Source organism: Sus scrofa, chromosome 3 (genome assembly GCF_000003025.6).
Source record: "Sus scrofa isolate TJ Tabasco breed Duroc chromosome 3, Sscrofa11.1, whole genome shotgun sequence".
NCBI classification, from domain to species: Eukaryota; Metazoa; Chordata; class Mammalia; order Artiodactyla; family Suidae; genus Sus; species Sus scrofa.
Window position 1 is genome coordinate 6735752 of NC_010445.4, and position 53398 is coordinate 6789149.

The 53398-nt window shown below is 41.8% G+C and overlaps 1 protein-coding gene across 1 annotated transcript; it reads left to right on the top strand.

The window, feature by feature from the left end:
- CYP3A29 (cytochrome P450 3A29) lies at positions 2751–42370 on the top strand. The gene is given in 15 exon segments (NM_214423.1): positions 2751–2884; positions 6793–6886; positions 8648–8700; positions 10799–10898; positions 21043–21156; positions 21404–21492; positions 22815–22963; positions 28174–28301; positions 29520–29586; positions 30921–31081; positions 34071–34297; positions 38367–38377; position 38380; positions 38383–38527; positions 41839–42370. Coding segments are annotated over 15 exon segments (1506 nt in total). The 5' UTR covers positions 2751–2813; the 3' UTR covers positions 41935–42370.

The following is a 53398-nucleotide window of genomic DNA, read 5'->3' on the forward strand; positions in this document are numbered from 1 at the left end:
TAGAAGATGGTACTGGCTAGATTTTCGTCTCAAACCATGAAGAGCCTTTCTCCACTGAGTTAGATTCCAACCGACTGGACCAGGCCCTGAGGCAAATAGGGCAGCAAATGGTTCCATTAGCTTAGAGAGAAAACCATTGTAGCAGAGTATGTGTTTTGGAGGAAGATGAATGCATACAGTTTCCTCAACGGTTTTGTTTCCAAGAAGAATAAGAAAGGCTTTTAATTTGAGTGAATTAAGTTGTCAGTAGTTATCAGGTGACACCCTCATCTTCCATGCTGGATGTATTTTGTATATCTCTGAGTCAGGAATAGAGAGTTGAATCCTACCCAAGACCCACAGCAGCCTCATGACCTGCACCTGTCTTGGTTCTTCCTGTGATGAGAAGGAGTCTGTGGTTTGAGAAACACATGGGGAGCCCCTGGGCAGGGGTAACCACGGAGACAGGAACCCACATTCTAAGCAGTTTGCTGTTGCAGGCTTGGTTCTCCCTATTTCCCATAGCGACCTTCATCATGAAATGGCACACACTGAATACCAGCATTTCAGAGCAGCAGAAGACTTGCCAATCATTCTTCATATTAGCTTATTTATAACATGTTTTGATCCACAGCTGTTGGGAAGCTGTTGGGAAGCACGACACACACCCCAGAAAATCAAAGAGGGCAAGTGACAGAGCTGGGACTCACTGCATGCTACCAATGAGCCTCAGTTTCTACATGATTCTACTTCATGGTGCCCAGAGGAGGTACGAAAAGGGGACAGAAACACATGAGAATGCCTAGGACTTTCTATCCTACTTTGCCTCGGGATCATCTTTGAGCTTCCAAATTCTGTCCTTTGTTGATATTCCACCTTGCACCTTCTTCTCTCCTGGTTACCTCTCTTTAGGGCTCCACTTCCCAGAGATTCCAGAGGTGTGCCCCACTCTGGGCCTGGCTGTATGTCTCACTGCCTCCATGGGGAGGCTGCTCCCAAGGGAGGGGACTGTATGGCTTATAGCCCACAGCCCAGCACAGGACCTGGACCTGACAGTCACCCACTTGGCTTTGAATCAATGCACAGAGGAATAGGTATACTCACACATTACAATTTCCAGTGGCAGCTCTGGATTTTAAGAGGTGCCTCCTGGAGAAAGCCTGAACCCAAAGATGACAAATGATGATGGTAGAAATTTCATGCTGCACGACACATTCCCCAGAAAATCAAAGAGGGCAAGTGACAGAGCTGGGACTCACTGCATGCTACCAATGAGCCACTCACCCACTCAGGTCAGTGTGAGGCAGCTCTGGGGACTTTCGGGCCAGAAGAACTGAAAGTGAAAAAGGATAAAGAGAGAGAGAAGTGCACAAGGGCCGCTTAAATGTCTTCCATTTCCGTTGAGGTTTAAGAACATCAGAGGTTTGGTTTTTACATCGTCCATGGTTCTCTGCCAAACAGATGCAAAACTTGGTTCAGAGGGAGACTAATGAGCTGGATGAATTTCTCTCCCATCAGGTGTATGGCAGTGTCTCCCAGGTGACACCCAACTTCTAGCTGTCTATAGGACTCCTCCTACCAGCTGCATTAAAGAAAAATCCCTACTGGTCAAAGAGTGGGGCATCCAATCTGATGCCCTTTGCCCTGGATGAAAATATCATGCCAACATTTTTGAGACCTTTGTGCTGTATGAGCTACATCTCGGTGGATAAGGAGGTTGGGGTCCACTTGGCCATTGGGTTTCTTTCCTGCGTCACACCCTTCACACCCATTGTTTGAGAAGTGGTGGTCTTCCTATAGAGAGAGGTCCTTTCTTGTTTCACTTCTGTCTGACTCACTGTCTACTGCAAGACTCTCTCAGTGGGATAGAAATCAGCCCAAATTAATGTTTTTGGTATAGCTATCACCATCTCCTCCAAGTCCTGCATCTCTTTCTGGAGCCCTCTTGTCAATAGAATGCTGATGGATAATCTAGAATGTCCAGTGATGGTGGCCAAGGCCCACCAGGCCCTCTGTTGCATTAACTATCCAGGAATATGGTGTGGTCACCAAAGAGTCACAGGGAAAGGAAACACAGGGGCCCAGATTTCTCATGACGACCAATTCAAGTCTACCAACCTTTCTGATGCCCACCTCTGCTAGGTACCAAGGATGGAAGGGTGACTAATACTCAGACTGTGTCCACAACCTCGATCTGTAAGGGAACAGGTTTGGAAACAAACCAGGGTCCTGGAGGATAATAGAATTGTGCTCAGGCGGATAGGAATTGCCTAGAAGTGGAAGTGGTTATTCCTGGTAAAGGAAGCTGGTTAGGGATGACTCTAAGATAGACTATTCTTTCTGAGCTGAGATTTGAAGAATGAGAAGGTGCCTTATTGGGGAAGGAGGGGTATTTCTAGGCAGCGGAAACTGCATGGGTAAATATTTGTAGATATAGGTTGTCTGGAGGATTTCAAGTATTTTGGAGTGCAGGCAGCTTAAGGGAGACATGGCATTTTATAGGAGATTAATGGCTAGTGGTTTTATTTGAGTTCTGTAACCTTTGGACTTACTGATAACACTTATTGAGTTGTTATTGAATTCGCACAGAATATGAGTTCAAAGGAGGTCAAACTTGACTGTCCATGGTGCTTTGCCAACTATCAAGGGGGGGAGGGCTCCTGCAGGAAGAGCACTGGTGTTTTTTCACTGGCTGCAACCCCAGCTCCACCCACTTCCCAGCATATAAATCTTTCAGCCTCAGCGAGTCATCACTGGGTGTGAAAGCAGCAGGCAAAGCGCAGCACAACCAGCTAAAAGGAAAATCCGAGGAGAGAATCACGAGGACAGTGGCCATGGACCTGATCCCAGGCTTTTCCACAGAGACCTGGGTTCTCCTGGCTACCAGCCTGGTGCTCCTCTATCTGTGAGTAGCCGTCCAGACTTGTCTGCTCTGTAACCTTGGCCTTAGGTGTTAATCAGGTCTCCCTTTCCCTTTACTGATTTGAAGATCAGATTTAATGGAGGGAAGGGTGCTTAAGCTGTGGGTCCACAAACAGCAAAGGGAGTATTATTGATATTATTGACATTGACTCAGTCCCGTGGAAGGAGTAACCAACCTCCTGCCCCCAAGTGCCTATTTTCTGTAGTTGGCAGAGTTTAGTGACATTATTTGCTCCCAGGGAAGATCTTCTGGTGGACCACCCGTTTCCATGGACCAGAATCCACCAGAGGAAGATTTTAACCAATGGGTCCCTGTGCAGTGGGGGTACCCTTCCCTTCCCAAGCTCTGGGGGTCCTGGAGACATGAAGTCAACTGGGTTTTTGTCCCATTGTCTTCACCTTCTGGGTTCTGGGTCTGCTGCCAGAGATGTGTAGAGCAGCTGGCCCCTGTGTCACTCAGGGGTTCCTGGTCCCCTTTCTCCTACCCCAGGTGTCATTCACATAAGGCACCTGGTCACCCAGGGGCTGGAGACATTGCCCGTCTCTTAGACTCAGCTTCCCCCCCCACGCCATGCCCCCTCTTTGGCACTCATCTCTAAGAGTGCCATCCCCCACTCTTTCTATGCACAACTCTCTACCTCCCAAATCAGAAATCTGTAGAACAGAGGAGACTTGGCAGAAATCTGGATATTTTATTCATTTCTTTCACTTTTCCCTCCTATCTCTGGAAGGATTATCATTAACACAGAAACTTATTTTCCCTATGATATGAAATCTGCTCACGACCCATGCAAGTCCCAAACTCCAACTTGTATTATAATTATTTTTTCCCTTTAAGTACAGTACTAGACAAGGAATCACGGTCATCTAACAGTGTGGGATTCTTGACACCACAGAACAGGCTGGGAAAGGGATTACTTTAAAGGAGTGGGTAGGAAAGGCCCATCTCCATGTCACATTTGACTTCTATCTCAATTTCACTGTTATTAGAAAACAGCAAGAAGTCATGATGACATGAACTCTATAAATGTTTTAATTCTTGGAAAGTAACGATAGTGATTCAGGTATGTGCAACACGTTTTCTGTCTCCTGACATTTTAAAATTGATAGCTTTTAATTCATTCTTCATCATAGATTTGTTAATGATATAAGACAATTTCCCACATGTTCTTTCTAAAGGATAAAAGAGGTCTGCTTTCCAGTATTTTTGACCATAAAAGTTGGTAAATAAGCTCACACTTCTAGCATCATGTCAGGAAAATGAAATCTAGTATAAAAATGTATACTTCTGTGATATAGATTGTTTTAAATACACCTGCCAGCAGGTTATTTTAATCTCTCATGGGAGTTAAGTGTGCCTGGGAGCCAGTGATAATGGGGGAGGCATCCTGGGAGGGTCAGGATGCAGGGAAGAATAGTCCTCATTCCTCAGAGCAGACCTCCCAGAGATGATCGTCTGACCTGGTCCCACCAGAGGTCAGCAGAGTTGGCATCTCATCTGCTTGAAGCCTGGGGTGGGTCACCATCTAAGTCACATGATGTGTGGTCCATCTGGCCCTGGGGCTGTTATTAGGTAGTGTCAGTACCAGGCAAACGTCACAGTAGCCTTAGAAGATACTACTGCCGCCAAGAGTCAGTAGCTGCAGACAGTGTTTTCCTGATACCAGCACAGTGTGAACACAATAAGAATGATTGGCTTTATTGTAAGGCCCTTCCTTTTTACTCAAAGCAGCTTTCCCAAACCATGCGAAGCTGGAAAGCAATCCAAGAATTCACCCAGACCACACTCTGCCTTTATATGAAATCATGTGTGGTTAGACACTGGACCAGATCTTTCCTTGGGACCAATTAATTCAGACACATTCATTCAATGTTTTGGCATCACTTTAAAAAAAATTGAAAGTATAGTTGATTTATAGTGTTGTGCCAATTTCTTCAATATAGCAAACTATATACATATAGTTTTCCATCATGGTCTATCCCAGGAGATTGGCTATAGTTCCCTGAGGTATACAGAAGGGCCTTGGACTTAACGTCTCTTCATTCTAAATGGAATCCTTTGCTTCTGTTAATCCCAACTTCCTGCCAACCCATTCCCTCCCCTCAGGCCCCACCCCTGGTAACAAAAAATTTGTTCTCTATGTCTGTGACTCTGTTTATATTGTATACCTAGGTTCATTTGTGCCATATTTTAGACTGCACATATAAGTGATATCATATGGCATTTTTCTTACTTACTTCACTTAACATGATAATCTGTAGTTGTGTCTTGGCATCAGTCTTGAGTTCATGCAACACATTGAGAGTTTAGAAGGAGAAACTGATTTTCCCTGGTTATGATGGCTGAGGAAGGAACTAGGGTGGGCATAGCCCAGGTCACTCCCTTTTTGGAAACTGATGTTCGCTCCTCCACCAACTCTTCTGGAGGAAAGATCCAAACACTCAGCTGTGCTTGGCCAAGGTGCCCATGCTGCATCTTCAAACAATGCAATTTCCCTCATGCAATTTTTGTGTTTATTTTGTCGCATATTATAAGATGTGATGGATTTGTACAGAATATCTGGAACCTAAAGACCTTAAAAGCTCAGCATCAAAGAAGAGACAGGTCTTAATCCACCAATCTGAAACATTTTATGGCTATTCATTTTATACCACACAATGACTTTTTTTTTTTTGCTATTGGCAAGAAGGTACCTGAAGTGTGAAAGGCCTACTTTTAGCTGAAAACACCTGCAGGACATGTTGAACCATTTATACATAGCACACTTTTCAGCCCCGTCTTCCTAATTTGCCTCTACAGTATTGGTCTTGGAGGCTTAGCAACTTCATGGTTAAAACTGTTGCTGGCAACCTCTTCCCTCAGCCTCTCTTTTCCTCCAGTCTCATCTCTGAGCAACACCAGACTGAGAGGATCTGCAAGAATTAAAACCCACAGTTGTGGAATTCCACACAGGACACAGGAAGATGAATTCTGGGTCCATGAGGCATAGAAAGAACCAGTCTTAATGGCTTTTGGGGATAGTTAATGCACAGAGGCAGTAAAGTAACTATTTTGTGACTGAACATCTTGAAAAAATGAGTGTGCTTGGGGCACTGTGCTTAGCAGGTGAGTACCATAAGTTGTAAGCCCAGGTACCATTCGAGAAAGAATGGTCTGGAAATGGATTCACGAGTCATTGGTTCATTTATGAACTTATATTCAGGGAACATATGGTCACTCACCCTTCTCTGTAGCTCAAGTCAACCAAATTGCCTGAGGACAGAAACTTGGGTGTGGCTGAAAAGTACTCACATTTCTGTTATGACAATAGAAGCACTATTGTTTACTAAAGTATGATTATGAAGATAGATTCAAGCAGAATTAAATCCTGACATGTCAAGGCATAGAGGGAAAGAAAAGCATAAGAATATCCATGAAAATTGCAAGAACAATGTCACAGTAGGGTCTCCATAACTTACTGTTTTTATGGGGGCACATTTAAGCAAAAGCTCATTGTGGTAACGGAAAAAGAAATTTCTCATTTCTACTTTGAATGAGACTCTCCAAATCATCTAAGAGTCAAGTTATGAAAGAAATCTGAGTAATTCCCTGGAAGAATTCCAGCCTGAACCTCTTGGGAGCACTCCAAGTCAAAACATCTATCAAGTGTTCACTCTACAATTCATGAAGAATTCGGCTGCGTTTAGCTAATCATCATTACCTTCTGCGGGTCTCATAGTGGTGGTGGGAGAGGAGGTGATGAGTGATTGTAACTACTGCTTTGGGAGTTGCCGATATTATTTATTGCCTACATGTTACCTCCCTAGGTCGACTGTTCCAGTTCTGAGTCAGTTATGAGACAGCCCCTGTTCCATAATCCCTGTGACCTGGTTTTCTCTTTCACTTTATAGATATGGGACGTATTCACATGGCCTTTTTAAGAAGCTGGGGATTCCTGGGCCAAGACCTCTGCCTTATTTTGGAAATATCCTGGGCTACCGTAAGGTGTGTGTTGTCTGAACTCCCTCTTTGCTTCTTATGGTTGCAAATTCCAGCTGAGTTCCACAGTAAAACTGTTCTCCTCGGGAGGAAGTTCTGAGATTTCATATGTGGTAGAAATGACATCTTGGGCCCCACCCAGCACATGGCCGGTTTTACATCACACCTCTATTTGCAGTTGTTAGGAGCTCAGATTTTGCCTGAATCTGACAGCCCAGCTCTCTGGCTGATTCAGCTCAGGACTTGATGTTCTGTCTTGTGAGTATTGTGAAGAGACGCTTCTTCCAGGTGCAGACTCCCAGAGAGGCACAGTCCTCCTAAATATCAGGAGAAAAGCCGGAAGGGGCTCCTGGTCATTGCCCATTCAGCTGCATTCCTTAGAGTCAGACTTTCCTGTTGGCAGCATAAGCTCTGGATAGCGTTTTCTTCTTCTAATCCATTCACGATCTGCTAACACCTGCTGTTATTTCTGTGGCTCTATTCCACTTTTTCTACCCCTGACATCTTTTGGGTTTTAAGGGATAGAGCAAGAGTTTTCTCCTTCACTTTTGTGCCTTCAAAGGAGGCACTTTTTGGGTGCATCTGAGCAGGGAGTAGGTATAACAGGGGCAAGATGGTGGTTGTCTATTTACTTCAGCTAGTTAACCACTAAATAGGATATGAAGTTTTTTAAACAAGGCAGAATCACTTACATAAAATAAACCAAAACGATATGACTTGACAAAATTATTAAAAATTTAAATTAACTGAATGGAATGTGGAGGTGACACATGGACTGTGAAGTTTGGCAGTGCCTTTGTGGTTGATTCAGCTCTGATGCCTTGCCCAGGGCCTGGCCCCGGAACTGAGGGTCATGAACTAAATCTAGGGGCCCAGGGAGAGAGTCTTGTATGCAAGCTGCTCTCTGGCTCAGATTTCCTTTCCTACAGATGTGAGTTTTTCCCCTCAGATCCTGACTCTTCCAACAGAGGCCCTCACTGTATCATTACTGCCTAAGATCTTCCTGTATTTTTTTTCTCCTCTGAAGAAGCAGTACTTTTCTTTCTACTTGTCTCAGGTGAACATCTTAGCAGATGCACCCAAGACCCACACTTTTTGGACTTTTATTTGCAATGGGAAACCATCAAATATCACAACAGAATCTAGTTATAGGAAGTTTTTCTTTAATTGTTTCTTTTTTAAGTTACAGAAGTGAAAAGTCAGGGTAAGTGTTTGAATTCTTTGTGAACTTGTGGCATCTTCCTATTTGTGTGTGTGTTGATCTGGACAAGTAGAAAGCGAGTCTGTTTTGCGATTCATTTACTCACTTTCTTAATGCACAAGGCTTAGACCCATTTACATTTTCTAGACCAATAAAGCTCACTGGTGTCTTTAACTTCCTCCTTCTGCTGGAATCCAGAGAGGGCTCATGAGAGAAATGGAAAGGATGTTTAGCTGGGAGCTGAAAGGGTGTCTAGGCCACTCTAACTTTCCCCCGGCTTCAGTTTTCTCACAGAAGGCAAGGAGATACTGAATATTCTCAGGCAAAGGTAAGCCTTCAGTATCTGTAACAGTTGGAGAAAATTCAAGCGTGATTTTAAGTTCTCGTTTCCCATATCTCCTCTGTTTTCCCTCCTTTCCTCCAAGACGTCTCTGAGTAAGAATTTCTCTGCAACTGCCTGTGCAAAACCGTAGCCTGATTTCATGAGTTGGAAGACATTTTTGCCTCCTAAAGAGGTAGGGTTCAATACATTTGGATTAATATTCTAATTTTGTTTCTTCTTGCAGGGTGTTGACCATTTTGACAAAAAGTGTTTTCAACAGTATGGGAAAATGTGGGGGTGAGTATGATGTTCTGGAACCTTTCATTGCCTAGACTTGCTGGGATGCTGCTCCCCCTTGTGGTGTGGAGGACCCTCTCAGCTCAGAGCTCCTGGGGAGGAAACCATCTATGGTAAAGCTTGGGAGGCTTGTTCCACCAGGGACCCCAGATGTCACCAGGTGTCCAGCTCCCCAGTCTGAGTCAGGCCTGCAGAGCTGCCGGTCAGCACTTTGCTCCAGACTTGGAGGCTTGGGGACCCCTAGCATCTCTTTACCCAGTGTTTTGCTATTCATTTCCCCCCCCCCATTTTTCCTTCCTTAAGGTGCCTCCCCTTCTTTTTTTGTCTATACCCACAGCATGTGGAGGTTTTCTGGCCAGTGACTGAACCCATGTCACAGCAGTGGCCTGAGCCACAGCAGTACAACACCAGATCCTTAACCCACCGAGCCACTGGATAACTTATAGGATGGCTTTAATTGCACAAAATGCATAATTCCAGACCCTTCTCATGTGTGCACATCAATATATATTATTGCCCCTTCCCACATGATTCACTTTTAATTAAAAGCCACAATTCCTTTATTTATATTTTGGATTTACCTCATGTCGGGTTAGAAAACACTGGAGAGGACATCGGCATACCGTTTGACCTGTGGTGGGGCTTAAAAATCTGCATTTTAACTGATAGTGTAAGAAGTGCTAAGGCAGGTGTGAGATCATGAGTGTAAAACATTACCTTCCTCCTGTAAACCACTGTCCTTTCTTCACCCATGTGTTTTTTTTTAAAACACATGAACGAAAGAAGGGGATCATCCAAGAAAAAAATCATTCAATGGAGAGCAGATTATGTGCCTCCTCACTCACTTCGGTCTCTGCTTCAACACTAAATACACTTAACACCCACTTAAACCCTCTGAGGTTTAGAATAGTTTTTAGAGGCTGGCAGCAGTAAGTACAGTGTTTCTTATCCATTGTTACAGGTGATCCAAAAACCAGTGGAACTCCCTCTGTGACGTCAAAGGAGGAATAGGTGACTTGTAGGAAATCTTCCACTGTGTCCAGTGGTTGTAAATGCTTGTTAGTGGAAACAAAAGGCCAGAAGACAGTGTAATTAACTTAGAGTCAATCTCGTGCCAGTGGCCCGTGCCAGTGGCCCATTGCCATGAACGGGCATCCTGACAGTCAGGAGATCAAGCCAGTTTGGACATAGCACATATGAAGGGTCAGCTCTGGGTGGTACGAGTGTCAGATGTGGGCCCGCCCTGCTGCTGCGGGAGGCTACCTACCTGGAACCCGAGGCCCACTCGGAATTCATACAGAAGAATACACACAAGTAATGAAAAGAAAATATTTTCAAAATAAAATCTGCGTCTTTTTCTCAATGTCTTCATTCTCTTTGTCCTTTTGTTTCGAGTTCTTCTAACTATGATGCTCTCAGGATATCTCCTTATCATTTAATGTAACATTTCCTTTAAAAACATATGCACTAGAAAGCAAATAGAAGAAAAATAGCCTTGGGATTCTTTCATAGTCCTCCTCTCACTTGTGGGGCATTCCAAATCTTCCATTTGCAGGCAAATTACTACATATTTGTGATCAGTGCGTCTACAGATTTCATATGCCTTGTTCATGTTTTGATGTATCTTCAAAAATGAGTGGTTGGATGCTTCCTAATTACGTTTTTCATTCCTAGATAATTTGCCTCCCTTCAATTATTTACTAGGCTAACTTCCTTTTTGATAAGGTAATATTATAAACGTATAAAAATAATGGAGAGGAGTTCTCATGCGGTGCAGTAGGTTAAGGATCCCGCATTGTCACTGTAGCAGCTCAGGTCAATGCTGTAGCATGTGTTCGATCCCCGGCCCAGGAATTTCCACATGCCATGGGTGTGGCCAAAAAAGACTAAAATGTGCTGTAAATGTCATGGAGAATGGCATAGGAAATACCTATGTCCACCACACCTAGACTGAATAAGAGTTCTAATGTTATTTTGAACCCCAATCTCTAGGAGGAAGGATTATGTAATGTCAGGATGAGAGTCTGGACCTCCAGGTGTGGCTCCAGCTGTAGAAACCAGATCATGACATCTAAGCAGATCTGTTTTCCCTACACAGGGTTTATGATGGTCGGCAGCCTCTGCTGGCTGTCACAGATCCAAACATGATCAAATCAGTCCTAGTGAAGGAATGTTATTCTGTCTTCACAAACCGGAGGGTAAGCATCAATTTTTCTTAAGTTAAAATTGTATGTATTAAATATTTATTTTGAAATCACTATAAATGCACAGGCTATTGTTAATAGAGAAAATACAGGGTGGTGCCGTGTCATGTAGCCCATGTCCCGTTTCACTCATGATAATATTGTGTGTAAATTTTGCAGAATATCAAAGCAGGAAATTGAAACTATCCACAGAGCTTACTTAGATTTGGTCAGTTTTCTGTGTCCTCATTTAGTGTACGTGTGTGTGTTGCTCTATGAAAATTTATCGTATATGTAGATGGGTGTAATGACCACCACAGTTAATGAACTGTTCCTTCTGCCATAAGGCTCTCTCTTACTAGTCGTTTATGGCCACAGTGTGTAGCTTTTTTTCCTCTCATCATAGTCTTAGAAGAGCAAATTTAAAAAAATTTCGATGAGGCAATTTATCATTTATTCTTTTATGGGTTGTGCCTTTGGTATTAAGTTGAAAACTCTTCACCTTGCCCTAGTTCCTGAAGATTTTTTCCTAAACATTATCATTTTATATTTTGTGTTTAAGTCTGTGATCCACTTTGTGTTACTTTTTGTATATTGTGTGGAAGGAGGTCATCGTCCTTTTATTATTATTTTTTCCTGGCCTGTAAATGTCTCTATTTCTCCACCAGCATTTTCAGAAGGAATACTCTTCCTTCACTACATAGTGTGGTCCTTTTGTCAAAGATTACTTAGACCTCTTTGTGTGGATCTATTTTTCACTCTTTATTCTGATGGTTGCCAAAATATTGGCTGCCAATGTACAGCCATGCCAAATGGAAACATGGAGTCAGAGTTGGAGGAAACAGAAAAAGTGGCTTTAGTCACCAGGCAAAGAGGAGAACACAGCAGGCTAGTGCCTCAAGGACTGTGTACCCCCTTGGAGGGGGCAGTGAGAGTAGTGAGGTGTCTTATTGTGTTTGAGGAGCAGGGTGTGATCAGCTCCTGACATTATCCTGACTGGTGGGTGGTACGGTGATTGGGGCAGCATCATCAACCTTCTTGTTCCAACCTGTCTGGGGTCTACGTGCTGTGGGCAGCATCCAGTCAACTTCTTTCACCTGGTGGGGCTTCAGCACCTGCAAAACACCTTCAAGGACATGGCTCAGAGTATTATCTATAGTCTTTGAAGGAGAACTGAAGGTCCTTGTCTTGGTTGAATGGCTGAATTATTATTACGTTTTTCTTTTTTCTCTGTATTTTCTTTTCCACTTCTCTGATTAAATCTGTCCTTTGACTGAAGTTTTTCTATATATAAAGGCAGGTGGAGGACATGGCGGGGCCCACTCTGGGAAGGCCTCCCAGGATCCTGCTTGGTTACATAGTTATTGGTCTATGTATTTAGCCACCCCCACCCCGGGATCACACAATCATGGTTAGTGTAGCTGTATAGTAAGTCTGAACATGTAGAAAATTCTTCCCACTGTATTTTTTTTTCTTTCAGAAATGTTTTAGTTATACGAGATCCTTTTCTTTTGCCATACAAATTTAGGATAAGCCTGCATATGTTTACCAAAAGATCGCTGAGCTCTTAGATTTGAAATAAACCTATAGATCAGTTAGAGGAAAATCTGTGCATTTGCTAGGTCAGAACTTTCAGCCCCCCCCAAAGAAATTCCAGTCCATGTGTGCAGTATTTTTCCCCATTCATTTGGGTTTTCTTTGATTCCTTTCACAACATTGTGTCATTTTTGTAGAGATTCAGTACATGGTTTTATTTTATTTACTTATTTATCTATTTATTTATTTATTTATTGTCTTTTTGTCATTTCTAGGGCCGCTCCCACGGCATATGGAGATTCCCAGGCTAGGGGTCTAATCGGAGCTGTTGCCACCGGCCTACGCCAGAGCCACAGCAACACGGGATCCGAGCCATATCTGCGACCTACACCACAGCTCAGGGCAATGCCGGATCCTTAACCCACTGGCCAGGGATTGAGCAAGACCAGGGATCGAACTCACACCCTCATGGTTCCTAGTCGGATTCGTTAACCACTGCGCCACAATGGGAACTCCCAGTACATGTTTTTAAAATATATATTTAACAAATTATTTTATTTGGGGTGATTATAAATGATATTTTTTAATGTGCAGTCACACATTCATTGTTATTATATAGAAATTATCTATCTAGTTGGTAAGTTTCTGTCATGAATGGGTATTCAAAATATCCATTTTATTTTATTTTATTTTTTTGTCTTTTTGCCATTTCTTGGGCCGCTCCCGTGGCATATGGGAGGTTCCCAGGCTAGGGGACGAATCGGAGCTGCAGCCGCCAACCTACGCTGGAGCCACAGCAACGCGGGATCCAAGCCATGTCTGGGACCTATACCACAGCCCAGGGCAATGCCAGATCCTTAACCCACTGGCCAGGGATTGAGCGAGGCCAGGGATCGAACTTGCAACCTCATGGTTCCTAGTCGGATTCATTAACCACTGAGCCACGACGGAAACTCCCAAAATATCCATTTTAAAACGTAATATAGTTTTGGAAGATGAAAAAAAGTCTCAAGCAATTCGGCTTGACAGTCCAGTCCCAAACTGAGAAACAACTACCTCTTTCCTTTTTCTTCTAACACTGGAGGGAAAAAAATGGAAGGGAAAAGAATTTCCACATACTTATAGCATTTCTTCAAGAATAGCAAATGGATTCCTAAATCTATTTTTTAAGATATTAAAGTATTAAGTACTATTTTTAAAGTATTAAAATTTTAAAACAGTTTTAAAAGTATTAACTACTATTTTTAACAATAGTAGTAACTAAAGTATTTTTAAAAAGACTTTAAAAGAATTTTAAAGTCTTTTTAAAGTATTAAATACTATTTTTTTGAAACTATCATATGAAGATCTCAGTTTTCAATGCTCGTGCTGTAGATACACGTAACGACAGAACTGATCTGAGACCACAGATACTTGCCAAGGCTCTCTGGCTCTTTGTCACTAGTTTCCCTGTACTCTGCACAGACCCAGAGGATAAACTAGGTCTTATTCCTGTCTGATTCCCTTGGAGAATTCTTTCTGTACTGCACGGGTCATTTGCATTTAAAGGGAGATTGGTATCTAAAGGCTGAAAACCACATCAGGTGTCTGGACGTCTCCTCCAGCCTCAAGGGAAAATATTTCTGTGATAAATATTTCTTGAGCATCTAGCATAGGGCCTGCTGCTAAGTAGACAGTCAGAATTTGTTAAATAATTGGTTCTTTTTTAAATTCAATAAATTTTATTGTATTTATGGTTATACAACGATCATTATAACCCAATTTTACAGCCTTTCCATCCCAAACCCCCAACCCATCCCCACCCCTCAACCTGTCCTCTTTGGTAACCATAAGTTTTCAAAGTCTGTGAGTCAGTATCTGTTCTGAAAAGAAGTTCATTGTATCCTTTTTTAAGATTCCACATATAAGTGATAATGTATGATGTTTGTGTCTCACAGTCTGACTTTAGCATGATAATTTCTGAGTCCATCCATGTTGCTGCAAATGCCATTATTTCATTCCTTTTTATGGCTGAGTAATATTCCATTTTGTGTATGTACCACATCTTCTTTATCCACTCCTTTGTCAGTGGACATTTAGGTTTCTTCCATGTCTTGGCTATTGTATATAGGGCTGCAATGAACATTGGGGTACATGCGTATTTTCAAGTCATGGTTTTCTCTGAATAGGTCCCCAGAGTGGGATTGCTGGATCAAATGGTAATTCTATTTTTAGTTTTTTGAGGAATCTCCATACTCTTTTCCACAGTGGTTGCACCAATTTACATTTCCACCAAAAGTGTAAGAGGGTTCCCTTTTTTCCACACCCTCTCCAGCATTTATTGTTTGTAGACATTTTGCTGATGGCCATTCTGGCTGGTGTAAGGTGGTACCTCATAGTGGTTTTGATTTGAATTTGTCTAGTAATTAGGGATGTTCATCATCTTTTCATGTATTTTTTGTCCATCTGTATGTCTTCTTTGGAGAATTGTCTGTTTAGATCTTCTGCTCATTTTTTAATGGGGTTGTTTGTGTTTTTTTTGGTATTGAGCTACAGGAGGTATTTATATGTTTTGGAGATCATTCCCTTGTCAGTTTCTTCATTTGCAAATATTTTCTCCCATTCTGTGTGTGGTCTTTTTGTTTTGTTTAGGGTTTCTTTTGCTGTGCAAAAACTCTTCAGTTTAACTAGGTCCCATTTGTTTATTTTTGTTTTTATTCTCATTACTCTAGGACGTGGACCTGAGAAGGTATTTCTATGGTTTTCATCAGAGAGTGTTCAGCCTATGTTTTCCTCTAAGAGTTTTATTATATATATATGTATAGTCTTATATCTAGGTCTTTGATCCATTTTGAGTTTATTTTTGTGTATGGTGTTAGGAAGTGTTCCAATTTCATTCTTTTACATATAGCTCTCCAGTTTTCCTAGCACCACTTATTGAAGGCACTATATTTTCTCTGTTGTATATTCTTGCCTCCTTTGTCATAGGTTAGTTGACCATAGGTACATGGGTTTAATTCTGGGCTTTCTATCCTGTTCCACTGATCTATATTTCTGTTTTTGTGCCACTACGATAATGTTTTCATGACTGTAGCTTTGTAGTATAGTCTGAAGTCAGGGAGCCTGATTCCTCCAGCTCCATTTTTCTTTTTCAGGATGTCTTTGTCTATTCTGGGTCTTTTGTGCTTCCAAACAAACTTAAAAATATTTTGTTCAAGTTGTGTGAAAAATGTCCTTGGTAATTTGATAGGGATTGCATTGAATCTGCAGATTGCCTTGGGTAGTATATTCATTTTGATAATATTGACTCTTCCCATCCAAGAACATGGTATGTCTTTCCATTTATTTGTGTCATCTTTGATTTCTTTCATCAGTGTTTTGTAGTTTTCAGAATGCAGGTCTTTTGTCTCTTTAGGTATGTTTATTCCTAGGTATTTTGTTCTTTTTGATGTGGTGGTAAATGGGATTTTCCCCCTAATTTCTCTTTCTGATCTTTCATTGTTATTATATAGAAATGCAGTTGATTTCTGTGTATTAATTTTGTATTCTTCAACTTTACCAAATTCATAGATGAACTCTAAGAGTTTTCTGGTAGCATCTTTAAGATTTTCAAAGTATAGTATCATGCCATCTGAAAACAATGACAGTTTTACTGCTTATTTTCCAATTTGAATCCCTTTTATTTCTTTTTCTTCTCTGATTGCTATGGCCAGGACTTCTAAAACTATGTTGAATAGTAGTGGTGAGAGAAGACATCCTTGTCTTGTCCCTGATCTTAGCAGGAATTCTTTCAGCTTTTCACCATTAAGAATGATATGAGTTGTGGCTTTGTATGGCCTTAATTATGTTGAGGTAGGTTCCCTCTATGCCCACTTTCTGGAGGTTTTTTTTTTTTTTTTTTTTTTTTTAATCATGAAAGGGTGTTGGATTTTGTCAAAAGCTTTTTCTGTGTCCATTGAGAGGATCATATGTTTTTTTTTATTCTTGAGTTTGTTAATGTGGTGTATCACACTGATTGATTTGCAGATATTGAAAAATTCTTGCATCCCTGGGATAAATCCCACTCGATCATGGTGTACAATCCTCTTAATGTATTGCTGGATTCTGTTTGCTAGTATTTTGTTGAGGATTTTTGCATCTATGTTCATCAGTGATGTTGGTCTGTAATTTTCTTTTTTGGGAGTATCTTTGGTTTGGTATCAGGGTGATGGTGGCCTCATAGAATGAGTTTGGGAGTGTTCTTTCTCTGCAATTGTTTGGAATAGTTTCAGAAGGATAGGTGTTAGATCTCTAAATGTTTAATAGAGTTAGCCTCTGAAACCATCTGGTCCTGGACTTTTGTTTGTTGGAAGTTTTCTTTTTCTTTTTTTTTTTTTTTGTCTTTTATAGGGCTGCACCTATGGTATATGGAGGTTCCCAGGCTAGGGGTCTAATCCAGCTGTTGCCACCAGCCTACGCCAGAGCCACAGCAACACCAGATCTGAGCTGTGTCTGTGACCTACACCACAGCTCATGGCAGTGCCAGCTCCTCAACCCACTGAGCGAGGCCAGGGATCAAATCCACAACCTCATGGTTCCTAGTCAGATTCGTTTCCACTGCGCCATGATGGGAACTCCTGTTGGAAGTTTTTAAATCACTGTTTCAATTCCAGTACTTGTGATTGGTCCGTTTATCTTTTCTATTTCATCTAGGTTTAGTTTTGGAATATTTTACTTTTCTAAGAATTTGTCCATTTCTTCCAGGGTGTCTATTTTATTGGCATATATTTGCTTATAGTAGTCTCTTAAAATCCTTTGTATTTCTGAGATGTCCATTGTAACATCTCCTTCTTCATTTCTAATTTTATTGATTTGAGTCCCCTCTCTTTTTTCCTTGATGGATCTGGTTAAGAGCTTATCAATTTTGTTGATCTTTTCAAAGAATCAGCTTTTAGTTTCTTTGATGTTTACTATGGTTTTCTTCATTTCTATTTCATTTATTTCTTCTCTGATTTTTATGATGTCTTTCCTTCTAAAAATTTTGAGTTTTGTATGTTCTTCTCTCTCTAGTTGCTTTAGGTGTAGAGTTAGGTTTTTTTTTCATTTGAGTTTTTGATGTTTCCTGAGGCAGGCTTGTGTTGCTATACACTTTCCTCTCAGAACTGCTTTTTCTGCCTCCTGTAGGTTTTGGGTCGTTGTGTCTTGGTTGTCATTTGCTTCTAGGTATTTTTAAATGTCCTCTTTGATTTCTTCAGTGATCCATTGTTTGTTTAGTAGCCTGTTGTTTAGTCTCCACATGCTTGTGTTTTTGTGATTTTTTTTTCTTGTTGATTTCCAATTGTATACCATTGTGGTCAGAACAGATGCTTGATATAATTTCAATTTTCTTAAATTTACTGAGGCTTGATTTGTGGTCCAGAATGTGATCTACTCTAGAAAATGTTCTGTGTGCACTTGAGAAGAATCTGAATTCTGCTGCTTTTGGATAGAATGTTCTATAAATATCTATTAAGTCCATCTGGTCTAATGTATCATTTAAGGCCTGTGTTTCCTTGTTGTTTTCCTGTATGGATGATCTGTCCATTGCTGTAAGTGGGGTGTTCAAGTCCCCCGTTATTATCATGTTGTTGTCAGTTTCTCCTTTTAAGGGTGTTAGCAATTGCCTTATATATTGAGGTGATCCTGTGTTGGGTGCCTATATATTTAAAATTGTTATATCTTCTTGAATTGATCCTTTGATCATTATGTAATATCCTTATTTGTATCTTATAATATTCTTTATTTTAAGGTCTATTTTGTCTGATATGGGTATTGCTACTCTAGCTTTCTCATGATTTACACTTACATGGAATATTTTCTTCCGTCCTCTCACTTTCCATTTGTATTTGTCCCTAGCACTGAAGTGGGTCTCTTGAAGACAGCATATGTATGGGTCTTATTTTTGTATCCAATCATCCAGTCTGTGTCTTTTGGTTGGGGCATTTAGTCCATTTACATTTAAGGAAATTATTGATATATATGTTCTCATTGCCATTTTATTAACTGTTCTGGATTTGTTTTGTTGGTCTTTTTTTCTTTCCTTTTTCTCTTGTTCTCTTCTCCTGTAGTTTGATGACTATCTTGTGTTGTGTTTGGATTGCTTTTCCTTATTTTTGTGTATCTATTGTAGATTTTTGGTTTGCATTTACCCTGAAGTTTTAATATAGGAGTCTATGTATATATATATACAAGATTGTTTTAAGTTTTTTGTCTCTTAATTGGAAGTACCTCTCCATGTCCTTCATTTGTACCATGCTCTTCTCACTTCTGGTTTTTGGTAGCATATTTGTTTGTAGATGATTTCCTACTTTTACTATATGTATGTATGCCTTTACCAGTGAGGCTTTTCATTTCTAATATTTCTGTTTCTAGTAATAACCTTTTCTTTTCCACATAGTGAAGTCCCTTTAGTATTTGTTGTATGGTTGGTTTAGTGGTTCTGAATTCTCTTAGCTGTTGCTTATCTGTAAAGCTTTTGATTTCTCCTTCGAATCTGAATGAGAGCCTTGCTATGTAGCATAATCTTGGTTTGAAGTTTTTTCCTTTCATCACTTTAAGTATATCATGCCACTCCCTTCTGGCCTGCAGAGTTTCTGCTGAAAAATCTGCCAATAACCTTATTGGAGTTCCCTTATATGTTATTTGTTTCTTTTCCCTAGCTGCTTTCATATGTTCTCTTTGTCTTTAATTTTGGTTAGTTTGAGTAATATGTGTCTCTGGGTGTTCCTCATTGGGTTTATTTTATATGGTACTCGTTCTGCTTCCTGGATTTGAGTGAGTAGTTCCTTTTCCATGTTAGGGAGGTTTTTAGCTATTATCTCTTCAAATATTTTCTTGGCCCTTTTCTCTCTCTCTTCTCCTTCTGGACCCTATAGTATGGATGTTGGAACATTTAACATTGTCCCAGAGTTCCCTTAGACTGTCTTCATTTATTTTCAATCTTTTTTCTCTTTTCTGTTCCACATCAGTGATTTCCACTAGTCTATCGTCCACCTTGCTTGTTCGTTCTTCTGCCTCTTGTATTCTGCTGTTGGTTGCTTCTAGAGGTTTTTTTGTTTTAGTTATTGCATTTTGCGTCTCTGCTCGCTTAGTCCTTAAATCTTGTATTTCTTTGCTCAGTGTTTCTTGTAATTTATCAATCTTTGCCTCCAGTTTATTTCTAAGATCTTGAGTCATCTTTACTATCATCAGTCTAAAGTCTTTTTCATGGAGGTTGGTAATCTCTAGATCACTTAGCTGTTTTTCTGGGGTTTTTTTTGCTGTTGTTCCCTTATCTGAATCATAATTCCCTGCTTGAAGTTCCCATCATGACGCAGTGATTAACGAATCTGACTAGGAACCATGAAGTTGAGGGTTAGATCCATGACCTTGCTCAGCAGGTTAAGGATTTGATGTTGCCATGAGCTGTGGTGTAGGTCGCAGACGCAGCTTGGATCCTGCGTTGCTGTGGCTCTGGTGTAGGCCAGTGGTTACGGCTCCAATTAGACCCCTAGCCTGGGAACCTCCACATGCCATGGGTGCGGCCCTAGAAAAGGCAAAAAGACAAAAAGAAAAAAGAAAAAAGAAAAAGACATAATTCCCTGCTTTTTCATTTTGTATAGATTTTTGGGTGTGGTCTCCTTTTTGCAGACAATAGGGTTATAGCCTCTCTTGCTTCTGCCCCTCTTGAGGCTGAAGATGGAACAGGAGCTTGCTGTTGAGGTGATCCTGTGTTGGGTGCCTGATGGGAGGGACTGGTGCCTGCCCACTTGTAGGTGGAGCTGATTCTTACTCCTCTAGTGGGTGGGGCTTTGTCCCTGGATAATATTAGAGGCAGCTGTGTGCTTGGGGTTTTTTTGGCAGCCTGTTTGATGATGGGTGGGGCTGTTTTCCCACCCAGATTATTAGTTGGCCTGGGGATTCTCAGCCCTGATGGGTGGGGTCAGATTTTTCCAAAAAGGCCACATCCAGAGGAGTACATGCTGATGATTATTTCTGAGTCCTTTGCGTCCAATTCCTCTCCCCCATAATGAGCCACAGTCACCCCCTGTTTTCCCAGGAGATCCTCCAAGAACCACAGGCAGGTCTGACCCAGGTTCCTATGGAATCTCTGCTTTGCTCTGGGACCCAGTGCATGTGAAAGCCTGGGGGTGTGCCTTTCAAAAATGGAGTCTCCATTTCCCCGAGACCTGTGGTGCTCCTGCACACAAGCCCCACTGGCTCTCATTGCCAAATTCTCTGGGGGCTTCTCCTCCAAATGCCAGATCCCCAGGCATGGGAACCTGATGTGTGGCTCACAGCTCTCACCCCTGTGGGTGAGCCTCTGCAATACACTTACTTTCCAGTCTGTTGTCTGCCCACCTGCTGGGTATGGGGTTTCTTATATTGCATCATCACCCCTCTTACCATCTTGATGTGGCCTCTTCTTTGTCTTCTGGAGTAGGATATCTTTTTTGATAGTTTGCAGTCTATTTAGTTGAAGGTCCTTCAGCAGTTGGTTGTAATTTTGTTGCTTTTGTGAGAGAAGGTGAGCTCCATTCCTTCTACTCTTCCATCTCAATAACTTGTTCTTATTCAAGACATTTTCTGCAACTGTCGAGACTTCCAAAACTTACAAAGGGTCAATGTGTTTTGCTTTTGACTCTAGTCTTTTGGTCCATTGGGCGCTATGAGAAACGCTCTCTCTCTGGCTGAGGATGAAGAGTGGAAAAGAATCCGAACATTGCTGTCTCCGACCTTCACCAGTGGAAAGCTCAAGGAGGTGAGCAAAGCAGAGGGCTTTCCACTACGAACTTAAATAATGACTCTAGGGACAGGTAGAAAATGGTCATACTCCCTTTCCAAAGAAGAGTCTGCTGAACTTGAGTTTCCTAATGATGTCTTTTCTTGTTACACTTTCGAAGATTCAATGTCAAATGTCACTTCCTGCTCCATGCTTGAGAAAGCCAGGTCCTGCTAGGACTCGAGTCTCTGCATTTAACTTCGGGTGGTGTTTATTTTGTGTCTAGATGTTCCCCATCATTAGCCATTATGGAGACTTGTTGGTGAGCAACCTGAGGAAGGAAGCAGAGAAAGGCAAACCTGTGACCATGAAAGAGTAAGTAGAGGTGAAGCTGCGGGGGTTCTGAGCTCTGCTGAGACCCTCCCTCTGCCCATGGTGGAGCCAGATCCCCACTGCTGAGTCACTGTAAGGAGCAGACAGAAGTAGGTGTGTGGTGGTACATCTTCAGGGGGCCACCCTAGATTGAGTGTCAGGGCAGCAAGACAGAAGGTGATTTCTGTGTGCATGAGCCAGGGTTTAACTTATCTGTTTACCTGCCACTTTGGCCATTCAGAAAGACAAAAATCCGTAGTTTAGAAAAGAGAAACATTACTGTGCCAAAGTTTTGAATGTAGAGTGTATGGAACAGTGGTAGGGAAGGCTCTTGTTATGTTATGGCAGGCAGTGGGTTGGTTAGGAATGTTACAATATAGAACTTGAAACAACTCAAGTTCTTCACAGTTTTCCTGAGGAAAATCCTAATATTAATTCTTAACCACCCTTTGTTTTTCCTTCAGCCTCAAAAGAGAGAAGCCCCTGTAAAGGCTATGCATAGGGTGAACACAGCATCTGCTGTCTAAACAGGAAGAGCAGATGTAAACTGAGAATGTCTCAGGAACACTGAGGACAGAAGACCACTTAACTATGGGATTCTCTATTTCGACTTTGGAGTGATTTATTATTTTTTTTCACCTAGGAACATTTTTAGTTCTTACATTTTACAAAATGATCCTACCCTCAGGGAAACTGTAGATCACTGGAATTGGGGCAGGGTGGTCTTTCAGGAGCTTTAACAGCTGTTTAAGTCAAGGAGGGGTGATGTTTCTGGCAGTTCAGGTAGGGAGCTGCTGTTCTGTAATGTGCAGAAGAGGAATCCATCCTGAGCAGAGGGACTGTGGTGAGGCAAGACCCAGATCAGTGTCTCCTTTCTTGACTCCCCTGGAAGAGTTAATTATTCTGCTTTTTGTCCTGCTCACACATGGTGCCTGTACACCTGTTATTGCCCACAGTTATGACACACAACTGTGTTCTGTCTAATTATGGGTGTCCATCCTTCAATGACTGAGCTCCTTGAGCTTGCGGGTGTGTGTGTGTGTGTGTGTGTGTGTGTGTGTGTGTGTGTGTGTGTCTAACTTGCCCTAGGGTCCCCACCACTCCGGAACAGGGCCAGCTGCATCATTGGCACCTTGTACACCTCGTGAGTGAGTGAGTTTAGGTAGCACAGATGCTTCATGATCCACCAGGTGGTTCTGGAAGAGTGTGGCTCTTTACCTCTCTTGGCTGGACATCCAATTTTTCCAGGCGCTTCTTGTTACATGCGTTGGGTAAGGCCAGTAAAGAGAGGTTGGTTTGAATTGTTCTTATCTTTCTCTCCTCAGCATCTTTGGGGCCTACAGCATGGACGTGATCACTAGCACAGCATTTGGAGTGAACATCGATTCCCTCAACAACCCACAAGACCCCTTTGTGGAAAACAGCAAGAAGCTCTTAAAATTTAGTTTCTTTGATCCATTCCTTCTCTCATTAAGTATGTGAACTACCTGAATTCTTTTATTTATCCTTCCTTCCCTCTCTCCTTCCCGCTTCCCTTTATTCCTTTATCCCTTCCTTCCTTTTCCCCTCTTTCCCTCCCTTTCTCTCTCCCTCCATCTCTTCCTTCCTTCTGCTACCTTTTGTTTTTTTGGCTGCCCCACATCATATAAAAACTCCCTGACCAGGGATGGAATCTGTGCCACAGCAGCGACAATGCTGGATCCTCTATCTGCTGAGCTACCAGGGAACAACTCTTTCTTTTAAAAATAATAGCTTTAATAATAGCTCAATAGCCATATTGAAATGCAATTCATATACCTTATAATGCACCACTGTAAGGTATATAATTCCTGGGTTTTTGCATCCTACCTATCCATCAACAGATGAAATGTACAGGGAAAATATGTACAACATTCAATATATACAATGGAATACACATACACACGCACAATTAAATATTATTCAGCCAGAAGAGGAAGAACATTCTGTCATTTGCAGCAAAGCGGAATGAACTTGAGGGTGTTAAGTGAAATAAGTTGAACAGAGAAAAGCTAATACTTATATATAGAATAACCCCCCCCCAAAAAAAACCCCAAGAAACAAAGAAGAAGAAGAAAACCAAACTCATAGAAAAACAAGATCAGGTTTTTGGTTACTAGAGGTGTGGGTTGGTGGAGGGAGAACTGGATAAAACTGGTCACATGTACACATTTTCAGTTGTTTCATACAAAGTCCTGGCAGTGCTGTATGACAAATTTATACCTTACCAAGAAAGTACATCCTAAATGTTCTCATCATGAGGGAAGATTTTTTTTTGTATCTGTATGAGGTGAGGAATGTTAACTAAACTTATGGGGTTAATTTCACTATATAAGTCATTATGTTGTGCATGAAAGAATACGGTATATTATCTCAGCCGTAACTCAACAAAACTGAGAAAAAAAGGTTTTAAATGCAATCAAAGATATGTGCAACCATCACTACAGTCAATTACTGAACATTTTTGTCAAGTCACCAACCTACTAACTATCACCTCTCAGTACCTTTAGCCCTGAGCAACCACAAATCTACCTTCTGTGGCTATAGACTTGCCGACTCGGGACACTTCATATAGATGAATTATGCAATATGCGGTCTTTTGTGGTCGGCTTCTTTCATTTATCATGATGTTTTCAGGGTTCATCCATCTTGTAGTATATATCAGTACTTTACCTCTTTGTTACGGCCAAGTACTGTTCCATTATATGGACTTTCTGTATTTTGTTTATCCATTCATCAGTTAATGGACATTTGGGTTGGTTCCATCTTATGGGGCTCATGGACAGTGATGAATGCACATTCATGTACAAGTTTTGTTTGAACACCTGTTTTCACTTATAGTGGGAGTATTTAGAGGTGAAGTTGTTGAGTCATAGAGTGACTCTGTTTAGCTTATAATTAACTGCCATACTGTTACCCACAGTCTTTTTAAGATAAATGTCTATTGAAATCTTTTGCATATTTATAGTTGGATTGCATTTCAGTTGTTGAGTTTAAGGAGCTCTTGATATATTCTAGATAAGAGCCCGTTATCAGATAGATGATTTAAAAAGATTTTTCTCTTTCTATAGGTGCCTTTTCACGTTAGAAGTACAAAATTTAAAATTTTCATTATGTACAATTTCTGTATTCTTCCTTTTCTTTCCTGTTCCTTTGGAGTCATCTCTAAGAGTCCATTGCCAAATCTGGGTCATAAAGATCTACCCAGTGGTTCTCTTCTAAGAGGTGTATCATTTTAGCTCTTACGTTTAGATCTTTGCTCTATTTTGTGTTTACTTTTGTATTTGGTGTGAGTTAAGAGTCTACTCTTTTTTGCACATAGCCGTCCAGGTGTCCCAGGACTTTTTATTGCAAACTATTTTGTCTCCATTGAATGGTCTTGGAACTCTTCTCAACATGGAGTTTACCAGAAAGAAGTGGGTTTATTTCTGGAGTCTAAATTTTATTCTATTTATCTGTATGTCCATTCTTATGCCCATATGACATTGCCTGTTTACTATAGATTTGTGATAAATTTTGAGATCAGGAAGTATGAGTCCTACAACTTTATTCTTTTTTCCCCCCAAATTGTTTTGGCTCTTCTGTGCCCTTTGCAACTGCATATGAATTTGAAAGTCAGCTTTTCAATTTCTATCAACAACAACAACAACAACAACAACAACAACAACAAAAAACCTCAGCTAGGATTCTGATAGAGAATGCCTTAAATCTGTAGATTTGGTATCTTGACAGTGTGTAGTGTTCTTAAACATACATGCAATATTTTTCATTTATTTATACCATTTTTATTTCAACAATGTTGCAGTTTTCAGGGTAGAAGTTTTTCACTTATTTTATTAAATTACTCCTAAATATTCTGTTTTTTTGATGTTATGTAAATAGAGTCATTTTCTTAATTTAACTTTTGGGTTATTGACTACAGTATATAGAAATGGGAGTTCTTGAGGCTCAGCAGTAACGAATCTGACTAGTATCCATGAGGACATGGGTTTGATCCCTGCCCTTGCTCAATGGGTTAAGGATCCCATGTTGCTGTGACTATAGTGTAGGCTAGCAGCTGTAGCTCTGATTCGACCCCTAGCCCAGGAACTTCCATAGGCTGCAGGTGTGGCCTCAAAAAGGCAAAAAAAAAAAATGAAAAAGGAAATGGAATTGGTTTTGGATATTAATTTTGTTTCCTGAAACCCTGTTGAAAATTGTGTATTAGTTCTAATAGGATGTTAGTGTATTATTTAGAATTTTTTATATATAAGATCATGTTATCTGATGGTAGAGGAGTTTCACTTTATTTCCCATATGGGTGCATTTTATTATCTTTTGTTGCCTAATTCCCCTGGCTAGAACGTCTAGCACAATGTTGAGTGGAAGTGGTAAGAGAAGCTTCCTAGTCTTGTTCTTAAACATATTCAGTGTGGTATTAGATAACTTTTCTCATAAATGCCTTTTATCAAGTTGAGGAAATTCTCTTCTGTTTCTGTTTGTTGAGTGCTTTTATCACAAGAGTGTGTTACATTTTGTGACATGATTTTTATGCATCTATTAAATGGTCATCTGATCATTGTTTTTTACTCCTTTGATATGATACCCTCTACAACTTAATTATGGTGTGTATCACTTTTTATATGTTCCTGGATTTAGTGTGCTAGTATTTTGCTGAGGATTTTTGCAACCATGGTATACGTTATGTAGGTCTATAGTATATAGACATATACAGAAAAGTGATTCAGTTACACACACACACACACACACACACACACACACACACACTTTTTCAGATTCTCTTCCATCATAGGTGATTACAAGATATTAAGTATACATAGATTTTCTTTCTTTCTTTCTTTCTTTCTTTCTTTCTTTCTTTCTTTCTTTCTTTCTCTTTCTTTTTTTTTCTTTCATGGCTGTGGCATATAGGAGTTCATGGGCCAGGGCTTGAATCTGTGCCACAGTAGCTACTCAAGCTCCAACAGTGACAAAGCCAGATCCTTGATCTACTGAAGCACCAGGAATCTCCCATAGATTTCTTTATAATCCTTCTCTCTTTTTCTCTTAAGGGTCACACTTGTGGCATGTGGAAGTTCATGGGCTGGGGTAGAATGCGAGCTTCAGATGCAGGCCTACACCACAGCCATAGCAATGCAGAATCTGAGCTGCATCTGCAGCTTGCAGCAATGCCAGATCCTTAACCCACTGAGTGAGGCCAGGGATTGAATGGGCATCCTCACAGACATTATGTTGGGTTTTTATTTTTTATTTTTATATTTTGTCTTTTTAGGGCTGCACCCATGGCATATGGAGGTTTCCAGACCAGGGGTAAAATGGGAGCTGCAGCTGTGCCACAGCCACAGCAATGCCAGATCCAAGCCGCATCTGCAACATATACCACAGCTCACGGCAATGCCAGATTCATAACTCACTGAGCAAGGCCAGGGATTGAACGTGAATCCTCATGGATACTAATCATATTCATTTCCACTGAGCCATGATGGGAATTCCTATGTTGGGTTTTTAACCCACTGAGCCAAAATAGGAACTCTTTCCTTTTTTAAAAGTCAGTTGTAATCCCACCTCTTTCATTTCCAATGCTAGAAATTTGATTGTTTTTTCTTGGCCCATCTAGCTAAAATATCTTTTCAAGACATCATCTTTTGGTTTCATGGATTTTCTCCATTATTTTTTATTCTCCTGTTCATGACAGTTTCTTCACTTGTCTTTACTCTTTTCTACCTTCTGCTTATTTTATTTTATTTTATTTTTTGCTCATCTCTTTTTAGTGTGTTAAGGTAGAAAGTATGATTCTTCATTTGAGATCTTTTTTTTGTTTGTTGTTTGCTTTTTAACTCTACAACCAGGGCATATGGAAGTCCCCAGGCTAGGGGTCAAATCAGAGCTAGAGCTGCGGGCCTACCCCACAGCCACAGCAACACGGGACCTGAGCTGTGTTTGTGACCTACACCACAGCTCAGAGCAATGCTGGATCCCTAACCCACTAACCTCCTAACCCACATCTCATGGGTACTAGTTGGATTTGTTTCCACTGCTCCACAATGGGGGCTCCTATTTGAGATATCTGTTCTTCTAAAGTCTAAACTTATAGCCATAAATATCTCTCTGAGCACTGCTTTTGCTACATCTCATCCGTGTGGTATATTGTGTCTTCATTTTTGTTCACCGGAAAGTAATTTCTGAATGTATCTTTTTCAACCCATTGGTTATTTAGGAGTGTGCTATTTAATGTCCACATATTTTCTTTCTGTTATTGATTCCTAATTACATTCATTGTGCTATAAAGATCTACTTTGTATTATTTCTATCATGATTTTCATTTGTTAAACAGCATGATTCATTGAAATATCCAACTATGATCTGGTTTCTCCAAAGAGAGGCCAGTCCAAGAATTAAAGATTATGAATTCCAGAATATAATCATGTCCTCTGATCATTACAAACATGCACAAAGGGCCACTGATCTCACTACTGCAGTGATGCCCCCTACATGTGGATGTGCTCAGTCATTGGCTTGGAAGTCTCAGTAAAAGTCATAGAGGCACTGGCTCCCGGCTGAGTGTCCTGGTGGTTTTACTTCTTTGATTTTGGTAGAGCACATGGTAATTGCTCCAGGGAAACTTTGCAAATTCACCGTGCTTCCTTTTATCTTTTTTCCCTGCAGTATTCTTTCCATTCCTCACCCCGATCTTCGAAGTATTAAACATCACTCTGTTTCCCAAAAGTTCTGTGAATTTTTTCACGAAATCTGTGAAAAGGATGAAAGAAAGTCGCCTCACAGATCAACAAAAGGTAAAGTCAGCTGGTGGTTTCCTGAGGGTGTTCACTGTTTAATGAACTGACTGCACTGTACACATGTGGCTTGTGCATATCTCTGCATTTTTAAGGGAAGGTAGAGAACTGTAGTGTTTAGAACAGGAGGGTTTTGAAATCTGGGGGAGTGAAGAAAGAGGTGATTGGGAAAAAAATGAGAATATGAGTCAGAGAGTAATGTTTACATAGAAGGATAGGTATACCAATCAGTATATCACTCTGTAAATATTATTGAGGTAAGAAGTGGACCGCTTTCCTTCAATAAATTGTCAAGGGGTAAAAATTACTGTTTAAAAATGATTTTACTGGTATTGTAATTTCCTCACATATTAGACTGGCAAAGAACCACTTCAACTTCAAGCCTCCTACCTCACAGATGGTCCAATGGAAACCCCATGAGGCACCTGTGGGGTGTAGCCTATGGTACATTTGAGCCTCTCATAGTCTGGCTGGGCAGGGGTTTTCTCTGGGTGATGAGGCTGCAAGCTGGTTAACCAGCTTTGCCTTTGCGAGGTCTGGAGACCAGCACAGGGACGCCTGCAGGTCAGCAGGTACAGGGCTGGGTACCCAGGGTGGTCCTGGAGGTTGTGCAGAGATCTAGAAGGATCAGGAGCTTGAAGATGCTTCTACAGAAGCTGCCGATGAACTCTGCAAAGGTCAGGGGCTCCATTTATATGGCCCTTCCTTAGGAATTAGGAGTTCCCTGGTCACCTAGCAGTTAATCATCTGGAATCACTGCTGTGGTGCAAGTTCAATCCCTGGGTCAGGAACAAGAAAGAAAGAAAGAGAGAGAGAAAGAGAGAAAGAAAGAGAAAGAAAGAATAAAAGCTGGAGGGAAATAAGGGATTGAAGTCATGACTGTTCTCCTGAGCAAACAGACATGACAGGAAAGGGGCTAGAGTATTCTTTGGCTAAGGAGCTGTTTCAAAAGTCAGAAAAGCCAAAGATCAGAGAGAGTAAGGACCAAAAGGCAGTTGGATACGATGGCTGGATTTCTCTCCGAAACACATCTTGCTCTCCAGATTTTGTAGGTGGTGTCAGTGTTCACTGAGGACTCAGGTAGTGCTTCTTAGACTTCCAGTCTTTTAAGGGATCACATTCTCAGGAAAGAGGTTACATAGCATCTCCTGATTTATCTCTGACTTCACAAGTGACTTTCCGTTATTGAAAACATTGACATGTCTTTTCTGCTTCCAGCGCCGAGTGGACCTTCTTCAGCTGATGATTAACTCCCAGAATTCCAAAGAAATGGACCCCCATAAAAGTAACCACAGAGGGGTCAGGGGGGCCTCTGTGGGGAGGCCCAGAGGAAGGGGTGGTTCTGAAAATGTGCAGGAAGTTTTCCAGACAGATGAGCATTTCTGCCACATTGAAGAAAGTCACACATTTAGAGAGAAACGGTAGCCTGAGGTGCTTCCTAGAAGTGGGCAGGTGCAACTTTGTTCAGAGCTTGAAGGGCAAGTGCAGCAAGGAGGTCAGGCCCAGAAGCCAGTCCTGGTCTGTGCATCCCCTACAGCGGAGCCTCTGGGGCCCTTGTTTCCAGTGTGGACGCTCAGGCTCCTCCAGACCCACTGAGTCAGAGCCTCTGCCTGGAAATTTGCATCAAGGCTTCATCACATCAGGAGGCACAAGCCCCAGTGCTGGTGACCTTAACTTGGAACACTTGGGAAATTCGTGTTCACTAGATTACTTAAAGTTTAATTTTTTCCTGTGATTAATAAGTAACTTGTGGGAGAAGGCTTTGAGACTGTAAATATCCTGTTAATCATCAAATTGTCATCTACTAGTTTTTCAAATGTGGATAGTTCTTGACTGAAACCTTCGTTGCTCTGATGGTGGCAACACCATGGCTTTCTACAAGTCCATCATTTTTCTGGATTTATGAGTTGATATTCTTTCGAAGGGAGCGCTGTCCATCCTCCCTCATCCCCTCATTTGTTTATTTAGTTATATCATGATGATCTCATGCAGAGCTAACTTACTCTCTTACATAATTCTTTATTTTGATTCTCAAATTGTCCGAGGTTTTATTCACTGGAGTTTTCAAGTGCGATCCTTCTTCTTCTTCAATCTTTTCTTCTTCTTCCTCTTTAATCTTTTTTTTTAATGGACTATTTAAAATTTTTTTTTAAAGCAGTTAGGTTCAGAGCAAAACTGAGTGGAAAGTACAGAGATTTCCAATATACATCTGGTCCACAAAACACACAACATCCCCCATTATCCAAAGATAATACCGGAGTTGTGCACTTGTTGCAATGAATGAATGTACATTGATACATTAGTATCACCCCAAGTCTATAATTGACCTTAGGGTTCATTCTTGGTGTACATTCCATGGGTATTGAAAAATGTGTAAGGAGGTATCCCCATGATTACAGCATACAGAGTATCCAGTATCCTTTCAATCTATCGTTTTCAGGGAACTTCCTTTCTGAAGTAAGGCAGTTCGGGTTTCTCTTTTAATTCCCCTGAGCAGCCCTGGAACCAACCATTTCTCCAAGGAGCTCTGGTTCCCTTTACTGAGAAACGTATTTAGAAATCAAAGTTTGGGATCTAGGATTCTCATTGCACCCTAAAATGTCTTTCATCTCCTTTTAGGTCTGTCCAATGAAGAACTTGTGGCCCAAGGTATTATTTTTATTTTTGCTGGCTACGAGACCACTAGCAGTGCTCTCTCCCTCCTTGCGTATGAATTGGCCACTCACCCTGATGTCCAGCAGAAGCTGCAGGAGGAGATTGAGGCAACTTTCCCCAATAAGGTGAGTGATGATACCTGGCGGGGGGAGGGAGGAAGGTGAATCCTAAGCAGGATGCCTGCTTGCTCCTTCTTGGGAGATTTTTGCCCAAAAAAGGTGAATCTCAAATCTTTTACCTGCACTGTTTCGGAATGATCTAAAGCATACAAAACAGAAAAAAATAGGACTTACCTGCTGCACACAGATCTATAGGCACTGTGAAAAAAGTGCTGGTACTGGCATGTCATATATGATATGTCATGTAAAAGCCACACAGCCTCAGTGGCATCTGATAGGAAGCATCTATCACTCCAGTGTCTGCATCTGTTGACTTGGCTGGACTTGCTTTGGTCTGACTATTGCTCCTCTGGGCTGGCCGTGGCTCAGCTGGCCTGGCCGACTCAGCTCCACACATCTCTCATAGCCCACGTCTGCTTCTAGGGCAGTGGCAGGTGTCAAGAGCAAGAACCCCAATCATGTGGGTGTCCCCAAAACCCTGCTAGCATCACACTGAGCCCACTTCCCACTGGTTCAAAGTGAGCCACCTGGTCAACCTGAGTCAGAAGAGGAGGGCGCCAAAACGCTAGATGGCAAAGGACGTGGACTCAGGAAGGGGTGGAAAACTGGGACCTTTAATTCCGTCTACCACCCTGGGACCAGGAGGAGGCATGAGACAACAAGGGCATAGGAAAGGAAATAGAGGACATGAGCTTGGGTCCTGGCTGTGGTTTTGGACAAGCCTAGAGTCCTAGGTCCTTCAAATACAAGGTAAGGATGCATCCTAGGACCTCCCTGGTTTAGAGATGGTCTGTCGTCACTGGTAAACGCCGTATTGGGATGCTTTTGATGCAATAAGATGAGCAGGTCACTAAGAGACAAACACTAGTTAAGCATTGGGTTCTCCCCTTTTTAGTGTATTACTTATAATAACAACATTCTTGGCTAACATTTGCTTCTTACTATATACATCTATTCTGTATAGGTCTCTATAGGCCTGTTTTCTACTTATAAATGAATCTGAGTTTCATAAAATTCTGATTTAAGTCAGGAGAGGCTAGGTTATGCCTCAGTAGCAGATGAGCCCCCAAATCTCTGAGCTCTCATAGCAAAGATTTACTTCTCATCCGCATTTCCTTGCGCAAAATGGATTATCAGTGGAGGGTGGGAGTCCAAACTCTATTCCACACAGTTATTCCAGGAAACGGACTAGGAGGTCCCAGCATCCTGGACCTGCATTATCTGGACACGAGGTCTTCGTGTTTGGGGAATAAAGACCTCGAGCACTATTCACTGGCTTTTCAAGTGTTTGGTTCCTGAATTGACATAACCACCTCAGTTCACAGCCCATTGGCAAAGCTGGTTTCCTGTAACTTCAAGTGGACTGGGAAATAAGGGGACCATGTGGATATTGGGGAGCAGTGAATGTCTCTGCCACACAACCCTAGGACGGGTCAACTCTGATGATCTCCATGCAGCATTTCAGAAAACTGAGCTACAGAGAGATGAAGCACTTGCATGCACCAGCCTTGTGCCTGGTAGTGAAGATGCCAAGCTGGGAGCCAGGGTGTTGGCTCCTGAGCCTTGTCACCCTCTACAGTATGACCCCTGAACTATAACCCATGTGACAGCTCCATATCACCCTTACCATCTCCGATCTCTGCCCAATCTGGAGTTCTTGGTGGGTATGGAGCCCTGGCCTCTGGGGCTGGAGTTGCCTGTTTAGACCCTCACACCTTACAGTCAGACCTGAAGGGACAATAATGGGGCTGAGGTGGGTGCTCCGATCCTCTTATAACTTTCTCTGGAACTGAAATTGTGTTCCTGGTAGCACCCATTTTACCTTTCTATTGCTTATTTGGTTTAAAAAATAACTGGTTTCTCCTAAACTTATTTATAGAGATTGTATAATGTATAGTGTTTTCACATTTTACATGTATATTCAAGAGAATTAACAGTCATTACTTTTTAACCTTAAAACTTTCTGTTAAATAGGAAAATTGCACTTTCACACATACCCTTTCCTTAGTACAGATGTGTGGCTTTTCTTTTAAAAAGGTGACTTTGGCATATTTCACTTAAGAGTAAAGGTCATATTCTAAAAACTCTGATTTGAAAGATACATGCACCCTAGTGTTCATGGCAGCACTGTTTACAACAGCCAAGATAATGGACATAACCTAACGTCCACTGACCGATAAATGGATAAAGAAGAATGTGGTGTGTGTGTGTGTGTGTGTGTATCCATAATATTACTCAGCCATAAAAAAGAACAAAATAAGCTATTTGCAACAACATAGATGGACCTAGAGATGATCATACTAAGTGACAGAAGTCAGACAAAGACAAATATCATATCATGTCGCTTATATGTAGAATCTAAAAAATGATACAAGGAAACTTATTTATAAAATAGAAACAGACTCACAGACTTCGAAAACAAATGTATGGTTACCAAAGTGGAAGTGGGAGGGCAGGATAAATGAGATGAAGAGATACCCACTACTCTATATAAAAGAGGTAAGCATCTACGACTTACTGTATTGCACAGGGAACCATATAGTCAATATCTTATAATAAACGAGAATAGAAAAGAATGTGAAAAAGAATATATGCATATACATGTATAAATGTATAAATGCGTCACTTTGCTCTACACCTGAAGCATTGTAAATCAACTATACTTCAATAAAAAAGAGTAAGGATCATATTTATTAGTCACATTTTTTCTTATAAGGAAGAAAATACACTGCATGATGATGTGTGGGATTTTGGACCCTGTTTAGGGGATTGTCCCTAAAGAGTTTCCCATTGTTGTAACAACTCCACCTATCTCAGTGGGCCATTGAACAGGTCCAAGTACATGATAGATATTGAAATTTCTATAAATCATAAGATCCTTTACTGTTTATAGAGTATTCTCTGGAGCGCCTTAACATTTCAGTAGGACTACGTAGACTGAGTTGAAGGTTGATCCCAAATCTTAATTTATCAAAACTGGTTTCTTTCTTCCCAGGCACCTCCCACCTACGATGCCCTGGCACAGATGGAGTATCTTGACATGGTAGTGAATGAAACTCTTAGATTATACCCAATTGCTGCTAGACTTGAGAGGGCCTGTAAGAAGGATGTGGAAATCCATGGCGTGTTCGTTCCCAAAGGGACCGTGGTGGTGGTGCCAGTCTTCGTGCTTCACAGAGACCCGGACCTCTGGCCAGAGCCTGAGGAGTTCCGTCCTGAAAGGTACAAGACCCCAGGGAAGGGGACCCACCCTGATCCTCTTTGGTGCTTGCATATTCTGTCAACTCTTATTATAGGTGACAAATGGGTGATCATGCAGTTGTTTATTTGTATATATTTTGTGATTAGAAGATTTTTCTCTTTAAGAGTGTTCATTGTTTGACTCAAAATTATACTAACTCTAGAAAATTACAGTTGTTTGCATTCCTAATACCTTAAGATACCCATCAATATGTAGGATATATCCCTATGGACATTTTTCTATATATATAGATTCTTAATACTTTGAATGGCATTATATATAATTTGATTTTGTACTTACACCTGATTTAACAGTAAACTCTAAACAACATTCTATGTATATAGATTTGCTTCATATGCCATAATTTACCTAACAGCTATCTTATTTTAGGTGTCTAGTCTTTTATTTTCTTTAAGCCATTCTGTATGTTCTCTTTAGCTCTTTGAATTCACTACCAGTGTTCCCATGTTGCATTTTTTTCCTTTTTTTTAGTTTCCCCAATACATTATTTTTTTCCTACTGTACAGCATGGTGACCCATTTACATATACATGTATACATTCTTTTTTCTCACACTGTCATGCTCTATCATAAGTGACTAGACATAGTTCCCAGTGCTAACACAGCAGGATCTCATTGCTAATCCATTCCAAAGGCAATAGTCTGCATCTATTAAGCCCAAATTCCCTGTCCATCCCACTCCCTCCCCCTCCCCCTTGGCAACCACAAGTCTATTCTCTAAGTACATGATTTTCTTTTCTGTGGAAAGTTTCATTTGTACTGTATATTAGATTCCAGATATAAGTGATCTCATGTGGTATTTGTCTTTCTCTTTCTGACGTACTTCACTCAGTATGAGAGTCTCTAGTTCCATCCATGTTGCTGCAAATGGCATTATGTCATTCTTTTTTATGGCTGAGTAGTATTCCATTGTGTATATATACACCACATCTTCCTAATCCAATCATCTGTTGTTGGACCTTTGGGTTGTTTCTGTGTCTTGCCTATTGTGAATAGTGCTGCAATGAACATGTGTGTACATGTGTCTCTTCCAAGGAAAGTTTTGTTCAGATAGATGCCCAAGAGTGGGACTGCTGGGTCATATGGTAGTTCTATGTACAGTTTTCTAAGGTACCTCCATACTGTTCTCCATAGTGGTTGTACCAGCTTACATTCCCACCAACAGTGCAGGAGGGTTCCCTTTTCTCCACAACCCCTCCAGCATTTGTTATTTGTGGACTTATTAATGATGGCCATTCTATCCGGTGAGAGGTGGCATCTCATGGTAGTTTTGATATGCATTTCTCTAATAATCAGTGATGCTGAGCATTGTTTCAAATGCTAGTTGGCCGTCTGTATATCTTCCTTGGAGAAATGTCTATTCGGGTCTTTTGCCCATTTTTCAATGGGGTTGTTGGCTTTTTTGCTGTTGAGTTGTAGAAGTTGTTTGTATAGTTTAGAGATTAGGCCCTTGTCAGCTGCATCATTTGAAACTATTTTCTCCCATTCTGTAAGTTGTCGTTCTGTTTTCTTTTTGGTTTCCTTCGCTGTGCAAAAGCTTGTCAGTTTGATTAAATCCCACTGGTTTTGCAAATCAATGAAATTAGAACACACCCTCACACCATGGATGAAAATAAACTCAAAATGGCTTAAAGACATAAGATATCATCAAACTTCTGGAAGAGAACAGAGGCAAAACATTCTCTGACATCAACCTTACAAATGTTTTCTCAGGTCAGTCTCCCAAAGCAACAGAAATAAAAGCAAAAATAAACCAATGGGACCTCATCAAACTGACAACCTTTTGCACAGCAAAGGAAACCATTTTTTTAAAAACCCTTGCCTTCACTTCCATTTCCTCCAGCATTATAGTGGAATGCAGGCTGGGGACGTAGAAGCCTCATCCCTGTGGATCAAGCAGCTTCACTGAGGATGGAGGTGCACACAGGCCCGGGTGCTGTCTGTGGCTACAGTCCTGGGCCAGCTCCTTCTACTCAGTATTTGTTGACCTTCTGCAGAGAAGTCCTCTCAGACATCTGAGACTTCCTCCTTGGAGGGGTTGAGCATCCTCTTCCAGGAATTCGGAGCCAAGGTCTGGCTTGGACACAGCTTGGACTCCAGAGGGAGTTAATGCTTCCCATTTGAGTATCAGGAGCAAAATTTGGAGAGAACTTTTAGGGCACTAGCTGGGATCTAGACTTTTATCGTCCCCTGACTATAAGCTCCCTGATGGCAGGGACTTTGCCATATTGGCCATGGTGCCCCTGGTGCTGACATAACCTCTACCCATAGCACTTGTTGAAAGAGGAGGTCAGAACCAAGTCTTCTGTGTTCTGGGCCAGGGAACCTCCAAGCTCAGTAGCACCCCCTCCTGGAGCTTCAGGAACCTAAAACCAGAGACCACTCTGCATTTCTCTGATTTGTTCAGATGTCAAGCAGAGAGTTCGTGCCTCCCTATGTGTCAGGGCCTGGGCCAGGCAGTGAGAAATCCAAATGTTAAAAACAATGCCTATTATGGAGAATATTGGACATATACACAAGTATATATGTATTTGATAGACACAGAATCATAGGTACAAGTTGATACAAGTCTATGGCATACTTTTGATGTGTCTGTATGTGCCCATTTCCTGCCCAGCAGCCATCAGCCCATGTCTCTGCCCTAATCACATACCGCTGCTGCCCTTCTACCAAATCCTATATTATTTGAAGTCACATCATCAGTAAATATTCCAGGATGTTTTGCAACATAGGGACTGTTTAAAATATATATAACAACAGTGCCATTGGAACTTTCCCCACATCCACATTGAGAAGTCAAACTTGAATAAAACAGAGGTCTAACCATCAAGGAATGTATAGGCTACTGGAGCAGATTGGCAAGGACATCAGTGATTATACTAAAGTGAATCATGTGTCCACTACATCTTCTAACCTAAGCATCTTCTGTGTGTGGGAGAGAGAGAGAGAGAGAAACAGACAAGTATATGTATATGCAATGACACAAGGGGAGGGGAGGAAAATAACAATTTAAATCCTCAGAGATGTTTCACCTGCTTCCTTTTTCCACAAGCACCCGACCAATAGAAATATCCATGGAGGCAGAACCCATGTGCCCTTCAATCTGTCTCGTTTCCTAACTACCTTTCTGAGCATGATCGTGTCACCACCCTGAATACAATTTTGTGTTTAAAGATACATTTTTTTTGGAAGCAACCAAGAATAATTTATTAGCCAGTATTCAAAATTTTATTACTTAAAACGGAGTAAATATTGACATATCTCTTAAGTTGCATCTAAATGCTGAACTAAACTTTAAACAATAGAAAATTTCTATTCAGTAGAAAGTCTTTATATATATGTAATTTATATATATAAATATGTAACTTATATAGAAATATATATGAAATTTATATATAAATATATATGTAGTGTATATAAATACACGTGCAACCTATATATATATATGTATGTAATATATAAATATGTGTGTAATTTATATAAATATATATGTAATTTTTTCCCACATAGGTTATTACAAATTATTGAGTAGGTTTCCCCGAGCTGTACAGTGGGTTCCTGTTGCTAATATGTTCTTTTTTATTTTATTTTATTTTCCCACTGTACAGCAAGGGGATCGAGTTATCCTTACATGTATATATATATATTTTCCCCCACCCTTTGTTCTGTTGCAACAACTCATATGTTCTATACAGGAGTGTGTATATGTTACTTCCACCGTGCAAATTCCTCCCTCCCTGCCAGTGCGTCCCTGCTGGTAACCCTAAGATTGTTTTTGAAATCTGAGTCTCTTTCTGTTCTATAAATAAGCACCCTTGCCTCACTTTTTTTAGATTCCACATGTAAGGGATATCATATGATATTTATAAAGATACGTTTTATTTAAATGCATTCATTTCCTCTCCTCAACAGGACTGAAAGCATCTACAGGATGAGAGAATGGGAAGGAATGGTCCAGCAGTTAAGTTAAAACCTCAGACCCGGTGTTTTGTTTCATTAACTTTTGTTTCTTCGCCTCTTGTGGAACCAGGTTCAGTAAGAAGACAGGACAGCATAAATCCTTACACTTACCTGCCCTTTGGGACTGGACCCCGCAACTGCATTGGCATGAGGTTTGCCCTCATGAACATGAAACTCGCTCTCGTCAAAGTCCTGCAGAACTTCTCCTTCAAACCTTGTAAAGAAACACAGGTCAGACAGTTACCTATCTGCATTAATAGTGTTTTATTGGGAGGGTCCTGTCTCTCTCGTCTCTCTGTATGTTACTTATTCAAAGAAAAATGTATTCTATTAGCCAAGAATCTATTTGGAGCCATCTGTGACCTTAAATTGTCAGTTAGCTCTTCAGGGCTAAGTCTGTGGCTTTGTAAAGACCCAACTATGAAGGTCAACTGGGGTCCATTCAGTTAGCGTGGCATGACGTGGCTACATGCAGTCCATGAACTTGAGCAACACTGTAAATTTGGTTTCAAGTCCTCTGGAAGGAAAAGACGTGTGTGCACAGTCATTGTAGAAATTATCATATCATGACCTTTCAGTGATGCTCCTCTCCCCCGGAGCTTACAGAAGCTCTCCCTGCAGAGTTCTCGCCACTGCTAGTTAATGAAATTGATGGGGCGGCTTTCAAACTAATCCTGATGCCGGCATCAACGCAGACATTCTAAAATAATTCTCCTAGAGTGTTAAATCCAAAATAACCTGTTGATTCTCACGTGTACCCAAAGCGAGAATCCCTGATTGAAATCTTTTCTGCCAGATGTGAAGAATCCCACAGTCCCCTCACCTTCCAGGGTCCTGCTACCATCACGCTGGGCTCCCTTTTCATTCCAGTAATAACTCTGTGTGTGTTCTTCCCTCTCTCCCCCCATTGTGCTCTCACCCTTCAAGTTCTAGTTCAGTCCCCAAGCCCCTCCATGGAGCTGTCCCCATCCAGTCCAGGGTCCATTCTCCCCTCTGCTGTGTCATCACATGGGTCCTACCAGCTAACTTAATACTTTGTCATTGAACCATTTCCTTTGCACCTTAGAATGTCTTTAAATCCAATGCCTCATTTTATTTCTTTTATATACTCCCGAAGGTGCCTTGCAGTCATCTGGGTAAATGCTTAAAGAGAGACTTGCCATTAATTTAGAGCTCTTGGATATAGATTTTGAGTAGTTTGAACTTTAAACATTCACAAATGATTTTGTGTACATGCTTGTTTTTTGTGTATCTTTTTATCTGCAGGGGAAATAGACACATACCATTTGGAATGTTAAAATAGGAAGTGTTACAGTTATAGAAAAATCTGGAATCTCTCCTCTGAGGAGAACAAACAACAGTTTCCATTGCTTCATAGTAAGCCCGGACCTTTAAGAAGGCTTATTTCTAGGACTCCGGCTCTTTAGAAGCAGCTGCTCCCTTGAGTAGGTTCTCAGGGAAGAGGTCAGAGATACTTGTGTGATACTTGTGTGCATCTGTGTGGCATCCTGTACATGCGCACAGACAGAGGGCTCAGCCCTGAGAGAAAGGGAACCTCTGGCACACATGAGAAGGGCAGATGCCCCCTGCAAGCTCCACCCAATCAGCCCCAGGCTGGGGCTTCTCCCCTCTGTGACAATTTGTCTGCCCTTCAGTCAACTGAGTTAGAAGGTCACTCTGTGGTCTCCCCAACACTGAAGGAGCGATGGGGTGAGAATGGGGCTAAAAGTGTCAGACAAAACACTGCAGGTCTGCAGAGGTTCAGCATTTGCACTACACTTGGGAGCCAGAAAATATTAAACAACAGGCATAATGCTTCACAAACACCTCTTCCCATCACAAAACTGTCTGGGTTTTCTACTGAGAGAGGTCCTTGGACTCTTTAGAAGTCGAGGAAGGCACATACAGTTAAAATGTGTGCTACCCATTAGGGATTACCTTGCAGATTCCATCATATGCAAAATTACGTCCATATCCTTTTTCAAGAAATTTTGCCACGATGCCTAAGATTATAGTACATTTTTAAAACTCAGCATTTTAACTTAAAATTTAAATCAATAAAGAACACAGCCCACCTGGTTTTGTATCAAGCATGGTGCAGAATAGGGGCTCCGTAGATATTTTGTGGAATGAATGATGGATGAATGTATTCACTGTTCAGTCTTTTTTTTTTCTTAAAGCATTTTATCAATTCATATTTGAGTTTCTTTTTTTTCTTTTTCCTTTTTATTTATTTATTTAAAATTTTTTATTTAAATAAATTAATTTAATTTTTTATTTAAATAAATAAATAAATTTAAATTTATTTAATTTTTTCTTTTTTCCTTTTTACTTATTTATTTAACTTAAAAAAATTTTCTTTTGTCTTTTGAGGGCCGCACCCATGGCATATGGAGGTTCTCAGGCTAGGGGTTGAATCAGAACTGGAGCTGCCAGCCTACGCCGCAGTCACAGCCATGACAGGTCCAAGCTGCATCTGTGACCTACACCACAGCTCATGGCAGTGCCAGATCCTTAACGCACTGAGCGAGACCAGGGATTGAACCTTCATCCTCATGGATACTAGTCAGATTCGTTTCTGCTGAGCCAAGAAGGGAACTCCCACTATTCAGTCTTGACACAGCTTAGAGAACAGATAGAATCAAAGTTAGGCAGGGGGAGTTCCCACTGTGGCTCAGCAGAACTGAATCCAACTAGTAACAATGAGGACGCAGGTTCAACCCTGGCCTTGCTCAGGAGGTTAAGGATCCAGCATTGCCATGAGCTGTGGTGTAGGTTGCAGACGCGGCTCGGATCCTGCATTGCTGTGGCTGTGGCTAGGCTGGCAGCTAAAGCTCCGATTGGACCCCTAGCCTGGAAACTTCCATATACCATGGGTGTGGCCCTAAAAAGCCAAGAACAAAAACAAAAAGATAGGTAGGGAAAATTGAATGAAAGTGGTCAAAAAGTACAAACTTTGATCTATAGACGAATACTAGTATTGTAATGTAAAATATGACTATTGTTAATATTTCTATGTGGTATGAGTAGATCTAAGAGTTCTCACACAGGGAAAACAGTATTTTTTCTTTTTCTCTTCTTTTTCTATCTATAAGAGATGATGAATGTTAATAAAACATATTGTGGTAATCATTTCATGATATGTTTGTCAAATCATTATTCTGTACACCTTAAATTTATGCACTGCTGTTAAGTCAGTTATATTTCAATAAAAGTAGAAATAAAAAAATTCTAATAGGACATAATAAAGGAATACTGTGAACCACTTTTTTCCCCCATGTTTTATAACATATATGACATAGACCAATTCTCTAAAAGAGGCAAGCTATTAAAGTTCAGTCAAGGAAATATAGGCAGCCTGGCCATCTCTGTGCGTATTAAACCTATTGAATTAGTAGTTTCAAAAACTGAATATATACGCTGCTACAAGTAGCTTCAACATGTTTGTAGAGCTATTGTCTATAATGTATCTTGTCTCCTTTGCTTCTCTTGGTGGTGGTGCTTCCTTACTCGGTTCTCAACTGCTTGTTTCACTGTTGCAGATCCCCCTGAAATTAACCACGCAAGGGCTTACACAACCGGAAAAACCTGTCGTTCTAAAGATTTTGCCCAGAGATGGGACCGTAAGTGGAGCCTGACTTTCTCTAAGGACTTGGGCTTTGATGGTCAAGGAAGCTGCATCCCAGAGCACCAGAGATTTATTTACTTCGTGATGAAATCAATAATGAAGATGGGTTTGATCTACTGTACTTGATGGATGACTAGGGATTCTGCACATTCATTTAGCTTCTCAGGGCTTTGTGGAGTGTTACATACGGGCACTAGTGGAAGCTGGATAAGCAGACACAGCTTATCTGGTTCTCACAGGATGGTCTCCATCCACCCCCACCTAGTATCACCTCCTCTTCCTGGGTGCTGATCAGAAGGAAAATTTCTCAGCACTTGTATCAACAGACTTTAATGGAAATCAGAAATATAGTGGAGACTGAAGTGGTGAAATTTAGACGACTGATTTTGTTTTGAATCGTCTCAATATTATGTTGATCCAGTCATTAAACATCTCTTTAAAAAAGTATTATCTGATGCCTTTGTGCACATCAGGGGGAATATGGTACATAGAATCCGGCAGAGTCTGTGACTAAATGCTTCTGACCAGCACCATCACTGGTAGGTGGGGCCTTTTTCAAAACTCCAGTGTGATAGATCCATTAACTAAGAGTTAATCGACAGACTTTGCCCATTGCTTGGAAGGTATATTCATAGTTTAAATCTGTCTTTTTTGGAGTGCGTATTTTTCATACCACTTTATATTCCACCCTTGGTTCTCAACTGTCTTTTAACAAAATGAATGTGGAATAAAAGGTGGCTGATTGGTCAATTGATGGGGCAGAGTGGCTACAAGCACTGGTCAGTTTCACTGGGTATCAGAAGCTGCACAGGGTTCTTCCTTTCCCTTTTTTCTCCTTCCCTTTCCTTTCCTTCCACTGCCTCACCCGCTGTTTCAGGAAGATCCAGTCCTAAGGCCAGGAGGTGGGGCACCAAAGGTGGGCAGCCTCACACTGCAGGGCAGGAGTAGAGAAGGAGGCAGAGAGTTTCCAAGTCAGAGACCAAGGAGGGAGTGGAGGGTGTCCACAGGGACGGCAGCCTGGCACAGGTGTGGGGACCCAAAGGACTCCCTAAGAAGGGTGGCCTGTAGTGGCAGCCTGACACAGGTGCGGGGACCCAAAGGACTCCCTAAGAAGGGTGGCCTGTAGCAGCAGCCAGAGTCTAAATAGGGTGGGAGATCCCAAGTATGTGAGGAGGGTGTCCAGGCTTAGGAAGGGATGGTTCGGGGAACTGGCTCCATAAAGGGGGATTGATCAAGGAAGCAAATATATGAAGGATGGTGGAAGCTAGAATTCTCCCTGTTGGAGAAGGGAGTCACTGATTCAGAAAGGGAGAAAACCAGAATAAACCCAGGGAATCAGAGATTGGGAAACAGAATGGCGCTCCCGTCGTGGCTCAGCGATTAACGAAGCTGACCAGGATCTGTGAGGATGTGGGTTTGATCCCTGGCCTCGCTCAGTGGGTTAAGGATCGGGTGTTGCCGTCAGCTGTGGTGTAGGTCAAAGCTTGGATCTGGTGTGGCTGTGGCTGTGGCGTAGGCTGGCAGCTGTAGCTTGAATTCGACCCCTAGCCTGGGAAACTCCATATGCTGCGGGTGCAGCTCCGTATGTATCAGTGTAAATGTATACCTTTCTATGTAGATAGATGATAACTAGTTAGATGGATAGATGGTAGCTAGGTGGCAGATAGATATAGATAATATAGATAGGTGTGTGTGTGTCTGTTTGTGCAGCTCTTAAAAACATATAATACTTACTTCTTTCCACTTATATAGTTTAGAATGTCGACACCCCAATAGCAATAAGCACACCTTATGCCCAGACCTTGGCTTATAAAAATCAGGTTTTTTTTTTCTTCTTTTTCCGTTGCACCCGCAGCATATGGGAGTTCCCAGGCCAGGGATCGAATCCAAGCCAGAGCTGCAATGTATACCACTGTAAGGGGCTGGGGATTGAACCTGCACCTCTGCAGAGGCGAGCTGGATCATTAGCTCACTGAGCCACAGTAGGAACCCCTAAATATCATTTTCCACTGAAAAGAACCAGGACTCCTTAGAGAAATGGCTGGTTCCTGGGCTGGGAAAGTACGTGATGACCTTGGGTTAGAAAACAAGGAAATGACAGAAAAGAAAATCAGGGACATGGAGAACAGACTTGTTGCCAAGAGGGAGGGTCAGGGAGTGGAAGGGACTGGGAATTTGGGGCTCATAAATGCAAGCTATTGCCTTTGGAAATGGATAAGCCATGGGATCCTGCTGTGTAGCACTGGGAACTATGTCTGGTCACTTGTGATGGAGCATGACAATATGAGAAAAAGAATGTATACTTGTCTGTGTAGCTGAGTCCCCCTTGCTGTGCAGTAGAAAATTGACAGAACACTGTAAGTCAGCTATAATGGAACAAATAAAAATCTTTCTAGAAAAAAAAGAAAGCAAGGAAATGCAGACAGTGAGAGAGACACGTCCAAAGGACACAAAAGCCAGCCCGAGGGGCCTCCCCTGAAATCTGGGACAATCCGAACATCATAATAAATAAGGACAATAAGCAATTACAAGCCAGTCCAAAAAATAGGAAAACATAAGTACATATGGATGTATGTAAATAAATGGATACTTTATAAATTGAAGAGGGTATTTACCTAGTTTCAAAGTACTGCTGCTCAAAAGCACCCCTTAACTACAGAGGGAAGGGGTCACTTCAGAGGAGAAAACTGGCAAAACCCCTTCCATCAAGGGGTCAGAGAGCATCATCAGAAATAGGAGGAATTGATTTTGCGTCCCCCGATAGCACTTGGTGAGATTAGAGATCATTGTTGTGATGTTCCTGGAAAGGAGGAAACCCGAAAGGAATCCCGGAAAAAAAAAAAAAAAAAAAAAGGCCAACTCAAGCTGAGGAACATTCTACGCCTGGTCTGTAGTGGGTTTGCCATCTACAAAAGCATCACGGTCACAAAGGCAGAGATGGACTGAAAATGTTCCAAACCCAAGGAGACGACAGAGAGGTGATGGCTGAATGTAACTCGTGGGATGGGGTCTTCTCTATAAGGCTTGTTGGGACAGGGGGGGACTGGGGGCCCCGAGGTTGGAGGGCAGTGATGTGTCCGCGTTAACGCCCTGACTTGGAGGTGGTGTTGAGGTCACGGAGGAGTTGTCATTGTGTGTGGGGGGCTACAGGGGGTGTGAAGTATCAGGTTGGCAATTGACTCTGAGATGGCCCAGAACATGGTTCTTTTAGCAGACTCTTCAGTAAGTCTGTGACTCTTTGGTGGGCTTCCAGAGGCCCCTTTGGGCATATATATAAGGCTCCATGTCTCACCTTAGTCTTTCGTTGTATTATTCTGATAGAAGGAGGCAGCACCATGCTGTGCCTGAGAGATGGGGTGGGGAGGCTCTGAAGCTTTAGCTCCTGGATTTCAAATCCCAGCACCATCCTGGGCTGAGTCTGGACTAATCAGTGGCTCGGGGCAAATGAGGACAAGCTGCCTGTTGCATAGTGAGAGCCACAGAATTGGGGCTGAATGTCAGCACCTGCGTGACCCTCAGCTGAGGTCACTGTGCACACATTAGCTGGGGCTTGGCCCCTGTCTAAGGTCAGGGTCTCTAAAAACAGTACCAGAGACGGAGGTTCTGGCACAAATACTTTACTGAGGGCTTCCCCTCTGGAGATGGAGTGACAGAAACCAGGGACAACAGGAGGAGAAGCTGGGTGAAGAGGTGGGCTCTGCGGAGCCTGATCTCACAGGGAGATCTGAGATTTGTAACACAGAGTGGATGCCAATTTGAGGCAGGGGACCAGCCTTCTGTACCCCCATCCGCGAGTCATAGACAAGTCCTCCCATCCCTCGGGAGGAGGCACAAACTCCCAGGGGAGGTAGCCTTCGTTTGGTTCAGGCGATTCTCCAGAGCAAGGAGGCACCATTCAGCAGCAGTGGCTAACACCCCCGAGACTGGGGTAGGAACACACAGCCCAGGGAGGGGATCTGGAACCTGCCTGGACGCCCTGGCTGCAGTTTATAAATCCCCCGAGTCTGCGGGAGGGAGTGAGCTCTCCTAAGGCCTGTTTGTTGTTCCTTGGGGTTTGTCTTTTCTCTGCATACAATGGATTCAAGTTAGGAAACTTTTAAGATACAATTTCTGCCCCAGGGCAGGAGGAGGGTGTGGGAGGGATTTCAACCAGGGGGGTGATTTGAGGTCCTACTACAGGGGTGAAAGTGGGGGGTGGCTGGATGTCCTGCTCAGGGCCCTGGACAGACACCACCTGCCTCAATTAGAATCCAGATATTAGGTCCTAAGCAGTGACTCAGTGGTGCCACACACAGCAGGTGGTAAAAAGAGCCATTTAAGCACAACCATTAAGGAGGAAAGAAAAACGAGTTCACAGCCAGCAAATTCCCAGCCTTGTAATTATTTGTCAACCACAACTTGAACTTATACCTCTTCTTGCTGATAAAATATACCTTCCATAATTTGTGATTACATTAAACTCTTGTGTTTCAGCCAGTAGTCGAAGGGTTTAGGAGTTCCAATGAGTGAACATTCTTCGTGGGCCTGCTGAGGTCAGGTATCTGGTTGGGCAATGTCTCTTTTGTCAAGGCCATGGCTGACTTACAGATCTAGGTCCCAACTCTGTCAGGTTAAGGACCAGGGTCTGATCTGTTCTGGGCTCCTTTTAGAAGGGGAAAACATAATTCAAAAAAATTTTTTTAATTAAAATATATTTGATTTACAATGTTGTGCCAATGTCTGCTGTATGGCAAAGTGATTTGGTCCTACCTATACTTGCATTCTTTTTAAAAATATTATTTTCCATCATGGTCTATCCCAGGAGACTGGATAGAGTTCCCTGTGCTAGACCTTATTGTCTATCCATTCTAAGTGCAATAGATTACATCTATTAACCCCAAACTCCCAGTCCTCCCTCTCCCCACCCCACTTCCCTGACAACCACAAGTCTGTTCTCCATAGAAGGGAAAGATATATTTATCAATGAGGCAGCTGACATGGAGAATTTTTAAGTAACTCACCCAGAGCCTGCACATCAATCACATTTTGTGGATCCCTACAAGCCGGCTGTCTATCCAACAGAGAGTTCAAGAGCCACCTCAGGCAGGTTCCCAACCACACCCTTTTCTTGTCCCCTTCTATCTCGGGTAGATTCTTAACCATTTTGACGTTTTGATTTTATAGTTCCAGAAAGTCAAAATTTCAGAAATGTTCCTGGATAACAATGACTAGAATGGCTATAAAAAATGAAACGTAAAAAGCAAATGTTGGTGATGATGTGTAGAAATTGGAAGACTCATTCCTTGCTGGTGGGGTCGTCAAACGGCACAGCCATTGCAGACAATGTTTGGCAACTCTTTAGAAAAGTAAGCATAGAACTATCACACAACCCATCCATTGCACGTCTGGACAGATACCTAAGAGAATTGAACAGAGTTCCTCAAATAAACACATGTATCTTCATGTTCACAGATGCACCATTCTCCAAAACAAAAGGATGGAAACAAGAAAATCTGTGGAAGAATGGATAAACAAATTGTTGCATTCTGTAAACTATGGTGAAATTAAATTATTTTTAAGGCCAAAAAAAAAAAAATGTCACATGTTAAATTCTCTCTCTGCCACTTGAGCCACCCTTCCCTTTTAGTGAGTTTTGTGCATCTGCATTAACCAGCCTTCCTTAGAAGACACAGGAATGCCTGCTTCACTGTCAAGGGCAATTTTCTCTGGTGCCAGTAAGATCACTCCTTAGGAGATAACGATCCTTTTAATCTTGCAAAGGGTCCCACTGTGCCGATCTCGCTTATGTGAACTGCCGACCTGTCATTTGATGTGCAACACTTTGAACTCAAAAACTTACATGCCTGTGCTTTGATCTCTAAAGGGGGGGACAGTCCTCAGAACTTTCCGAAAGTTTGTCTCCTGGGTTACAATTCCCAGATTGACTCAAATACAATTTTCTATTTCTTTCTTAGATGGACTCTTAATTCTGGTTTTTCATCAACCAGAATATTATTGGGTCATCGAAAGAGTGAAGTACTGATAGATGGTGCAAGACGGATGAACCTGGAAAACATGTAAGTCAACAAACCCATATGTTACATGTCTCCATTTATATGAAACATCAGGAATAGGCAAATCTAAAAAGAGAGAATGGTTTGTGGTGGTTAGCATGGCTTGGTGACAGGAGAGAGTGGAGAATAAGTGTTTAATGGGCCCAGATTTAAGTTTGGTGTAATGGAAATATTTTGGAACTAGATTGACATGTTGGTAGCACAACATCATGAATATATTTCAGGACACTGAATCGCTCAGTTTAACATGGCTGTTTTTGTGTCATGTAAATTTTACCTCCGTTAATTTTTTTTTTAAATTCCAGGAATGTATGCTCACAAGAGCAGAACAGATCACTAAGGTGCCTGTGAATCCCAGTAGCGTTTTCCAGAATCCCTGCACACTGTCCAGCCCTCTGCTGACCAGACAAGAGTGGAACCTTGACCCTGGAAGCAGAGGACCCCTAGCTTGTTCTGGGTTCTCATCATCCCCTTATTAGCAAGAAGAAGGTTGGCTTGATTTAGATGCTGTGTGTTGCAACCCAGAAGTGAGAAACATACACAGTGATGGTAAGTTGGTCCATTTCTCATAGATGAACCTACCTATGCAACAGAAACAGACTCACTCACAGTTATGGAGAAGAGACTTTGGCTGCCAAGGGGAGGAGGAGGGACTGGGATGGATGGGGAGTTTGAGGTTAAAAGATGCACACGGTTACATTTAGAATGGATGAGCAATGAGGTCCTACAGTATAGCACAGGGAACTATATCCAATCACTTGTGATAGAACATGATAGAAGATAATATGAGAAAAAGGATGTATATATGTATGACTGGGTCACTGTGCTGTACAGCAGAAATTGACAAAACATTGTAAATCAACCATAATAAAATAGAATTTTAAAACGTTGATTGCAAATCAACTATAATAGAATAAAATTAAGAAAAGAGTCTCACAGCCCAAAATGCCCTCTCCCCTTCTCTCCTTCTGGCCAAATGCACGAGGAAGTGGGACAGGATAACTCTGAAGAAGCCGCTCTTGTCCAGATGAAGGAGAGTCTTGAATTACTACCTTAAGGCATTTTGATTTTATCTTGGGGATGATGGGGGTGGTTGGAGAGATTTGAAGAACAGATTAATGTTACAAGATCTATGTTTTACCAGGTTCTGGTGGCTTGAGAAGGGTATTTTCTGGAGAGGCCAGCCAATGGTGAAGCCAAACTTGAAGGAAGTTATTGCAGGGATAAGGAGAAGCCATTGCTCTGCTTCTCTATTCCAACTCACCCTCAAACACTCTTTTTTTCCCCTTCATTTTGCACTTCCTGTTTCATTATTTCTCTTCCATGTGGTCTTCTGATAGTTGTCTCTGTTCTCTGCTTCCCCTTTCACTCATTGTTTTCATTGCCTTTTACTGTCTGCTTTCCTAAAAACCCAAATGCTTCTGACTGTGACACGTCCAAGCCATTTGCAATATCCTCTGACAGCTGACACCCAAAGTCCAGGGAATACCTCATTTAGTAATGGGTAGAAGGATGTTGTTTTTGTGGTCAGAACTGGCTGTGTAGCTTTTAGAACAAAAGCGGCAGCAGGATGGGAAGTGTGGAATATTCTATGGGAATATACTTTGCTTCCTGCAAAGTTATTTCAGGAAGCCCCTTGAATCTAGGCAAGCAAGCCGTAGGTGCCGTCTAGAATCTCAAGATCTGGCTCTGTGATCTGGATGCATGGTTTAATTGCTTGGCTGGGACCCTTTCCCACCCTGTGCTTCTGTGTCTACTCTGTCAAATGGGAATTCCATAATTCCAGCACTGTCTGTCTCACAGAGTTTTCACGAGGATGGATTAAGAGAGATGTGAGGGAACGTTGTAGAGCACAGCAGAGATGATAGTTGTTAGTTCATCGGCAAAGAGAAACTCGGGATGGAGTAGAAAGTGAGCAGCCCCGAGGAAGTCCTCCTCCTCTTCTTCCTTTGCTGTGAAGTCTGTGGAAGGGCTTCTGCTTCAGGGCATGGGAAGGGGCCCCCTCCATGGTGCAGTGTGTGGGGGTCTGAAAAAATATACTCCGACCTCACTCCAGCTGCCATCGATGGACTTGCCAGGGGGCCTCACCATGTCTCTGGCTTGGGGCAGAGCCCTGGTCACTACCCACTCTGAAGCCTTGGGCTTGTGACAGTCCCCTCACTAAACTCTTGGGAAAGGCTGGGCTTAGTTTAAGTTAAGACCTTGGGCTCTCAGACAAGATAATCTAAATTTGACTCCTGACTCTGAGAGTAATTAGTGATGCATCTCTCTCTCTCTCTCTTTTTTTTTTTTGTCTTTTTGACTTTTCTAGGGCTGCACCTGCAGCATATGAATGTTCCCAGGCTAGGGGTCTAATCGGAGCTGTAGCCACTGGCCTACACCACAGCCACAGCAATGCAGGATCTGAGCCGCGACTGCGACCTACACCACAGCTCACGAAACGCCAGATCCTTAACCCATTGCATGAGGCCAGGGGTTGAACCTGCAACCTCATGGTTCCTAGTCAGATTCATTAACCACTGAGCCACGACAGGAACTCTGTAATGCATCTCTTTTTTAAAAATTTAATTTTTTTGGAATATAGTTGACTTATAATGTCAAATGAGTTTCAGAGTACAGCAAAGGGAATCAATCATACATATAAATATAGCCATTCTTTTCTCCTGCATAGCTTCTTACAATCTATTGAGTAGATTTTCTGGGCTATACAGTGGTTCTTGTTACTCATCTATTTTATACAGTAGTGTGGATATATTATTTCCACCCTCCCACTTCTTCCCTCCTCCTAACAGTTTCCAGATTGGTGACCACAGATGGTTTTGAAATCTGTGAGTGCCTTATTGAATGGTCATTTACATTTTCTGTGTCCCAGCTTGCTCATTCTTAAAAGACGGATCATACCGATACCTATCTCACAGGTCTGTTGGGTGGATTGAATCTCTTAATGCTGGCCCAGTGCTTGAGGATAAGACTTTTTTTTTTCTCTCTCTCTCCCTATCTCCCCATCTCCCTCTCCTCCTCTCTCTCCCTCTCCCTCTGTGTGTGTGTGTGTGTGTGTGTGTGTGTGTGTGTGGTCAGTGTGGTATGATGTTCCCCTCTCTGCAGTCCCAATAGAAAAACTACTTTAGAATTGAGAGCTCAGGACCTAAATGTGTGGTTGTCCTCTGCCAGGTCCCTCTTGATTCCGTCTTGGCTTCAGGGACCCTTGGATCCTGACTGGGCTGGGAGACTTGGGGATCTTAAATGACATATAAGAGAAGGAGGAGAGACACAGAGGTGGAGAGAGGCAGGCAGTGAAGGGGACTGTGGTTGGGATAAGGTCGTCTTAGGTCAATTCTGGTCAGTTTCTCTCTCAGACAGATGAGGAAACAGACCCCAGGATGCCCAAGTTCACACGCTTCCATCGCATCCATCCTTCTGATTCTCTTGTCTTCATGTCTTTCAAGAAGAACAGAGTTTAAGGAAAGAAAGGTCAACCACGTCCATGCTAAGGAAGCACAGGTCCTGACCTACATCTCGGTATTTATTTGTGAAGTTAACTAGTTTAGAGTCTCTTTCCCCTTTAAGTGTAGGCTTCATGAGAGCAGGCTTTTAGCTTCTTTATAGTTAATCTTAACACATGACCTAAATGCAGCAGGCATGGACCCCAGCCAACAACAATGTTGGGGTGAGGTGCCCACCTCCTCTAAGGCTAAGAGAGAATGTTCAGTCACTATCTTCCCATCCCACCATCCTTCCCATCCTGGAAACCAGGAGACCCCGAAAAGTTGTTTATTCCCTTCCCCAAGCCACCAGCACTTAAATACCACCTGTTACCCCAGAATGGCATTATCAAGTTTTGCCCTACCGCAAAGAATGAAGAAATGAGCTTAAAAATAGAAAAAAAAATAATACTGTTCGCAAAACCTCAGGGATGATATTATCATATAAAGTGGAGTAAGTCAGAAAGAGAATGACAAATACCATACGATATCACTTATAAGTGGAATCTAAAATATGGCACAAGTGAACCTATCTACAAAACAGAAACAGACTCACAGACAAGGAGAACAGATTTTGGTTGCCAAGGGGGATGGGGGAGGGAGTGGGATGGACTGAGAGGCTGGGGTTAGTAGATACAGATACAAACTATTACATTTAGAATGGATAAACAGCAACAGGTCCTACTCTATAGCTCAGGGAACTATGTCCAATCTCCTGGGATAGACCGTGATGGAAAAGAATACTAAAAAAGAATGTGTGTGTGTGTATAAAATGCACGTATGACCGAGTCACTTTGCTGTATAGCAGAAAGTGACACAACATTGTAAATCAAATACACGTTAATTTTAAAAACAATGAAGGCATGGGAGCAGAGTTATAAACACACAATCTTGCTCACACTGTTTTCACACAGATTGTGACCTATGAAATTTGAATCTAACATATAAATCACTCCAGACTAATGTTGCTTCCTTATACGGTGATCAATTCTTTGAGCCAGTGGAAGTGGAAGTCAGGACAGCCTTCCCGGAAGAGGAGTCACTTGGCTAACAGCATAACGGGAAAGGAATAGCAGGCTTATTGTGCTTCTTGCATCATTGAGTCTCTGACAACCTGTTTACCTGTACTGATGTCTGAGCCTAATGCTTCCCTGAGTGTTATTTGATTTTCACCTTTGACTGATTGCCAAGAACTAAGAAAGAAGATAGGCCATTTACGTTGATGAGACACTGTGTTCTCATACCTGTGTCACTACTTCACATTGGCTGTTCTAAAACTACCTGTTTGTGTCCCTAACTTCAACCTGAATAATGTCTAAGTCTTGGTCATTTTTGTGTCCTAAGCATATAGAGCTTTGAAAGCATGTGACAAGCCCGTATGTGAAAACATGGGCTTTTAGACAACCTGACATTCACCCACTTGGCCTTGAGTCAATGAACGGATGAATAGATGTGTTCATGCATTTCACTTAGCAGGTGCTTCCTGGAGAAAGTATGAACGCAAAGATGACTAACTATGATGGTAGAAATTTCATGCTGTGAGATAAGCTCCCAAGGAAATAAAGAAAGCAGATGACATAGCTGGGACTCACTGCAATTTATCAATGAGACACCCACTCATTCAGGCTATTGTTCAGAAGTCCAAGGGACTAACAGACTAGAGGGATGGAGGTCTCTCTTTCTGCAGAAGGTCTGAAGTGAGAAAGGATGAAGCAAGAAGGAAGCACACACACACAGCTTAAATGTCATGTGTTTCCATTGAGTTTAAGAATCTTTGTGATTTTTTTCACATAATTCATGGTTTCTCAGGCCAAGGAGACACAGGACATGGATCAGAGTCATGACAATGAGGTCATGTAATTTCCAGAGCCTCAATTTTCAGGTTTCTTCAGGAATGGGGTGGGGCTCACAGATGATACCAACTTCTGCTATAGGCCTT